This window comes from Pinus tabuliformis, chromosome 5_2, assembly GCF_031772625.1.
Source record: "Pinus tabuliformis cultivar Carrire ecotype Pingquan chromosome 5_2, CPIR1, whole genome shotgun sequence".
Lineage (NCBI taxonomy): Eukaryota > Viridiplantae > Streptophyta > Pinopsida > Pinales > Pinaceae > Pinus > Pinus tabuliformis.
This window is the reverse complement of record NC_142306.1, coordinates 24371516-24434614: the sequence shown is the minus strand read 5'-3', so window position 1 is coordinate 24434614 and position 63099 is coordinate 24371516. Positions and strand designations below refer to the sequence as shown.

Here is a 63099-nt window from a genome sequence, read left to right as displayed (position 1 = left end):
TGAATGGACAGGGGAGAGTTGGGCAAATGAGCTGCACGAACGTGCATAAAGCCCACCTCGGGTCAGAACTTAGCATTTTTTATATGGGCTCATGTGCCTGGGTGCACCCTCACACTAAACGATCCAACCGAACTGTTTACATGGACACCCTTGCTTGACCCGCCTAGACGAGTTTACACAGATACCCTTGCTCAACCCTCTCGAACGAGTTTACATGGACGGCCTCAAATGACCCGCCTGAATGACCAGCCCAAACGCGTTTACACGAACACCCTCAAACGACCCACCCAAATGACCCGCCTGAATGAGTTGAAACAGACACCCTCAAATGACCTTCCCTAACTAGTTTACATGGGCACCCACATGACCGAAACTATCATGCCCCTACACTGGCAGTAATCTTCCAACTGCACTATAGCAAGGTGCGGCATCACCGACCACTTTCTTTTCACCAATAATTATGATCGTGGACTACGCATAACATTGGTACTTAGTTTATTTTTCATTACCAAGTATTAGTTTATCCTTTATACAAGATGAAAACCATGAACATTCATCATAACAGTATTAACAAATAGAAATGCACAACAGTATAAAGGGAGGGGCGACTCCCCGATGTGAGTCTGCCTGTATATCAATATATATAATTTTCATGTACAAGTTAAATCTTGGAGAAAACCCAAAATTTACACTTACCCAATTTTCAACTTCGGCAAACTCGGTTGTCCAGCCTCGTCAACACCTTCAAACAGTCGCCGTACATTCTGCCCAACTCTTCATTCACCCTTGAATGCATTAGTTTAGCTCGTCCTGCTGTTTGCCCAACTTAGGCGCCCTCCCATGTCACCGTGCATGCCTACCCAGCATGTTCGCACATCGGTCGCCTTTGTTCACAACCCATCACACTTCGTTTCACCTCCGTGTCATTTAGCCAACTTGGGTGCACTCCTCCTGTCCGTGTCATTTAGCCAACTTGGGTGCACTCCTCGTGTCCGTGTCACCCAACTTGGGCACTCTCTGCACGTCGGTCGCACCTCCCATTCACAAACCCAAACACCTTCATTCACCCAAAGCCCAACCTGGGTTGCCCGTCATTCAGCCTTGCATGAATGCCCTACCTGGTTTGCCTGTCATTTAGCCCTGCATGAACACCTTACCCGGGTCACCTGTCGTTCAGCCCTACATGAACACCCTACCCGGTTCACCTGCCATGCACATTTTCCTTCGCCCGATTCACCCGTTGTTCCGACTGTCGTGCGGGCACATCCGCACTGCAGTCCTTTTCACTTCTTCGCACTTGTCACCAAGACTCACACTCCAAGTGATCTACGTCCATGTTTGTTGCTCTCCACTCTTCAACTCATCCTCCATATATACACTCATCCACCCATCGTATGAGCATCCAGTCGACTTGCCCTTCCATCGCACATTCGTTGGCTTACTCCATATTTAACATGCCGCCCATCCTTTCATCGTATGACTTCCCTACTCACTCGTCAGTCTACCTATCAGCCTGCCCATCCATCGGGGCACCCGGGATTGCCCTCACGGGTATAAGTTTCCACATCCAATAATCCATCGCATAACGTTCAAAACTCTTCGCGTGACCTTCCACCGTGGCCACAGCTCGCCTGTCCGCACCACAGACGTGTCTCATAGCTCGTGGTCCTCACATTCTCCACCACTTGAAATCATTGTCACCCTCAACAATCTCTCATCCAGACAACCACCCATCACCAAGATACCCATACCAAGGCATATACTCCATCGATATGTCATACATCGGAAAGTCATCTCAATCCATGATCACCAACCACCTTGTTGCAATCTCCACATGTTGCTCCCATCGTGGAAGGCTAGCCCCTCCATCTCAAGCTACATGCTCAATAAAACATCTCATGTTGACCTCATCATGTATTGTCATCGTGTGAACTGCTGCCATGATACTCCAACACAGTGCTAACAAATCTCTGTACACTTCTAGCCCTCATGATTTGAACTAGTCCCGTGATCAATCCAAAAGTCACACTCAAATCATAAGAATGCACATCCTTATGCCATCATCAATCATTTCTTAGACTCCTATCACATCATCAACTAGATCAAGAATCCATCTCCATCTAAGTAAGCCATGCTCAAGTGTGTGCCCTCCTCCAATCTATCCATGAGTCATGCTAGGCACTCAGCCAATTCCTCCATGTGGCTAGAGCATGACCCATTCCTCTGCAATGATCATCACGTTCCTCCCTTGTCACGGGCCTTTGTACCTTCCATCATAAGGTCACAAACAACCCCAATATGTCTTACAACAGTTAATGGTCCTTGCTTCTCCATACAAGGTCTCATCATAGACATCCATGGTAAGATCCTCCCTTGCATTGACAAACTAATTTTTCTCTTCCCCACATATGGTTTATCTATCAAATGCTCAACTGAATCACAAGAATCAATGGTACTTAAATCATCATGAGTCTCCTCCATGTGAGTTTCCCCATCCACCAATGTCTGCAAACTGCACAATCCTGGTTCAACTTGAACACTTTCAAGTTCCTCCTCCATTGTTGTCACATCTGCAAAATAATCAACTATCATGGCTTCCTCTTCTTCGTCATCGCAATCTACAGCTTTATCCTACTCCATTGCCCAACCAGGTAGAAGAAGTTCATCTTCAACATTCCTTTCCAAGACTTTAAGTTTATCTTGAATCCGTGGGTTCTCTTCTTTCATCCGCTAAAACCTATATAAGGTTAGCAAGAGCTTCCCTTCGCATTCTTCCAAAACTTCCATGTGTTGTTGTTTAGCTTGGCCCAAGCAAAAAGCTTCACCTCTGCTAAACCTGTCACAAAGTATTACACTTCTTCCACCATTCACCGAAATCACCCTGATATACCACCTGTCACCTACAAAACTTGAACTCCCTTTCAAGTCTTCAATCTTCCTATAGAATGAGCTCCTTGATTCAGTTCACCAGCCTCTGATACCACCTGTCACGATAGTGTAGTGGGATCAGCACTTTATTGTCAACCCGAACATCAGCTCTGATACCACCTATCACGCCCCTAAACTAGTGGTAATCTTCCCACCGCACTATAGTGAGGTGCGGCACCACCAACCACTTTCTTTTCACCAATACTTATAATTTTGGACTATGCTTAACATTTGTACTTAATTTATTTTTTCTTCCAAAGTATTAGTTTATCCTTTATACAAGATGAAAACCATGAACATTCATCATAACATCATTAACACATAAAAATGCATAACAGTAAAAAGGGAGGGGCAACTCCCCAATGTGAGTCTGCCTCTATATCAATATATAGAATTCTCATGTACAAGTTAAATCTTGGAGGAAACCCCAAATTTACACTTACCCAATTTTCAACATCAGTAAACTCGGTTGTCTAGCCTTTTCGACACCTCTGAATAGTTGCCACATGTTTTGCCCAACTCTTCCTTCACGCTTGAATGCGTTCGTTCAACTCATCGTGGTGTTTTCCCAACTTGGGTGCCCACCCGTGTCACCGTGCATGTCTACTGGCATGTCCACACATTGGTTGCCTTTGTTGACAACCCATCGCACTTCATTTCACCTTTGTGTTGTTTTCCCAACTTGGGTGCACTCCTCGTGTTCGTGTCGCCTAACCTGGGCACTCTTCGCACACCGGTCGCACCTCCCATTCACAAACCCAAACAACTTCGTTCACCTGGTGCCCAACCTGGGTCGCCCGTTGTTCAGCCCTACACGAATGCCCTACTCGGTTCACCTGTCGTTCAACCCTGCATGAACGCCCTACCCAATTCGCCCGTTGTGCACATTTTCCTTTGCACGATTCACCTGCTGTTCGGCCCGTCGTGCGGGCACATCTACACTATAGTCCTTCGCAGTTCTTCGCACTTGTCACCAAGACTCACACTCCAAGTGATCTGAGTCCAAGTTTGTTTCTCTCCACTCTTTAACTCATCGTCCATATATACACTCATCCACCCATTGTATGAGCATCCAGTCAACCTACCCTTCCATCACACATCTGTCGACTTACTCCATATTTAACACTTCGCCCATCCTTTCATCATATGACTACTCTGCCCGCTTGTCGGTCTACCTGTCAGCCTGCCCATCCATCAGGGCACCTGGGATTGCCCTCATGGGTATAAGTTTCCACATCCAATACTCCGTCGCATAACGTTCAAAAATCTTTGTGTGACCTTCCACTGTGGCTGTAGCTCGCTCGTTCGCACCGCAGACATGTGTCGCAACTTGTGGTCCTCACAGAAATGAAGGAAGAAGGGAGAGTCAGAAAAATGAGTTGCACGAACGTGCACAAAGCCCACCCTGGGTCATAACCTAGCATTTCTGATATGGGCTTGTTTGCTCGGGCGTGCGCTCACACTAAACAACCCACCCAAACGAGTTTACATGAACGCCCTTGCCTGTCCCGCCCGACCCGCCCAAATGGGTTTACATGGACACCCTCACCCAACCCACCCGAATGAATTTACACGGACGCCCTCAAATGACCCACCTAAAAGAGTTGACACGGATGCCCTCAAACGACCCGCCCAAACAAGTTTACACGGACGCCCTCAAATGACCCACCCAAACGAGTTAACGTTGGCGCCCACACAACCGAAATGAAGGCACAAGGGAGAGAAGGGGAAATGAGTTGCACAAACATGCACAAAGCCCACCCTGGGTCACAACATAGCATTTTGATACAGGCTCATGTGCCCGGGCATGCCCTCACACTGAACGACTTGACCAAACGAGTTTACAGATGCCCTCGCCCGACCTAGCCGAATGAGTTTACATGGATGCCCTCACTCAACCTGCCTGAAGGACCTGCCCGAACAAGTTTACATGGATTCCCTCAAACAACCCACCCAAATGACCTGCCTAAATGAGTTGACATAGACACCCTCAAATGACCCGCTCGAAAGAGTTTACATCAGCACCCACACGAATGAAACAAAGGGACAAGGGAGAGCCGGGCAAACAAGCTACACAAAAGTGCACAAAGCCCACCATGGGTCACAACTTAGAATTTTTGATATGGGCTCGTGTGCCCAGGCACTCCCTCACAATGAATGACTCGACCAAATGAGATTACATGGCCGCACTCGCCCGACCCACCTGAATGAGTTTACAGGGACACCCTTTCCCGACTTTCCTGAAAGATTTTACATGGATGCCCTAAAATGACCCGCCCGAACAAGTTTACATGGACGCCCTCAAACGACCCTCACGGACGACCCACCCGAACGAGTTGACACAGACACCCTCAAATGACTCACCTGAATGAGTTTACATGGGCACCCACATGACCGAAACGAATGGACAAGGGAGAGTAGAGCAAATGAGTTGCACGAACCTGCACAAAGGCCACCCCGGGTCACAACTTAGCATTTTTGGTATGGGCTCATGTGCCCGGGCGCACCCTCACATTGAACGACCCGACCGAACCGGTTTACATGGACACCCTCGCCTGACCCGCCCAAATGAGTTTACACAGATTCCCTCGCCTGACCTGCCCGAACAAGTTTACACGAAAACCCTTTCCTGACCCGAACGACCCACCCTAACGAGTTTACAAGGACACCCTCAAATGACCCGCCTGAACGAGTTTACATGAACACCCTAAAATGACCTGCCCGAACGAGTTTACACGGATGCCCTCAAATGACCTACCTGAACGAGTTGACATGGATGCCGTCAAACGAATTACCCAAATGAGTTTACATGGGTGCCCACACAACCAAAACGAAGGGACAAGGGAGAGATGGGAAAATGAGCTACACGAAAGTGCACAAAGCCCACCCTGAGTCATAACTTAGCATTTTTGATACGGGCTCATGTGCCTTGGCATGCCCTCACACTGAATGACCTGACCAAATGAGTTTACATGGATGCCCTCGCCCGACCCGCCTGAACTAGTTTACGCAGACGCCCTTGCCCAACCTGCCCAAACGAGTTTGCACAGACACCCTTAAGTGACATGCACGAATGACCCACCCAAATGAGTTTATATGGATGCTGTCAAATGACCTGCCTAAACGACCCACCCAAACAAGTTTACACGGACACCCTCAAACAACCCGCCTAAACGAGTTGACATGGATGCCCTCAAACGACCTTCTCAAATGAGTTTACATGGGCACCCACACAACCTAAACAAAGGCACAAGGGACAGCCAAGAAAACAAGTTGCATGAACATGAACAAAGCCCACCTCGGGTCACAACTTAGCATTTTTTATACGGGCTGATGTGCTTCGGCGCACCCTCACACTAAACGACCCGCCCGAATGAGTTTACATGAACGCCCTTGCCCAACCCGCCCGAACAAGTTTACATGGATGTCCTTGCCTGACCCGCCTGAACGAGTTTACATGGACGCCCTCAAATGATCCATTCGAACAAGTTGGCAAAAATGCCGTCAAACGACCCGCCCAAATGAGTTTACACAGACGCCCTCAAACGACCCGCCCGAATGAGTTTACACAAATGTCCTCGAACGACCCGCCCAAATGAGTTTACATAGACTCCCTCAAATGACTCGCCCGAATGAGTTTACATAGACGCCTTCAAATGACCTGCCCAAATGAGTTTACATGGGCGTCCACACTACCGAAACAAATGCATAAGGGAGAGTCGGGAAAATGATATGCGCGAATGTGCATAAAGCCCACCCCAGATCACAACTTAGCATTTTTGATACGAGTTTGTGTGCTCAGGAGTGCCCTCACACTAAGCGACACAACCAAACAAGTTTACGCAGGCACCCTCAAATGACCCTCCCGAATGATTTTACATGGCAAAAGACACACCTGAACAAGTTTACATGGCAAATGACTCCCCGAAATGAGTTTACATGACCGCCCTCAAACAACTCGCCCAAACGAGTTTACACGACCGCCCTCAAATGACTTGCCCAATGAGCTTACACAACCGCCCTCAAAGGACCTACTCGAACAAGTTTACATGGGGACCCTCAAATTACCCACCCAAACGAATTTACACGGCTACCCTCAAATGAGCCGCTCGAACGAGTTTACATGGAAAATGACCTTCTCGAACGAGTTTACATGGTAAATGACCCTCAAACAACCTGCCTGAATGATTTTACATGGAAAATGGCCCTCCTGAATGAGTTTACATAGGTGCCCTTAAATGACTTGCCGAAATGATTTTACATGGTAAACGACTCGCCTAAATGAGTTTACACGGGTGCTCTCAAACAACCAGCCTGAACAAGTTTACATGACAAATGATCTACCTGAATGAGTTTACATGGGTAAACGACCTGTCCGAATGAGTTTAAACTAGAAAACGACCCGCTCGAATGAGTTTACATGGAAAATGACCCACCCGAATAAGTTTACATGGGCTATGTTATCTCAAAATCAGGCCTTGGAAGGCTGCAGACCAGGAAGACTTCAAGCAACTATTTCAAACCAATCTTTTAGCTAAGGCTTAGCCTCCTTAGCCTGAGAGGGCTCTCTCAAAGAATTAAAGTTTTTTTATTATGATTAAGATGGCTAACCCTTTGTGAAACAAATAGGAATGAAGTTGGTGGAATCAAAATTAGTGAGCATCCATTGGGCTTATGGAGTCATATATCATTTAGCATTAACAGTAGAATTGGCTTTGCAATAAAATCAAGGCATTCAGATTTCAATATAGGTAGAGTACACCAAACACGAAAAGGACAGTTTACGAGTATATGAAGGAAATTAGAACACTACAAGTGATTTCTAAGTAATCAAATACTCATAATACTGTAGAAAACATGAAAAGAAAACAAAAGGAACTCATACATTGAACTCTCTATGATTCTTGAGCAACAGAAGCCAGTACTGTATTGCCAAAAGAAACAAAGTCTTTACATAAGCTTAATAACAGAGCTTTTTTACATAACTTTCCAACCCTTATTACATTTTAATTTCTTCTATAGATAGATTTCTTCTACTTGACTGAGATTCCTCCTCAAACATGAGGGGAACTCAAAATCTACTTCTAATGACAACTGTTCAACTTTTAACTGCCTATTAAATGTAACAAACTGCAACTAGACTTTCTAGAGATCTAAATCAAGTAGGAGTCTAACTCCATATTATGCTAATAATAGCCTTGATTACAATCATTCTCGTTCTTTGACATCTGGTCCCTTTTTAGTTTGGTTGTGGTGGATGTTCAAAGCTCCATGCTGGTCTTCAATGTCACATCTTCTCCATTGCCCTGAAACATAGGAAACTACCCCTGTTTATCGGTCTTTGGTTTGCCTCAAAACTTTCGAATCCAAAGAACCATGCCCTTCACCATTGATTATCCAAAATATATCAGATTGCCACGTCCTTGATGTGCTGTCAACCTTTTTCATGTGTGAAGGCAAAAGTTCTTCCAAGCTGTCTAACATATCTTGGACTATAGTAAATGTGCTCACTTTATGACACAAATTTTAGAGTTTGGATTCGAATACATGTTTCCTCCACCTGTCTTGACCTTGTTGAAAGTTGATAGCTTCAGATGATCCCTTGTAGATATTCCCTTTTCAAAATTCCTACTTGTATTTCAAAACCCGTTGACTGAGATTAGATTGTGTAGCTTCAGCAGTTTCGTAGCGCACTACGAAACTGCTGAGTGTTAGTCATCATTGTTTAGATAATCTTCGGAAAAATCACATAACCAATCTTTTGTCGACGCGTTTCGAACCAACCAGTGTTAGTCATCATCTTCAGCAGTTTCGTAGCGCACTACGAAACTACTGTGTTGTTCCAAAAATCACAGTTTCAACCTAAAATTTTGCTATTTTGAGCCCTTTGTTGTTTAAACATTCTTTCAACTGGTCCAAGGCCTTTCAAAACTGAATGGAAATGTATAATTCTTCAAGAAATATTATACCAAGCAAAACCATCAAAATTTGAAACATAGCCTTACTTGAAGTGGGATTTTTTTTTAAGGAGATTCCTTCAGCTAGCTTAACTGTATCTTTAAGTCTTCAATTTGTTTCTTCATGACCTTGATCCCAGATCTGAGGTTTGTATTGACCTTTCTGATAAATTGAGCTTCCTTTATTGCAGGAATAGTTCAGCTACGGAATTGAGCAATAAAATCAACCACCTCAGGAATTTGAAATGTTTAGTCCTCCCACCAAGCTTGCATTTGGTTAAAATAAGCCTCCTTAACTGCAAATTTCCTGGCAGCTTTCTTCCATCTAGAAATTTCAAAGTTGGCTGATTCCAATCTTATTTTCAAGTCTTCCACACTATCTTCTTCTTGAATGGAAACTACTTTGCCTTTTTCCTTTCTTTCATGAGGCCGTGTCACCTCCCCTGTTTCATCTGCTCTTGGCAGTACCTCTTGTACTTGTTTAAACTTCCTCGCTATGGGTCTCCTGGGCTTAAAAACAAATTGATCAACCTACTCATTGAACTTGAGTTTTTTCGAGGCTTTGACTCTCTTATCCTCATCTTTTCTTGACTCTATAAAATCTGCCTGAACTACTGGAGACTCTTCAATGTCAATGGCTTGCAATAAGTCATTTAAGTCTCCCTTTGAAACATGGCTTTCTTCAATACTCAATGACTTACCTTTTTCTTTAGCCACCTGGCTCCTAGTCCTTCTTCTTTGAACTCCTTCACCTATGCTTGATTCATGTGTAGTTTCTTTTACTTGAGTTTTCTCTTTAAGGGACTACTGGGGTGTATCCTGGATAGTCAGTGGTCTGGTGGATTCTCTAACTTGTTTTCTTGCCTTCAACTTTGAAAACCTCTTGGACCTTGTTTCTGCCTGATGACCAGCTGTTGTTGGAAGATCTTTTGCAGCTTGAGGGCTGAGACTGGTCTTGTTCTTGAAACCAGACATGAATATGAATGTGTCCCAGTCCCTACCTACCCTCTGGAGTTCATTCAGAACAATCAACTTAACCAAGCCATGGTGGAACAATGAAGTCTCACAGGCTTCTTTCCTTAGCTGCACCTTGTCACACATTTTGCTTAAGCTACGGAATAAATAAAAAGGTAGATCAAAAGATGTTTTTCCTGTGAAATGCAACAGAAGTTTAAAATGATATGAATACACCTTGTTATATCTCCCTTCATAGGTAAGGTACTTCTGTATACAAGTAAACAAATTGCTATATGACTCTTTGACATAACTTCTAGGAACAGACTTGCTTAAATCTGAGTTAATGAACTCTTGCTTTAGAAATTATTTGCATGGGGTCATATCAAATTTGAAATTCTTGAACCAACTTTCTTTCCCTCTTGGAATCTCCGTAACTGTGGATATCATGTCTGGTGAGACCTACAATTCCAGCATACCAACCTTTGAGTTTAGTCCTGTGAAATTCAGGGAAAATTCCTTAGTAACTTGTGCATGACCTCCCTGGAGCTTCTTGCAAAAATTCCAACATCTAGCTTGTTTAAACACATGCTCGACTTCTCCGTTCTTCAAGGTTATGTCTAAACCTTCAGGTTCATTTCTCAAACATTTTCCTGATCTGTGGTCTTTCCTTTCTATCGATCCCTCCGTGAAGGTTTGAAACACTGTCGGTGCTCAGATTTTAATCTTTGCCTTGCTTGAATGGCTGCGTCGCTTGATAACTACCTCGCTTGATAACAATGAATTCAAATTGAGAACTTGCAGACTTGTTCTTCATGCAACGAATACAATCATCATTAAGACTGTGGATACCTGGCTTTTCTTGGAACTGGCAATCCGTGTGTACCAATGTACCTAGTGACTGTAATAATGGAGATAAGCAGTTGGACATGATATGTGGAGTGCATAAATTGACAATGAATGATGCAAATATAACTTAACTTAATAGATTTGATAGTTGGGAAAGATTCGCTGCGGAATGCACGAATCTCCGATTTGACAGCGCGGTCAGTGTAAATTTTGAATTGTGCGCTATGAAATCACCTAAGACGTGTCGCACTGCGAAATCACCTAAAACACATCATGCTGCAAAATCACCTAAAGAACTTTTGCGCTGCGAAACTGCTAAAAGGATTTATGCGCTGCGAAAACAATTCAAAATGGTTACATGCGCTACGAAATCACCTAAAAGGCTTTGTGGCACATAGTAATTTTTAAACCAAACTGACAAATGGCTATGAGATCGGTGATGAACGAGAATGTCTAGTGATGAATGAGAATGCATATTTGACTCAAGACCCCCTAAGACTCAGACACTAAGGAAAAACAAAATCAAACTTAGACTAGCACTGACCTTTATCATCAAACTACTATGAGAAATTTTGGCCTTAGAATTCTTAAGTGATAACAGGCTCCAACACACAACTGAAATGAAGGCACAATGGAGAGTCGGGAAAATGGGCCGCACGAACATGCACAAAGCCCACCCCTAGTCACAAGTTCGCATTTTTGATATGGCCATGTCTGCCCTGGGTGCCCTCACATGATACGGCACGACTGGACCCGACCCAACCGCCCCAACGCATTTGCACAGCCACCCACACACGACACGTCTCAACCCACCCGAATGAAATTTTGGGTTTCCTTGGGTGCACGACCCAAATGAAATTTGGGGTTTCCGTGGGTGCACGACCTGTATGAAGGTACGATGGAGCATCTGAAAAACGGGCCGCACGAACGTACAGAAGACACACGGGTGGTCACAACTTAGCATTTTTGACACGGCTGCATGTGCCCGGGCACCTACACACGACATGACATGACCCGACCAGCCTTGGGTGAGCCGACCTGACCCGCCCAAACACGTTTACATGGGCATCCACACACAACACGACATCAACTGACCCAAACAAAATTTGGGGTTTCCATGGGTGCACAACCTGAATGAAATTTGGGGTTTCCATGGGTGCACGACCCAAACGAAGGCACAAGGGAGCATCGGTCAAATGAGCCGCATGAACGTGTAGAAGGCACATAGGGGATCATGAATTAGAATTTTTGTCACTACCACGTGTGCCCAAGAACCCACACACAGCATGACCTGACCCGCCCGAACGAAATTTGGGGTTTCCATGGGTGCACGACCCGAACGAAGGCACGAGGGAGCGTCGAGAAAACGGGTCGCACGAATTTGTAGAAGGCACATAGGCAGTCATGTATTAGCATTTTTTTCATGACCACATGTTCCCGAGCACCCACACAAGGCACAACATGACCTAACCTAACTTGCTCGAACACATTTTCACGAGCACCCACACACGACATGACCCGACCCGCCCAAACAAAATTTGGGGTTTCATGTGTGCACGGCCTGAACGAAATTTGGGGTTTCCATGGGTGCACGACCCGAACGAAGGCACGAGGGGGTGTCAGGAAAACGGGCCACACAAACATGCAGAAAACACATGAGCTATGATAACTTAGAATTTTTGGCACGTACACATGTGCCTGAGCACCCACACATGGCACTGCACTACCCGACCCACCCTAGGCGACCCAACCCGACCTGCCTGAACGAAATTTGAGGTTTCCATGTGTGCACGACCCGAACAAAGGCATGAGGGAGCATCATGAAAATGGGCTGCATGAACGTGCAGAAGGCACATGGGTGGTCACAACTTAGCATTTTAACCACAGCCACGTGTGGCCGAGCACCCACACATGGCACGACATTGCATGACCCGACCCGCCTGAATGAAATTTGGGGTTTGAATGGGTGCACAACTCGAACGAAGGCACGAGGGTAGGAATATCTTTGGCTCTAATACCTAAATATATCTAGTGTAACATGCCCTTAAGTTCTTCAACATTTTCTTTTGACTCTTCGACTCACCTATATCCCTTTAACATGTGCTAGGCCTATTTCAGTGAGCAAGAAAATCAATGATAAATATAATATATATATATATATATATATATATATATATATATATATATATATATATATATATATATATATATATATATATATATTTCTTTTCTTGAATAAATACAAATATCAAAAGTACATTTATGAAGACCAAACCTAGTTACACTTTCTTCAACACCCCCTCTTAACAAAGCAGGTATTCATAAATCATTACAAGGTGTTTGGCTATTTTTCAATCTTGAATTATTCACATAAGAGAAACTAGATTAGCAACCCATCTGTTATAGCATCATATTAGCCAACATTGTTCATAGCAAGGCCTTGAATAACAACTTTATCTCTCATAAGATCATAGCATAATGTTGGCGAGGCCAATGGCTTATAAAAACCTTAGTCATTGTCTCTCAAGGTACATACCGACCCAGGTGTTCCCTGAGTATGACCTTCTACGACAATTCTTGTCTTGGGTTCCCAGCGCTCAAAGAATATCACTCTTCTTGCCTACTCTTGTCTTGGATGCCCTACACATCCTCAAAGAGCATCAAATGCTAGATGATTACCCAATCCTCCCATTCTTTCTTTCTAAGTGAAGACGAGAATGTTGTGTCTATCTCTCCCCCCTTGATTGAGGAATACATGCCCAAGTTTACTCTGACAAGGAACTTGCCTAAGCTCCTTTGTAGTTGGGAACTTGTTAGAACTCCCTCTTAGCTAGGGAATTGTCCATTCATCAACAACGTATTCTTTGTGGGTCCTTCAAATGCTTGATCTCCTTCTTTCCTTCGATGTCATGAAGTCTTTGTTTGAACTTCTTCTTGGCAGGGTACCGGCTATCGATCACTTTCCCTCTTGGTTTCTCATTTCATTACTCCCTTCGTGGAAAGTGGCCTTCTTTATATATATCAAGTCCTTTTTCTCATATAGCTACTCCTTTGTCATCTTGTCTATCCTTCATAATACTTATCACATGGATCCTTAGCTATACTTGCTTCTTCCCATAGTTTGATTTAGTGGCCCTTCATGACTTCATCATGATACTGCTTCAACATCAAATGGTGCATTTGTTGGATGGCCTCTTCATCATGACATATTTGTATAGTTGAATCGGTTATCTGCACCTTACTATCTCTAAGGCCTTCGTATCTATCAAGGGTCCTTTGATCTTTTTCTTCCTTTTTCAGAGTTTCCATGCCTTCTTTCTAGAGATGTTGAGGAATCTTGTCAAATAGTTATTCTTTGTGACTATGATGTTGTTCACATGCTTGATCTCTTTCTTCATTTTCTTCTTCTTGGATTGATTAGTCAACCATGTTATACTCCTTATGAGAGCACTTCTTCATGTTGACATTTACTCCATTGTAGTACATGCCTACAAGCACATCGTTGGAAAAATAGATCCTTTTATTCTTTATTTGATAGTTTTCCTCGATTGGTGTAGCCTTTCTTGCTTCATCTGCTCTCGCCTATATATCATCCTTTCTTGAATCCCATAAATGGGACCCCCAATGAGACATCTACCCCCTTATGTATGAACCTTATTTGAGGATTCTATCAAAGGATCTTGAAGACCCTTACCTTACAAATGTTTCTTAATTTGATGATTGAGGCCTTCTAAGAATTTTGATCATGATCAATCATTTTTTCATTGTGGATGAGACCCTATAATATGTATGCTCCTTCTATGTGAATATCTTGAGCTATATCTAGAACATGCTCATATATTCTAGAAGATATATTTAACCATGAATCTATTATATTTCTATATGCTCCTATACTACTCAAAACTTTGAAAGAAGACTTTAAGAAAAGAGGTGGACTTAGTCATGGGAGGGTGTTCCTTCTTTTGCTTCTTGTCGTCTTCTTTCACTTCTTGAGTTACATGAGCTTCTTCCCTTTTTCTCTTGTTGTTGTTGTCCTTCTTAAGTTTAGGACAATCCATTTTGTAGCATCCATATTCTTGGCATCCAAATAATTGGACTTTGGACATGTAGTAGTCCCAACCAATTTGTTACTTTCCTTGCAAAAATACATTGAGGTATACTCAGAAGGGGACAAATACTTACTTGATAGAGTTTGAGATGTAGTGAAATTGCTTTCTTATTGAAGACTTAATGGCTTGCCTTCCTTATATCTTGATGTTCTTCAAGTTTCTTTCTTCAAATGGACTTGCATGATGACATGACTCATAGTGCCTTTCATTTTTCAAGATGGTGTAGCTTGATGTAGGTCCCTCTTTGATTTTTTCTTCTTGTAGGTGGCTTTATACAAGCTGTTTCTTCTTGCTTTGTAGTCTTCCATGATGAATGCTAGATGGTATACCTTCTTGTCCTTGATGTGATTGATACTTCTTGGCTTGATGCTTCAACCATGCGGATGTTCTTGAGATTCCCTTTCCTTGATGTCAGCTTAGCTCTGATACCACATTGAAGAATTTGGGCAATGGGGTATAGCAGGATTCTTCTAGACTTGATAAAAATTTGTGAAGCTCTTGTACAATTTATCTTGTTATCTTAATCTTCTTCTCTTCTTATTAATGCATGTGTGTTTACTTCATCAAACTGGTGCCAAAAACATAAGAACAAGAACATAAGATGTTGGCTCTCTACCAGGGAAAAACCTCTCTCTCTCAAAGAGGAAAACCATTTTGTAAATTTCTCTTATTAAAGCTTCTTATCGGTCATTATGAAGCCCTAGACCCTTGACAAGAATATCCTCCAAGCACAAGTCAAGTCCTTCCTCCTCTCTGCACTTTGTTTCTTCGGCACTTTGTTCCCTGGCACTGTGTCCTTCTTTCAACTTTTGATAGTCCTTGGTGGACTAGCTCTAGAAGAGACTCCAACCTTTGATCCTTAGTGACATCCATTACCAATGAAGAAACCTTCATTCTCTTGACCAATCAAGCCTTTTTCTTGATGTGAGGTTGCAAACTCAATGTACACCAAGTTTACTACACCTGGGGTGATTTCCATCACAACGAGACATGGAAAGATTTCCCGCAATTGGGAGGCTTTCAACAAGGCAGGACATGGAATCCTTGGGTTCCTTGCAATTTGGTGACTTTTGTCAAGGAGGGATTGGGAGACTGCATGTCACGCTTCTATCCTAGTGGTAGTATTTCAACCACACATAAGAGGGTTCGGCACCGCTGTACTTTTTCCTTTTACCAATACTTGAGTACACGGTTCATGCCTAATTCAACACTCAGTGAATTTTCCAATAAGTGTTCTTAACAATGCAGCGAAAATAACTTACAATAAATTTATCTTCTTCAACTATTATTTCAACTCATCATGTCGTGTGGTGGTGCTGCGTTGGCCGCGGCTTGCACGACACAACTCCACACCTTAACTGCGAACATGTTCGCCCGACTTTCCATTCCACAACACCCAAACTCTACCCATCATTGCAGTCCATAGTGAGGGCACCTGGGCCGCACGCAGTGTGGCCTGCCTGCCTCATCAGTAACCCGCCCCGCTCTGCCTGTCTACACTACCAAGTCTGACCCGTCCACTGCCAGTGCAGCCCTCTTACCTGCATCCTTCTCTTCCTTCTTTTTTCAACCAACTCGTTCCTTTGCACTTGTTCTGCGACATGGAAGTCTGAATTCGATGTCCCTTCGTCAAATTCCATCCTCCCTACTTATAATCCTTTTGCCCAAGAGCCATGTCTCTTAGGGATAACAAGGGTCGGCTCCATCAACATGCATGCCCGACCGACCTACCACATAACCTCGACACACCCCATTCCAACGGACCACCGCATCCCTTCGTGTGCATCGTTGCACCCATGGGTTGGCTGCAACACTTAGCCGATTACACCTGTCGCCACACGTCGTACACCTACCCACGTCCTAACTCATCTACACATGGTCACCTCTTTCATCCGGGCAGCCAACAAGGGTCACCCATGTGCCTTTCGTCGGTGACTCACCCATCGTGCACATATCAAGAGGCGTGCTCCCTGCCCAACACGACACACCTGCTATGAGTGTGCCCATCACCATTGCGCATAAGAAAATGTCATGCCAAGTCTTCGCGTATAACCGAACACTCACCCAAGTCACATATAACCGAACGCGGGCACCCGTACTACAGGTTCAGTCTTTCGACTCTCTCAAGCAATCCTGACTCAAATACCTAACACCCCAGTCCTCCCCCCCTCCCATACGTGGTATAGGTTTCCGGTGCGTTGGGACATGGAAACCCTAGATTTTGTGCACTTCGGTAGTTGTCGTTATGGCGAGGCAGGGAAACCCCGCTTTCCCCGCACTTGAAACGGCTCCCGCCGCAACATGGCATATAAACCCCAAGTTCCAGAGATAAACCAGGCAAGCTGTTTCCACCGCACTGCGAAATGGAAACCTCGAGTTCGCAAGACTTGGGTGGTTCTTCATCATTCCGCAACATGGAAACCATGAGTTCCATAAACTTGGTGGGATTTCTATCGTGTTGCGACATGGAAACCCAAGTTCCCCACAGCGGGGCCGTTGTTTTTTCTTGGGCAGGAGATGGAGACCCTAGAGGTTCTTGGAATTATGTGGTTTCCCTCATGCCACGAAACAAAAGCCCCTGGTTTCCACAGGCTTGGGATGTTCACTATTGTTCTGCGGCATGGAAACTGGAGTTCCTTGCACCGAGGTTGCGGTTTCTATCATGGCGGTACATGGACTACCCTGAATTTTCCATAATTGGGCAGTTTCTATCATGCCACGGAATGGAAAGCCCCATGTTTGGTAGACTTGGGCAGTCGTTCCCTGTCGTGCGATGACATGGAAACCTGAAGCTCCCCAAACTTGGGCAACCATTCCTTGTCGCGTGATGACATGGAAACCTAAAGCTCCCTAGGCTTGGGCGACAGTTTTAGCGCAGTGCGAGTGACATTGGAACCCCTCGTTTCCCAAACTTGGGTAGCAATTTTTGTCATGACACGAAATGGAAACCCCATGTGTCCACCGACTTGGGTGGCAGTTTCCATCATGCCATGAAATGGACACCCCGAGCTCCCCGGACTTTGGTGGCTTTTCGTCGCCCCACAACATGGAAATCTAAAGTTCCACACACTCTCAGGCAATTCAGGGTGTGTCGCAACATGGAAAGCCTAGGTTTCCTAGACTTGGGTGGTTTCCATCAGTGGTTCTAGGCACACTACAACAGGAAATCATGAGTTCCCCAGACTTGGGTAGCTGTTTCAAAACACCCCAAGTTCCCCAGACTTGCAATCTGGTTTTCATCATCATGGAAACCCCAAGTTCCCCGCGTTGGGGCATTGTTGAAAACCTCGCGTTTCCATTATGCCGTAAAATTTTGAAACCCGCGGTTCCATCAATGGTAGGACATGGAAACCCCAAGTTTTCCTAGACTTGGGCATCGCCGGTCTCGGCCATGGCGCGACATGGAAACCCTAGGCTTCCTAGGTTCGGGAGCCAAGGCGTGACATGGAAACTCCAAGTTTCCCTAGGCTTGGGCGCCACTAGTTTTGGTCGTGGCGTGACATGGAAACCCAAAGTTTCCAAGGCTTGGGCACTAAGGTGTGACATGGAAACCCCAAGTTTCCCAGGCTTGGGTGCCAGGGCGCGACATGAAAACCCCAAGTTTCTGTAGGCTTAGGCACCACCGGTTTTGGTCGTGGCATGACATGGAAACACCAAGCTTCCCCAGGTTTGGGCATCGAGGCACAACTTGGAAACCCCAAATTTTGGGCGTGACATGGAAACCCCAATTTTTTTTGTGCCAGCCAGAAGCCCCAAATTTTAGGCACCAGGTGGAAGCCCCAAATTTCGGGCACAACATGGAAACCCAAAATTTTTTGTGCCAGACGGAATCCCCAAATTTTAGGTGCTGGGTTGAAACCCCAAATTTTTGGCGCCGGGGCGTGGCATGGAAACCCCAATTTTTCCCATGCTTGGGCACCGGGATGCGACATGGAAACCCCAATATTTCCCATTCTCGGGTTCCTTTTTCGTCGCAACATGGAAACCGAAAACTTTGGGCACTAGGGCGTGACATGGAAACTCCAAAATTTTCGGCACCAAAGCGCGACATGGAAACCCCAATTTTCCCAGGCTTCGATACCTTTTCCGTCGTGTCTTGGAAACCCCAAATTTCCTGCCCCCAAGCAATAAAAAATTTTCATCTGGAGGAAGAGGCAAAGGTGTAAGAGCGGGAGCGTTGCCCGAATTTGTTTGTGACAAGAGTGAAGATCTAAATCGAGGTGACAAAGGGCTAAATCTTAGTGGATTGTGGCAGCAAGGCCACTATGCCAGTTACAATACCCTGTCGCGTATTTAAGTTGTCTGCAAAGGAATCTTCTCAACGACTATTTGGAATTTAACTTCAAAGCTGCCCCAACTGAGGTGCTTCATGGTTGCAGTTTGCAAATGACATGGGCCCCTGGGAGCAAAAAAGTGACGCCCCTACTGCTGGTCGAGATACAGTCGAAGAGTGACATGCACCACTTCTAGCATGGATTCTGACTTAGAGGCATTCAGTCATAATCTGACACATAGTAGCTTCATGCCACTGGCTTTTTAACCAACCACGATGACCAATTTTGTGAATCAATGGTTCCTCTCGTACTAAGTTGAATTACTATTGTGGTGCAGTTCATTAGTAGGGTAAAACTAACTTGTTTCATGATGATCTAAACCCAACTCACATTCCCTATTGGTGGGTGAACAATCCAACACTTGGTCACAATGATAAGAAGAGGCGACATCGAAGGATAAAAAAGAAACGTTCCTATGAACGCTTGGCTACCACAAGCTAGTTATCCGTGTGGTAACTTTTCAGACAACTCTAGCTTCAAATTCTAAAAATCTAAAGGATTGCCATGCTTTCATGGTTTGTATTCATACTAAAAATCAAAATCAAATGAGCTTTTATCCTTTTGTTCCACACGAGATTTTTGTTCACGATGAGCTCATCTTAGGACACCTATGTTATCTTTTAATAGATGTGCCACCCCAGCCAAACTCCCCACTTGACAATGTCTTCTGCTCGAATCGACCCGCCGAAATGTGCCTTAAGGCCAAAAACAAGGGCAGTGCCCCATCTCCACCCCATGGAATAAGTAAAATAACATTAAAAGTAGTGGTATTTCACTTGCGCTCAAAACGGCTCCCACTTATTCTTCACCTCTTAAGTCATTTCACAAAGTCGGACTAGAGTCAAGCTCAATGGGGTCTTCTTTCCCTACTAATTCTGCCAATCCCATTCCCTTGGCTGTGGTTTCACTAGATAAAAGATAAGGTTAGTGCGAATCTCATTAATCCATTCATGCGTGTCACTAATTAGATGATGGGTAATTTGGCTACCTTAAGAGAGTCATAGTTACTCCCGTCGTTTACCCATGCGTGGTTGAATTTGTTCACTTTGACATTTAGATCACTAGGAAGAAATCACATTGCGTCCATCTACAGGGACCATCACAATGCTTTTTTTTAATTAAATAATCAGATTCCCCTTGTTTGTAATAGTTCTAAGTTGACTATTCAACGCCTAGGGAAAATCCCCATCAGGGGGAACTCTGTGCCCATAGCCAAATTGACACGCGACTGCCCGCCCTCACCACAAGAGCAGCTCAGGTAGACTACTAACAACCTACGAGTTGAGGGCACAGACCCCTAGGCCTAGCCCTTAGAGCCAATCCTTTTCCCAAAGTTATGGATCCGTTTTACTGACTTCCCTTACCTACATTATTCTATTGACTAGAGGTTGTTCACCTTGGAGACCTGATGTGGTTATGAGTACGACTGGGCATGAACGGTACTCGGTCGTCTAGATTTTCAAGGGCCACCGAGGGCACACTAGACACTGCAAGATGTGTGGTGCTCTTTTAGCTACTGGACCTTATCTCCCGGTGAACTGATTCTAGGGTGGAAAAGCTATTAAAAACAAAAGATAACTCTTCTCGAGGTCCTCGACGACGTCTTCAGATTTCCTAATGTTGCCGCCCGCCGCCATGTCCCAGTTCGGGAATATTAACCCGATTCCCTTTCAATGTTCGTGCAAAGTGCACCCTTGGTACAAGGCTTCCCCATCTCTTAGGATCAACTAACCCATGTCCAAGTGCTGTTCACATGGAACCTTTTCCCACTTCAGTCTTCAAAGTTCTCATTTGAATATTTGCTACTACCACCAAGATCTGCACTGGGTGTTGATCCACCCAAGCTCATGCCCAAGGTTTCTCAATGACCCCCATGTCCTGCTTGTTATCAAGAAATATAGTGTCTATTCAAAGCTGCTAGTCCCACTAAGAAGGGTAGCTATCTTAGAAACAAACAGATTAAAGTCACTTGTTTTTCCTTTACGAGAGAGAGATGAGAAAGAAGCAGCAAGTACCAACCTCAGTCTTCCGCTTGGCTCCTTTCTTGTTTCCTTTCCCATTTGACATAATCTCACCACTGATTCCTTACTTTTCCAGCTTCGAAGAGAACCTGTAGATTCACAGCAGCATAATACCATCAAAGCATAGAGATCTTTCACTGTAAACAATATAGGATCAGATATATATTGACCATACAAATGCATATAACAAACACAGTATTCAGAGATACACAAGAATATGGAGGAAAACTCAAATAGCTTTATTAGTAAAATTCATAAAAGAGAGGATTACAACCACTTGGTCTAACCTAGCGCCGTCCTCCCAGCTTGAAAGCCCTCTTCACCTCACACAAAGCAAGATCACCCAACAATGTCTTCAAAGAGAAACGAGCAACACCTCTTTACAAATTACCCAATTCCAACCTCTAGATCTCTTAGATGAGGGATCCATTTATAGATATTTGTAGGGGGGTGAGTCAGCTTCTGGGATTTTGATTAGTGTCATCTCTCTGATAGTTCCTGGTTCCACATGGAGATTTTAGATCTCTTACTCATCCCTGGGCGAACTCAGAGAGGCAAGTGTCAAATGAGCAGTTTCTAGAAGATTCTTTGGTTTCCACCCAGAAAACTACTTGTGCCATTTGTCTACTCTCGCTCATCGCACCCTATATAAGGGATTTCTAGCATGCATTGCACTTTTTGCATGTGGCAGGTGAGATGCATCACACCTTTAGCACTGGGTAGTCTGTATGGTCCTGCTTTGACTAGTTTTGAGTAGCTTTTCATGGAGAACTTCTGGGAGATGATGTAATCAGCTGACCTTGCTCCTTTAGGGTATGAAACAACACTTTTAGGGACTTAGAAGCCCTTGGTTTATGGACATATGTGATTGGGGTTGCAGTTCCAAATATGTCTATAACAATTTCCCCATAAAGCATGAGGTCTTAAATCTTTTGATGTCGGGTGAAATGCTTTATAATGAGGATCTGAGATTTTTCACACTGGAAGGTGACCTGTAATAAGATACAATACAATACATTATCTTCATAATATTTTCATTATCTAGCTGAGGCGGGCATTCCCATGCTTAGCTTGATAAATTAATTTTCATGTACATAGGACAGACAACTGTCTGTGTGCAGACTGATGATTCTGGTAGAGCCATCATCCCTTAGTTTGGATGATTGTCTGTGCAACAATGATGTACATTTGATGTCTTTATTTTCTTGATTACATCACAACCCAGATGGATGAAACTAGATCTGGGGTCTTCAAAACGCATTCAATCTTCGCCTGAAAGTACAATTCGATCCATGTGAAAATGATGCCTTGATGTCGAACATGGAAGGACATCATCTGATTACCAGCCAATGATGTAAGTTGTTGATAGACGTGAGAGGAATCACCGATGATGATGATGACCCTCAAGGTACTGCAGTACAATTCACGTGGTGTGAATACATGAGTTGATGTTGAAGACCGCGCAAAATCTTTCAGTCGAAGGCCATTAGTGTGAACTTGTCGCCGGAACTGAGAAACTTGCCATTGAGGCATGCAAGCTTCAAAGTACTGGAAGGGTTGTCCCTAGGTCATATTCTTGGATAATAAGCTGATGTCGACAAGAAGTGACCCGTCATAGGAGGGCATTAATGGATCCCACATCTACGACCCGAGATGGAGCAAATGATTTTGTAGAGGTGAAAATGATTTGATGATACAAGGTTCAGGGTGGCAGTCATGTATGAATGAAGCGTGAAGTTATTGTAGCAGATGAGACGCAAGCTGGGTAGGTGAATTCTCTGAGCGACTTCTCTTGAACATATCAGTGACATTGAAATGGATTGGTAGCATTAACCCCAAAAGTGGATGGTACAGTGGACCAATGGTGATATGACCGGTGAACGGAATAACCCAACCCAACTCAATCATGGTGATGGAGTGAAAGTGTCATGTTCAAGAGCGACCTGCTACCAATAAAGTTTCTTCAAGTTTTCTTCCCAATTTTCCCCAGTCATTTCTGACCAGTACCTCTTTACTTTTTTCAATCTTGAGGAGGATAACATATGCTTCTTCTATAATTTTCCCTTCGGGCAAACCCGTCGCTATGTTTTAACGAGCCTAGCAACAGTGAAACTCGCTCTTGTCTGAATGGACATGTTTGTCACTATTGTTTTAATGAGCTTAATGACAAGGATAACTCGGTCCTTTTCAATTTTAGAGAGTCTGAAAAGAGATGGAAAGGAAACTCCAATATTCCTTTTTCTTAGTATAATCCCTTAAGTCCGAAAAATTTATAAAACAATGCGAAAGGGATGACTTTTCGATAGTTTTAATGAGTTGAACAAGACAAACGCTCAATCTTTTTGTGTAATAATACCTCAGGTCCAAAAAGATTAAAATCTAGAGGAGGGATGGCACTTCCAATCACTTTAATGAGCTGGAGAGGCCAATTGCTCAGAAATCTTTTCATATTTTACGAGTCAGATGAAAAGAGCTTAAAGGAGACTTGTTTTTTGAGGAACGAGTGATACTTTCAGGTAGCAGCTGGTTCCAGGTAAGGGTTGGAACTTTCCAATCACATTAGTGTTAAGAAGATGGCTAATAGTAAGAACACAACTAAGGCTCAAAGGCTGATGATAATGTGTTCACAATGGTTATTTACCAGAGGTGGGTTCATTTTTTAATGAGCTTAAACTCTGGTGTAACATATGCTCATTGCTAGGTTTAATTTTTAACGAGCTTGAACTTCGCGTAAAACTACTCGTTGCTAGGTTTACTTTTTAACGAACTTGAACCCTATGGTAACACTACTCATGGCCTGGTTAATTTTTTAATGAGCTTGAACCATGTGACAACATATGCTCAGATTTAGTTTCATGTTTACACAAGCTTGAAATGAGAAACTATGCTTGTTATAAGTTCGCATGCCCCCAGCATAATGACGCAAATCGAGGTGCACGCCCCCCAAGCTTCATTGCATTCATCGCAGTGGTTGGAATGAAGGTTTACCTTCAAAGTCTTTGAAAGACTCGACATGTATTTTATGATATCGTAATCAAAGACTTGATTTGGAAAGGGAGTTGTTTCATTTTTTAACGAGGTTGACACAGTAAAAGAACTATCCTCATAATCCATCGTATTTACAGTATTTGATAGAAAATCAAAAACTAAAGGATGATTAAGGTTGCTGGAATAATCTTCACGGTAATCCAGAAGATGGGAACAATGGTGGTAATCTTCCCATGGTGCCCCCTCTATGATCATTGACTAAAAAATTCCTTCGTCTGTAGAATGTACATGTGACCAAGGATTTGAAGAGGTGCCATATTCCTTAGACTTATCTATCCAAACACTCGATGAGCATTGATTTGGGTTTGCCCCCGAGGCCAAGTAAATTGATTGCTACAATATTTCTAAAATTGCGATGATCCATGCTGATAAAATGTTCAGGAATCTTCCGAATCTTTTAGATATAGAAGATATCATATTCCAGGTTCCCACCGTGGTCACTTCTGCCAGATTACTCGAAGGCAGTAGAGCGAAAGTACCCATTAAGGCAGTGTCCTTTAGGAGGCCTACTTTGACATTTTGAAGCGATTGAGAGCTTCCATGGATCATTGGGATGCTTCCCGTAACTTGTGAACTGTTGGGGAGAAATGTCTGTTGGTCGATGATTGTAATTCCTCCTTGGAAGGGAAATGCAATCTTTCTGAAGTACATCGACACAACAACATCCATAGCATAAATCCAAGGCCTTCCTAGTAGGATGTTATAATTGAGATTTCCATCGATAACTTCAACATCAATTTCTACTATTTCCCCCCCAGTTCGACTTGCAAGTTACTTAAAATCCCTTATGGAGTGTATGTTCGTCCATCAAATTTTTTTAACGTCTTTGACGATCGCGAAAAGGGTGGTGAGCCTAAATTTTTCCAACAACTCATTGACATAATAAATGTAGATGCCCCCTCATCAAAAATTGTTCAATGAACAGTTTTGTTGACGGCTTTCACTTGAATGAGGAAAGCGAGTTGAGTTGTAACTGAGGTTCATATCCTTTATGATTAAAGGCCACAAGATTGGAATCCGCTGGGTCAATCCCACCTATTGCTGATAATAGAGCTTGCTTTTGGGAGGGGCAATTTTGCAGTACTTCAAGTGTCAACATAGTGGATGGTGATTGGGCTAGGTCCTCTACTATATTATAATTCCGTGCCGCTCTGGCACGAGGATTAAATGTTGATTTGTGTACTACTCCCTTTGGCGGCTTTATCGTTAGCTCAAGAATGATGGGTGGCACAAGTTTGGTCGAAGTCGTTGTCGAAATACTAGGTTGATCAGTAGCCTTGTTGTTCGACAGCTGTGGATTCCCGTAATCTTTATTCCTTGTCGATATCAAAGCATCATTTTGCTATTTTGAAATGGACAACATAAGCACACTGAGGTTTTTGAATTCTTAAATAATTTCTTAATCTCAGCTTTATGTGGACAATCTCTTGTCCAATGATCCTCATCACATATCTAACACCCCGAAGGGGGTTTCCTTTGCCCAGAAGGGTTTCAAGAAGATTTTTCAGGAGACGAATCATCCTTTTTCTTCTTTTTGCTTTTGCCTTTCTTCTTGCCCCCTGGTTGCTTCAGTTCTTTGTCCTTGTTGGTCGACATGGGATTAACCTCCGAGGAAAGAAGCTTTTCATTTGCATTTTGACCGGAAACCATGCGGGCTTTCTTAGATGTAGCATTTATGGTTTTCGTGCTCATTGTACCTATCACGCCATCGCCAGCATGAGAGTCTTTGTTTGATTTAGGAGGAGGAGGAACGGAAAATTATGGTCTTGGAGCATCAGGGATTTTGTCATAGACCGTGCTAGACTAAGCATAGATCAAGTCTAGATATTGCACATGAGCAATGACCTGCTCTTTAGTGACAACCCCTCCCTTTGCAACATCTTCTGTTATAGAAGCTAACAAAGACTTAATAAACCATTCAGCCAGTAGCTAATTAGGGACATATGTTTTTACCATTCTACGATGACGTCGCCATTCATGAATATGATTGGATATGTGAGTGGCCGTTGTTTTCTTGAAATTGGTAAGAAGCTCTGTCCTATTTCATACCTTATTGGTAATTGAAAATGGGTTAAAAAGGTTGTGGCATGGGCACTGAAGTTATCGAATGAAGCTCTAGGCAATTCAATGTACCATTTTGTTGTTGGACTAGTTAACGTTCACTGAAAAAGGCGAAGCCTAATCGAATCATAATTTAGAGTGTTGGAGGAACACCATAGATGAAAGGTCATCACATGATTCGACGGATCTTGACCCTGATTTAGATTAAATTTAGGAATATCTGATGTAAGTTTATGAGGAATCGCTGGCCACCAAGGGGCATAAGCAATTGGATCATTTGTTAGCTGATTTAGATCTGGTAACTCTAAAGTCACCACGAAGGGCAACTATTGATTCAGGTTCGGCGAAGCATACCCAGGATAAGATGGGATTACTTGAGCAGTGGGTCTTTGCATACCAGTATAATGCATTTGATGGTGATAACTTTGATAAGGTTGCTGGGCATAACCAATTTGGGATGATTGATGATAACCGTTTTGAATATACGACTACCCATTACTTGCAAAGTTTTGTTGTTCAGGTCCTTGGTACACTTGTTGGAATTGCAGTTGTTGATGTTGCACCAGCCATGGTTGTGAAACCATTTTCTGTTTCCCAATACTAGATGTTTGACCAAGATGAGGGGTAATAGTACCCGTTTGAGCCTAAGTTGCTCCAGCTAACGAGCCACCAACCGGTGATTGTGGTTGCATCGTGGATACAAGAGGCTATTGTATTAAGACCTGAGAAAGTTGAGGTTGGAATACAATAGGCAATGCTTGTACTTGCGACACCGTCACAATAGCTGGTGTAGAGGGAATATTCAACACAGGTAGACTTGGTTGCATTAAGTATACAACTCTTGGTTTTTGAGGCAGTATTGGCACCCAACCACTGGATGTGATTCCATTTTGACTTGAATTCAGCTGAGAACTCTCATATGGTTGTTCTCCTGGAGGAAACAATGAAAGGGCATACTTCCCCCCATACGGCAGTAATCCAGTGCTCAAGGGAAAGACTGGCCTTTGTAGATTGGACTACCCAAATTGATACTATTGTGAAGGATCAATCTGCTGAGACTCAACATAAGAAATTCCAAATATTATTTCGGAAGAACAAACGGGAACAGACCATACTGTCGAAACAGTCCCTGGGTGGAATCCCTCTAGTGGTTGAGAACTAGTTGGGACAGATGGTATGCCAGTGATTATCGTCGAAGTAGTGGCAGGAGTTTCTACTACCACTGTATCAAATGACACAATCCTAGATGTCGATGGTTATCCAGACATATCGAGTCTATCCAAAATACTTCCTAGCGATTCTATAGGAACTTGCGATGAAGGGGAATTAACTTCTAAAGTAGAAGGATATAGGTGAATCCCAGTTCCAAAATGTGATGGAGTATTAGATGGAATATCCTCCGTAATCTCTTGTATAGAAATCAATCCAGGTGGAAGAGGCATACCGTCAGGTCCGTAAAATATTTCTGTTGCCGAAGAAGGTATAGATTCTGCAGCGATAGATGCTAGAGGGGTAACACCTTCTGAACCAACCCTGGATGGAGCTGGCTCAAGACTAGAAGTGTTTACTGTTAGACTACGATCAGTTCTAATGTCCTCTTGTAACTGAGGAACTTCTTCTGTAGAGGCAGGGATACTAGAAATGGTTGGAGTAACTAGAGCCTCAGAGGATGTTGAAACACAAGTTTCACCAGGAGACTTTGACCCAGTTAAACGAGTTCACTTGGCCTGAAATGGTTTTGTTCCCAGGGTCAAAGATGGTTGACTCGTTAGTCTCCACGAACGATGGGGTTTTGATTGACTATCTTCCACGATTTTGTATTATTTTATCAACTCAAAATAAGAGGGGAAAATGTTATTCCAAATTAAATGAATTTTAGACGCTTCGACACAACTTGCTTTTTCAATTTTTAAGAGTCAAGAAAAAGCTAAATATGACTCTAGTCGCCTTCAATTTTTAATGAGACTGAAGTGACAAGTGATCAGATGGACCTTTTCCTTTAAGGAGTCTGAAAAGGAACGAAAGAGACTACTCTAGAAATATAGACAGAGGGATTACCAAACCAATCGCAAAACTGCAGAATAATTTTTATGGTACGGTAGTCAATCTTCTCGAATGCTATGTTCAGTGCGTTTTGATCGATAGGGCGACAAACATGGCTTCCTAAGGATAAAGGATATAGCCTATTTTGGTCTCCTAATATATACTCAGCGGTACATGGGAGCACAAGTCCGTACTGGCACTTGTCATCTCAAAGAGGAGGAATCACCCAACCTACGATGAAAGTGACAGTTACCAAGGTTTACGATGTTGGAATACGTCTCTAGCCTAGACTTCTAGATGTTGTGCGTTAGGTTCCAAGGTGTTTTTATGTTCATTGAATTTATTTTATAGTTGATCTTTCTTAAGAAGTTTTCCTTTAAGGTTCACCGTGTGATGCAGATATACAATTCCTAAAATGCAATCTAAGATGATAAACAGTCATTTAATATTCTTTCTGCAATGAAAATCCTAGCTACTAAGGAAAGAGAAATGAAATCCTTTCGAGAAAGAGAAAAGAGCACACACTAGATGCATTGTCCTAAATCAATATCAACAAGTAGTCTAAATGAAAATGCACGTGCATGTATTTTTTTTCCACTTTCTTAATGTGTGAATGAAAAAAAGAATGCTAAATACAAATCTGAATTATTTCTTCTTTCAAAGTGACAGTACTAACAATTTTCTTTTCAAAAAATGACAGGGAGGCAAGACAACACTTCGCAATTTTGAATCGAAAACTACTTTAGACACTTGAAATACTTATAAATTCATATCAAATACAAGAGTAATAGTGTAATCGACTATCAAAAAGAGAAGTATTCTTTTCCTTGACTGAAAATGACACTTGCGACACTTTCAAATCAAAAGATGATAGTTCGATTAAGCTACTATTTTGTAAAAGAGAACTTTAAATGGCACACAATACATAAAAACATTCACAATTATTTGTAAAATAGAGGTTGGATGATGCAAAGAAGGGGGTTTCAACAGTGGTCTACTGATCACTGACAGAAAAACTCCTCAATAAAACTTAAGACAGTGAATAAAAAGCCAAAATCTGGAGGCATATCTAGTCTTGTCTGATCATCACACCTGTAACACAGGGAAACATGGATGCATCCCACCTACTACACATGGGAGGTGTGATGCATCTAGATTTCTAAAAGGAGAGGGTGCGATGGTCAAGGAACAAGACTTTAACTTGGTTTTTGGTCACAGTTTGAAGTTTAGTTTAGGGATTTAGGCTGAGCCAATGATAGTTAGTAACTACAAAGTATAGGGCTGATCTAATGAGGTTACTCAAGCTACCTCTAGGGCACTTAGGATGTTTGCAATTCAATTGTTCAGTTCATAAACAAACCTGGAGATTGACTGAAGCAGTTTTGATCTACTTTGCACATGCATAGAAAATGCAGTTCGAAGGCTAGCTGGCTTGACTTCAGGCTCTGTCTGTGGTTTATGAATCAAACAAATAGAGACAAGCAATCAAACTAATTGCTCCCCAGTGGAGTCACCATTTTGTTATCGGGAAATATAGTGTCTATTTAGAGCTGCTAGTCCCACTAAGATAGGTAGCTATCTTAGAAACAAACAAATTAAAGTTACTTGTTTTTCCTTTACGAGAGAGAGATGAGAAAGAAGCAACGAGTACCAACCTCAGTCTTCTACTTGGCTCCTTGCTTGTTTCCTTTCCCCTTTGACAGAATATTGCCATTGCTTCCTTACTTGTCTAGCTTCAAAGATCACCTATAGATTCACAACAACACAATACCATCAAAGAATAGAGATCTTTCACTGTAAACAATATAGGATCAGATATATATTGACCATACAAATGCATATAACAAACACAGTATTCAGAGATACACAAGAATATGGAGGAAAACTCAAATAGCTTTATTAGTAAAAGTCATAGAAGAGAGGATTACAACCACTTGGTCTGACCTAGTGCCATCCTCCAGCTTGAAAGCCCTCTTCACCTCACACAAAGCAAGATCACCCAACAATGTCTTCAAAGAGAAACCAGCTGCACCTCTTTGCAAATTACCCAATTCCAAACTCTGGATCTCTTGGATGAGGGATCCATTTATAGATATTTGCAGTGGGGTGAGTCAGCTTATATGATTTTGATTAGTGTCATCTCTTTGATAGTTCCTGGTTCCACATGGAGATTTTAGATCTCTTACTCATCCCTGGGTGAACTCAGAGAGGAAAGTGTCAAATGAGCAGTTTCTAGAAGCTTCTTTGGGTTTCCACCAAGCAAACTGCTTGTGCCATTTGTCTGTTCTCGCTCATCGCACCCTATAAAAGGGCTTTCCAGTATGCATCTCACTTTTTGCATGTGGTAGGTGAGATGCATCACACCTTTAGCACTGGGCAGTCTGTATGGTCATGCTTTGACCAGTTCTGAGAAGTTTTTCATGGAGAACTTCTGGGAGATGATGTAATTAGCTGACCTTGCTCCTTTAGGGTATGAAACAACACTTTTAGGGACTTAGAAGCCCTTGGTTTATGGACATATGTGATTGGGGTTTCAGTTCCCAAATATGTCTATAACACTCCTACTCATCGGAGCTAGGAAATTACTCCAATGGTCGAGTATAGGTTGCGCGCTTTAGCGCCATCCATTTTCGGGGCTAGTTGATTCGGTAGGTGAGTTGTTACACACTCCTTAGCAGATTTCTACTTCCATGACCACCATCCTGCTATCTTAATCAACCAACACCCTTTGTGGGATCTATGTTAGCACGCAATTCAGCACCATAACTGACTTTTGGTTCATCCTGCATCGCCAGTTCTGCTTACCAAAAATGGCCCACTTGGAGCTCTTGATTCCAAGACGTGTGGTGCTCTTTTAGCTGCTTGACCCTATCTCTAGGTGAACTGATTCTATGGTGGGAAAGCTATTAAAAGGAAAATATAACTCTTCCCAGGGCCCCCGAAAACATCTTCAGATTTCATAACGTTGCCGCCTGTCGCCATGTCCCAGTTCAGGAATATTAACCCAATTCCCTTTCAATGTTCGTGCAAAGTGCACCCTTGATACAAGGCTTACCCATCTCTTAGGATCGACTAGCCCATGTCCAAGTGCTATTCACATGGAACCTTTCCCCACTTCAGTCTTCAAAGTTCTCATTCGAACATTTTCTACTACCACAAAGATCTGCACTGGGGGCTGATCCACCCAAGCTCACGCCCAAGGTTTCTCAATGACCCCCATGTCCTCCTACTCATCGAAGCTAGGCAATTTCTCTGATGGTCGAGTATAGGTTGCGAACTTCAGCGCCATCCATTTTCATGGCTAGTTGATTTGGTAGGTGAGTTGTTACACACTCCTTAGCATATTTCTACTTCCATGACCACCGTCCTTCTATCTTAATCAACCAACACCCTTTGTGGGATCTAGGTTAGCATGCAATTCAGCACCATAACTCGACTTTTGGTTCATCCCACATTGCCAATTCTACTTATCAAAAATGGCCCACTTGGAGCTCTCGATTCCATGCCGCAGCTTAATGGAGTAGCCACACCCTCTTATTTGAATTTTGAGAATTAGTAGAGGGCGTTACGCCCCCGATGCCTCTAATCATTTGCTTTACCCGATAAAAATCGCGCGTGAGCTCCAATTATCCTGAGGGAAACTTTGGAGTAAACCAGCTACTAGATGGTTTGATTAGTCTTTCTCCCCTATATCCAAGTCAGATGAACAATTTGCACATCAGTATTGCTATGAGCCTCCACCAGAGTTTCCTTTGGCTTCACCCTGCTTAGGTATAGTTCACCATCTTTTGGGTCCCAAGAGGTGTGCACGCACTCAAACCCTTGGCATAAGCTCAAGGTCGGTCAATGATGCACCACCCAGAGAGAGGATCTCGCCCATCAACCTCCTTGTGCCTCACAGGTTTTCAAGCCCGCCGACTCGAACACATGTTAGACTCCTTGGTCCATGTTTCAAGATGGGTCGAATGGAAAGCCTGCTAACCAACACCACAAGCACGCAGGTGCACACGGGCTGCCACAAGGGTGTATGCTTCATTCCTCAACCATCGCAATGGCAAACTAATAGGCAGTAATCCACACATGCTTGTGATGATGCAGCAGCCCGTGTTGGTTTGCACCTCAAGTCAAGTGGCAGACCAACCTGAGCCATTCCACATACGATTGAGATGCATCGATAGTTTCCATACACTTCCATCCCGACAATTTCAAGAACTCTTTAACTTTGTTTTCAAAGTCCTTTTCATCTTTCCCTTGCGGTACTTGTTCGCTATCAGTCTCTCGCCCATATTTAGCCTTGGACAGAATTTACCACCCAACTAGGGCTGCATTCCTAAACAACCCAACTCGCCAACAATGCCTTGTGATGCAGCAGGGTCCCAGCCCGATGAGGCTTTCAACCTCTCATGCGCCCCTTTCTAAGGTACTTGACCCAGGTCCACTGCCGAGGACACTTCTACAGACTACAATTCAGGCAATGCTGCCGCTCGATTTTCATGCTGGGCTCTTCTCGGTTCACTCGCTGCTACTAGGGGAATCCTTATAAGTTTTTTTTCCTTCGCTTAGATATATGCTTAAACTCAGTGGGTGTTCTTGCCTAAGCTGAGGTCACAAAGTTGGAGCTAAATTTACCCTACCCAATGGGAGGATAAGAGAGAGAAAAGCAAGTTCGAGTGATGCCACACAAAGCCCACATCATCAAAAGCTAACTGCGCATCCAAGGGGACAAGATCACTACTCACCGACACACTCCACAAAACATCGCTTGAGGTATTTCAGCCAAGTGCACCACATTAAGCACGGATGAATAGCTCTACTGCAACCTAACATATTGCAGGGAGTGTGTTTGAATGGGATACAACACCTAGACAGACATGCCCTCGACCAAGGCCTCGGGCGCAAATTGTGTTCAAAAACTCAATTATTCATAGGATTCTACATTTCACACTAAGTATTTCATTTCTCTATGTTCTTCATCATAACAGGAGCCGAGATATCCATTTCTGAGAGTCGTTTCCACATATTAATGAAAAATCTGCCACAACATTGAATAGGGGCACCCCCCACAACAAATGTAAGGCTAAGGGCCAAAAGGAGGAAATGAATAGAAATGCATGAAAGAAAGAGAAACAAAGATTTCTACCCCCCCCCCCCCCCCATAGGAGGAGGCTCAAATAGATAACAATCTCCCCGAGCCCCATGCCCTCGAAAAAAATGGGGAAATGCATGGAACAACAATTGAGAAGGACTTGGGTGGTCACCTTGGGAGCTCGGATTGTTTTTAATCCTTCCCGAACACCAGTCCACAACAATTCCCCCTTTTCTCCTTAAAGCTAAGTACTGAAAGGAAGAAGGGAAGAAAACAAGGTGAAAGAAATAGAGATAAAATGTGGCTACTGGCTCACAAGGGGAGGTTCAAACAAAGCACAAGCCTCCCAAGCCCTGTTCCTTGACAAAAAGGGGGGAATTGAAAGCGACGACGATTGAGAAGGACTAGGGTGGCCATCATGGGAGCTCACACTGTGTTTCATCATTCTCGAACACCAATCCACAACAATCGCACCTTTTCTCCATAAAGCTAGGGGTTAGAAGGAAGAAGGGAAGAAAACAACATGAAAGAAAGGGATATCAACTGTGGCTACTGGCTCACAAGGGGAGGCTTCAAATAGAGAACAATATTTCCCAAACCTATGCCTTGGAAAAAAGGGGGGAACCATAGGTGACAATGATCGAGAAGGACTAGTGTGGACACCCTGGGAGCTTGCACTATGTTTCATCCTTCTCGAACACCAATCCACAACAATCCCACCTTTTGTCTATAAAGTTAGGGGCAAAAAGGAAGAAGGAAATAAAACAACATGAAATAAAGAGAGATATCAAACATGTCTACCTTCTCACAAGGGGAAGCTCAAATAGAGAACAAGCTTCCCCAACCATGTGCCTTCACAAAAAGGGGGGAACTGTAGGGGACGACGATCGAGAAGGACTAGGGTGGCCACCCCCAGAACTCGCACTACTTTTCATCCTTCCTGAACACCAATCCACAACAATCCCACCTTTTCTTTGTAAAGCTAGGGGCTAAAAGCAAGAAGGGAAGAAAACAACATGAAAGCAAGAGATACCAAATGTGGTTATTGGCTCACAAGGGGAGTCTCAAATAGAGAACAAGCTTCCTAAACCCTGTTCCTTCGCAAAAAGGGGGGAACTGCAAAGGACAGCGATCGAGAAGGACTAGTGTGGCCACCCTGGGAACTTGCACTATCATTCATCCTTCCCGAACACCAATCCAAAACAATCCCACCTCTTCTCCTTAAATCTAGGGGCAAAAGGAAGAAGGGAAGAAAACAACACCGAAGAAACAAAGATCCCAAGAAAAGAGAGAAGCTCAATAGCACACCAAGTAGATGTCTGCTAACCAAAAAGAAATCAAACAAGGCACCCAATAAAAAATCATCCCACCTCTTCACACCCTCCCACATACATTATCGCACAACACCCTTTCCAACTTACAACATAACAAACAACAATCAAACAACCAAGCAAATAAATCACAACCTAAACTTGACCACTAGAAAAGACAAGGTCTGTGATGAGACCAGTGTCTGGAACACATTACTGAGAGGTAAACGACCCCCCAACCTAGCACAAGGCTTCAAATGACAAATAGACTACTAATAACAAACCCACACTGCTATTGCACCCCTCCATGTACAAAACACCCAACAACCTTTCCAGCGAGAAAGTTAATGGGGGTTAAGAATCAAACTCCAAGGAGGAGTTGTCACGGGCTGACACTCAATACTAGAGAAATCCATGGGCCACAAATACATCGATGGTGCAAGGCCACTAAAGAGAGGGACGTCCGTAAAGCACACACCATGAAACAAAGAACTGACCAAGTCCCACAAAAAACCCATAACCCAAAGGGAGGAACAAAGACACAGCCCGCTACTTTTTTCCTTAGAAGGGGAGTGTCTCATGAGAGGGTGAGGAATTCCCTCGATGGAAAAGGCATGAGATAAGATTGCCACCCTCATGCCCATTGGCAAGGAAAATTGTGATCTCGATGGAGCTCAGACCGAGGGAGGGGTTTTTAATTACCTAGACACCCAACCCTTTCGCGAGGGCATATCAAGGAACGCCTGGGAGGGCTAGGGTGGCCAGCCCAATGGGTTTAACTGCTCTTCATCCATCTCATACTGACCCCACCCCAAAAATTTCCCCTCATGGAAACCACTCCCTTGACCCAACCACCAGCAAAAAAGCTCACCCAAGCAACACATCAACCACTGCCGCCTTTTCGAGAGAGCCAACTGTGGAAGCCCGCACCCTTGGCCCATGCCTTCCGACAAACAAAAGACCGAGCACCACCGGTATGAATGAGTCTAAATTTATACATTGTATTTCCTAAGTACCTCAACTGCAGTAACCATGCCCAGTCAAGCAGATCGTCAGAAGGCTCCCAAGAAACAAGCTTCTGAACCCCCTATAGAAACACATTGGGGGAAAGAAAAGCAAAGGATGGGTGAGACAAGCACAAGCATGGCTTCCAAGCACACACACGAAAAAATAAGCATTACCTGAAGATAAGCAACCAACAATTTTCTCGCCAAACACCAAACCCACTTCCCCAGAGACACACCAGACAGTCCCACATTGCAATTGAAACCCAACCAACCCGAACCAAAAAAGAAAACACCTGATAGCAATGATCCTACTACGGGTTCACCTACGGTAACCTTGTTGCAAATTCTCCTTCCTCTAAATGATAAGGTTCAATGAACTTCTCATGACGTCGATGACGGCGAACCACCATCATCGATGCAATTCAAACACTTCACCCGATCATTCAATTGGTAGGAGCGACAGGTGGTGTTTACAAAGGATAGGGACGTAGTCAACATGAGCTGATGACATGTGCTAACTAGGAATTCCTCATTGAAGACTAATAATTGCAATGGTCTATCCCCATGACGATACAATTTGAGAAGATTTCCTGATCCTCTTGAACTAGGAAGAAAAACTCGTTGGCTGCATCATTGTAGCGTGCATGCAGCCCAGAACATCTAAGGGCATCACAGACCTATTATTGCCTCAAAATTCCATGGCCTAAACGGCCATAGTCCCTCTAAGAAGCTGAACACAAAGGGGAACCTCTGTGTAGCTAGTTAGTAGGTTGAGGTCTCATTCGTTATTGGAATTAACCAAACAAATCGCTTCAACTCACTCTGAATTAACGAGCTCGTGTTCCCAGACGTGCCCTCACACTGAATGACCCGACCAAACACGCAAACACCCTCGCCTGACCCACCCGAATGAGTTTACATGGACTCCCTCGCCCGACCTCCCCAAACGACCCGTTCAAACAAGTTGACACTGATGCCGTCAACCAACCTACCTGAACGAGTTTACATGGGCACCCACATGACCACAATGAAGGGACAAGGGAGAGATGAGAAAATGAGGTGCATGAATGTGCACAAAGCCCACCCTGGGTCACAACATAGCATTTTTTATACGGGCTCGTGTGCCCAAGCATGCCCTCACACTAAACGGCCTGATCAAATGAGTTTACACAGACACCCTCACCCAACCTACCCAAACGCGTTTACATGGATGCCCTCATTCGACCTACCCAAACAACCCGCTCGAACGAGTGTACACAGACGCCCTCAAATAACTCGCTTGAACGACCCACCCAAATGCGTTGACATAGACACCCTCAAACGACCCACCCAAACGAGTTAACATAGGCCCACATGACTAAAACGAAGGCACAAGGGAGAGCCAGGCAAACGAGTTGCACAAACATGCATAAAGCCCACCTCGGGTTAGAACTTAGCATTTTTTATATGGGCTCATGTGCTCGGGCACGCCCTCAAATTGAATGACCCGATCAAACGAGTTTACATTGACACCCTCACTCGACCCTCCCCAACGAGTTTAAAAAGACGCCCTCACCCAACTAGCCTGAACAAGTTTACACGAACGCCCTCAAATGACTCGCCCAAATGAGTTGACACACACGCCCTCAAATGACCTGCTCGAATGAGTTTACATGGGTGCCCAGATGACTGAAATGAAGGCACAAGGGAGAGCTGGGCAAACGAGCTACACAAACGTGCACAAAGCCCACCCTGAGTCACAACTTAGCATTTTTGATACGGGTTGCTATGCCCAGGTGCACCCTCACAGTGAACGACCTGACCAAACGAGTTTACACGGACACCCTCCCCTGACCTACCCGAACGAGTCTACACAGACAACCTCACTCGACCTGCCTGAACAAGTTTACATGGACACCATCAAACGACTCACCCGAATGAGTTGACATGGACGTCCTCAAACAACCTGCCCAAATGAGTTTACATGGGTGCCCACACGATCAAAATGAAGGGACAAGGGAGAGCCAGGCAAACGAGCCGCACGAACATGCACAAAGCCCACCTTGGGTCACAACTTAACATTTTTGATACGGGGTTGTGTGTCTAGGTGCATCCTCCCACTGAATGACCCGACTGAACAAGTTTACATCGACGCCCTCGCCCGACCTGCCCGAATGAGTTTACATGGACGCCCTCGCTCGACCTGCCAGAATGAGCTTACACGGACGCCCTCGCCCAACCCACCCGAACAAGTTTACATAGACGCCCTCGCCTGACCCTCCCAAACGACCCACCTGAATGAGTTTACATGGACGCCCTCAAATGACCCGCCCAAACAACCTGCCCGAATGAGTTGACACAGACGTCCTCAAACGACCTACCTAAATGAGTTTACATGGGTGCCCACACAACCGAAATGCCCACCCTGAGTCACAATTTAGAATTTTTGATACAAGCTCGTGTGCCCAGGTGCCCCCTCACACTGAACGACCCACTTGAACGAGTTTACATGGAAAATCTCGCCCGACCCGCCCAAACGAGTTTACATGGACTCCCTTGCCCAACCCACCCGAACGCGTTTACACAAACACCCTCAAACGAGTCGCCCGAATGAGTTGACATGGATGCCCTCAAATGACCCACCTAAACAAGTCTACATGGGCACCCACGCGACCGAAATGGATGGACAATGGATAGCCGGGAAAAAGAGTTGCACGACCATGCATAAAGCCCACCCTGGGTCACAACTTAGCATTTTTTATATGGGCTTGTGTGCCTAGGCGCGCCCTCACACTAGATGACCTGATCGAACGCGTTTACATGGACACCCTCGCCTGACTCGCCCGAACTCATTTTCTTGGACACCCTCACCCGACCTGCCTGAACAAGTTTACACAAACACCCTCACCCAACCTAATAGACCCACCCTAACATGTTTACAGGGACGCCATCAAATGACCCTTCCAAACGACCCAACCCAACAAGTTTACAAGGATGAACTCAAACGACCTACCTGAATGAGTTTACATGGATGTCCTCAAACAACCCGCACAAATAGGTTTACATTGACACCCTCAAATGACCCGCCTAAACGAGTTGACATGGACGCCCTCAAACAACCTACCGGAACGAGTTTACATGGGTGCCCACATGACCAAAACAAAGGGACAAGGGAGAGCTAGGCAAACGAGCTGCACAAATGTGCACAAAGCCCATCCTAGGTCACAACTTAGCATTTTTGATACGAGCTCATGTGCCCGGGTGCTCCCTCACACTGAATGACCCGACTGAATGAGTTTACATGGATGCACTCGCCTGACCTACCTGAATGAGTTTACATAGATTCCCTCAAACGACCCACCCGAATGACCCACCCAAACGAGTTTACATGGACACCCTCAAATGACCCGCCCAAATGAGTTGGCACAGATGCCCTCAAACGACCTACCCAAACGAGTTTACATGGGCACTCGCACAATCGAAATGAAGGCATAAGGGAGATCTGGGAAAACGAGCTACACAAACGTGAACAAAGCCCACCCTGGGTCACAGCTTAGCATTTTTGATATGGGCTCATGTGCCCGAGCATGCCCTCACACTGAACGACCCACCCGAATGGGTTTACACGAATGCCCTCGCCCGACCTATCTGACCCACCCGACCTGTCCGACCCACCCGAACGAGTTTACATGGACGCCCTCGCCTGACCCGCCCGAACAAGTTTACAAGGATGCCCTCAAATGACCTGCCCAAATGAGTTTACATGGACACCCTCAAATAACCCGCCTAAATGAGTTGTCATGGACACCCTCAAATGACCCACCCGAACAACCTGCCTGAACGATTTGACATGGACGCCCTCAAATGACCCACCCAAATGAGCTAACATGGGCACCCACACGACTGAAATTATAACACCCATGAGCTATGGTTCATGAACGGGCGATGGCGCGAATGAGAGAGTCAAGCCACAGCTCACATGAAGCGAAACAAAGGAAATGCGAAGTATTTCAGTGGAGGTATGTTTATATCATGTGGGTTGTCCTGGGCGACCTGACAAGCGGGTGAGCTGACGGGCAAACCAACACATGATGGGCAGCCGAACATTGTAAACGGGAAGGCAAACGGTGGTAAAACGTGGATAGGCTGATGGGCAGACATGGAACAAAGGCTGGCAAAATGACCAAACAATGAGGGGCAGGCGTATAAATAAGTGAAGGCCAGTTGGTGGAGAGGCATCACTTCAACTAACGAATAAGTCACTTGGACGAGTTAAGTCTACAGTGTAGGTGCGAAGTTCTATGCTGCAGATGTGCCTGCACGATGGGCAAAACAAGTGCAGGTATCGTGCAAACCGAGCAAACCGAACAGGGCATTCATGCAGAGTTAAATGATGGGCGAACCAGGTAGGGCATTCATGGAGGGTTGAACGACAGGCAAACCAGGTAGGGCGTTCATGCAGGTCTGAATGACAGGCGAACCGAGTAGGGTGTTTGTGCAGGGTTCAACGGCCAATTGATGGTTCGTGCATGACAAAACGGTGCAGGCATTTGCTGAACGAAGGGTGGTTCAATGGAAGGTCATGAACGGGACTTTGTGTAGGCGGTACTACGTAGGACCCACTAAACAAAGGGAGGTAAGAACCATGAACGAGAGTTCGGGTGAGTGGCAACACGGGTGCATTTTCACCTGCTGAATGAAGGAATAGTTGGGCTAAATGATAATGTCAGGCAAGGTAACATGGTGAGGGTGTTTTTTGAATGGACGGTGAACAAGTTGAGTGAAGAAGTGCAACAGGTTGTGAACGAAGGCGACCAATGTGGGGACATGTTGGTTAGGCATGCATAGTGACACGGCTGGGTGCCCAAGTTGGGAAAATGGTGCGACGAGCTGAATGAGTGCATTTAGGGGTGAACGAAGAGTTGGGAAGAACATGCAGCAACCGTTCGGAGGTGTCGATGAGGCTTGGAAACTGATTTTTCTGAAGTTGTGAAAATTTGGCCAAGTGTAAATTTGGGGTTTCCTCCAAGATTTAAATGTGCATGGAAATTATATATTGATATACATGTAGACTCACATCGGGGAGTTTCCCGTCCCTTTATACTATTGTGCATTTCTATATGTTAATGCTTTTATGATGAATGTTCATGGATTTCATCTTGTATAAAGGATAACTTAATACTTGTTAACGAAAAATAAACTAAATACGAATGTTAGGAATAGTCCATGATCATAAGTATTGGTGAAAAGAAAGTGGTAAGTGGTGCGCACGTCACTATAGTGCGGTTGGAAGAGTACCGCCAATGTAGGGGGTTGACAAAAATGAAGGCACAAGAGAGAGCTGGGCAACCGAGTTGTACGAACGTGCACAAAGCCCACCCCAGGTCACAACTTAGCATTTTTTATATGGGCTCATGTGCTTGGGCATGCCCTCACACTCAACGACCTGACCAAACAAGTTTACAGACACCCTCGCCTAACCTGCCTGAATGAGTTTACATAGACACCCTCACCTGAACTGCCTGAATGACCCGCCCGAATGAGTTTACATGGGCGCCCACACGACTGAAACAAAGGGACAACCGAGAGTTGGGGAAACAAGATTCATGAACATGCATAAAGCCCACCCCGAGTCACAACTTAGCATTTTTGATACGGGCTCATGTTCTCGGGTGTGCCCTCACATTGAATGACTTGACCAAACAAGTTTACACAGACACCCTTGCCTGACTTTCCCAAACAAGTTTACATGGATGCCCTTGCCCAACCCGCCCAAATGATTTTACATGGATTCCATCGCTTGACCCACCCAAACAGGTTTACACGGATGCCTTCAAATGACCCGCCTGAATGAGTTGACACGAACACCCTCAAACGACCTGTCCAAACGGGTTTACATGGGTACCTACACAACCAAAATGAAGGGACAAGGGAGAGTCAGGAAAATGAGCTGCACAAATGTGCACAAAGCCCACCCTGGGTCACAACTTAGCATTTTTGATACAGGCTCGTGTGCCTGGGCATGCCATCACATTGAACAAATCAACCAAAAGACCTACCCGACCCACCCAAATGACCTACCCGGACGTGTTTACACAGATGCCCTCAAATGACCTGCCTGAACGACCTACCCGAATGACTTGCCCAAACACATTTACACGGATGCCCTCAAATGACCCGCCTAAATGACCTGTCTGAACGAGTTGACATGGATGCCATCAAATGACTTGCCTGAACGAGTTGACACAGACACCCTCAAACAACTTGCTCGAACGAGTTTACACAGATGCCGTCAAACAACCCGCTCGAATGATTTTACACGAACACCCTCGAACGACCCACCCGATCGAATTTACACGGAAACCCTCAAATGACCCGCTTGAACGAGTTTACATGGCTGCCATCAAATGACCTGCCTGAACGATTTTACATTGGTGGCCACACTACCAAAACAAAGGCACAAAGGACAGCTGGGAAATTGAGCTGCATGACCATGCACAAAGGCAATCCCGGGTCACAACTTAGCGTTTTTGATACGGGCTCGTGTGCTTGGGCATGCCCTCACACTAAACGACACGACCGAACGCGTTTATGTAGGCACCCTCAAAAGACCCTCCTGAATGATTTTACATGGAAAATGACCTACCTGAACGAGTTTACATGGCAAACAACTTGCCTGAACGATTTTACACAGGTGCCCTCAAACAACCTGCCTGAACTAGTTTACATGGATGCCCTCAAATGACCTGCCCGAACATGTTTACATGGCTGCCCTCAAACAACCCGCCCAAATGAGTTTACACGAATGCCCTCTAACAACCTGCCCGAATGAGTTTACATGGAAAATGACCTTCCCGAATGAGTTTACATAAGCACCCTTAAACGACACGCCCAAATGAGTTTACATGGCAAACGACTTTCTCGAATGAGTTTACATGGCAAACAACCCTCAAACGACTCACCCAAATGATTTTACATGGAAAACAACCCTCCCGAACAAGTTGACATATGTGCCCTCAAATGACCCACCCGAACGATTTTACATGGAAAACGACTCGCCACAACGAGTTTACACGGGTGCCTTCAAATGATCCACTCGAACGAGTTTACACGAAAAACAACCTGCCCGAACAAGTTTACAAAGGTAAACAACCAGCCCGAAGGAGTTTACATGGGAAAATGACCTGCCCAAACAAGTTTACACGACAAACGAGCCACCCAAATGAGTTTACATGGGCTCCAACACATGGGAAAAACAAATGCACAAGGGAGAGTTGGGAAAATGGGCCGCACGAACGTGCACAAAGCCCACCCGGTCACAACTTAGCATTTTTTGATACGGCTACGTGTGCCCCAAGTGCCCTCACATGACACGATATGATGCAACCTGACCTGACTCGCCCTAGCGCGGTTACACAGGCACCCACACATAAAATGTCCCGACCCACCCAAATGAAATTTGGGGTTTCCATGGGTGCACGACCTGAACAAAATTTTGGGTTTCCGTGCATGCACGACCTGAATGAAGGCACAAGGGAGCATCAGGAAAACAGGCTACACGGATGTGCAAAAGATGCATGGGTGGTCTCGACCGGCCCTGGGCAATCTGACCCGACCAGCCTGAACAGGTTTGCATGGGCACCCACACACAACACAACATGACCCAACCCGAATAAAATTTTGGGTTTCCATCGGTGCACAACCAGAATGAAATTTGTGGTTTCCATTGGTGCACGACCTGAACAAAGGCAGAATGGAGTGTTAGATAAACGGGCCACACAAATGTGTAGAAGGCAAAGGAGGGTCATGACTTAGTATTTTTGGCACTACCAGGTGTGCCCGAGCACCCACGCGCGGTACGACCTGACCCTCCCGAACGAAATTTTGGGTTTCCATCGGTGCAAGACCCAAATGAAGGCACGAGAGAGTGTCGAGCAAACGGGTCACACAAACATGTAGAAGGTACACGGGTGGTCACATATTAGAAATTTTTGCATGGAAACATGTTCCCAAGTACCCACACATGACATGGCACGACTCGACCCGACTCACCCGAATGCGTTTGCATGGCACCCACACACAACACGACTCGACCTGCCCAAACAAAATTTGTTGTTTCCATGTGTGCACAGCCCGAATGAAATTTGGGGTTTCCATGGGTGCACGACCCAAATGAAGGCACGAGGGAGCTTCAGGAAAATGGGTTGCACAAACGCGCAGAAGACACATGGGCAGTGACGACTTAGAATTTTTGGCACGACCACGTGTGCCCAAGCACCCACACAGGGCACGACACGACCTGACCCACCTTGAGCAAGCCAACCCAACATGCCCGAATGAAATTTGGGGTTTCCATGGGTGCACAACCCGAACAAAGGCATGAGGGAGCATCAGGTAAACGGGCCACAAAAATGTGTAGAAGACTCACAGGTGGTCATGACTTAGCATTTTCAGCACAACCACATGTGCATGGGTAACCACACATGGCACAACACAGCACAACCTGTCTCGCGCAAACGAAATTTGGGGTTTGAATGGGTGCACAACCCGAACGAAGGCACGAGGGTAGGAATATCTTTGAATCTAATACATAAATATACCTGGCGTAAAATGCCCTTAAGGTCTCAACATTTTATTTTGACTCTTCGACTCACCTATAACACTTTAACATGTTCTAGGCCTATTTCAATGAGAAAGAAACTCAATGATAAATAATACACACACACACACACACACATATATATATTTATTTATTTTCTTGAATAAATACAAATATCAAAAGTACATTTATTAAGACTAAACCCGGTTACACTTTCTTCAACACCCCCTCTTAACTAGGGAGGTATTCATAAATTATTACAAGGTGTTTGGCTATTTTTCAATCTTGAATAATTTACATAAGAGAAACCAGATTGGAAACCCATCTATTATAGCATCATACTAGCCAACATTGTTCATAGCAAGGCATTGACTAACAACTTTATCTCTCATAAGATCAGAGCACAATGTTGGTGAGGCTAATGGCTTATAAACACCTTAGTAATTGTCTCTTAAGGTACATACCCACCCAAGTGTTCCCTGAGTATGACCTTCTAGGACAATTCTTGTCTAGGGTTCCCAGCCCTCAAAGAATAACTATCCTCTTGCCTACCCTTGTCTTGGATGCCCTACACATCCTCAAAGAGCATCAGATGCCAAATGATTACCCAATACTCCCATTCTTTCTTTCCAAGTGAAGACAAGAATGTTGTGTCTATCTCTTCCCCTTGATTGAGGAAGACATGCCCAAGTTTCCTCTGACAAGGAACTTGCCCAAGCTCCTTTGTAGTTGGGAATTTGTTAGAACTCCCTCTTAGCTAGAGACTTGTCCATTCATCAACAACGTCTTCTTCGTGGGTCCTTTCGCTGCTTGATCTCCTTCTTTCCTTCGATGTCATGAATTATTTGTTTGAACTTCTTCTTGGCAGGGTACTGGCCATCGATCACTTTCCCTCTTGGTTTGTCATGTCATTGCTCCCTTCCTAGAAACTGGCCTTCTTGATATATATTAGGTTCTTTTTATCATCTAGCTACTCCTTTGTCATCTTGTCTATCCTTCATAATACTTATCACATGGATGCTTAGTTGTACTTGCTTATTCCCATACTTTGATTTAGTGGCCCTTCATGACTTCATTGTGATATTTCTTCAACATCAAATGGTGCTTTTGTTGGATGGCATCTTCATCATGACATATTTGTAGAGTTGAATTGGTTATCTGCACCTTACTATCTCCAAGGCCTTCGTAGGTGTCAAGGGTCCTTTGATCTTTTTCTTCCTTTGTCAGAGTTTCCATGCATTATTTTGAGAGATATTGAGGAATATTTTCAAATATTTATTCTTTGTGACCATGATTTTCTTCACATGCTTGATCTCATTCTTTATTTGCTTCTTTTTGGATTGATTAGTCAACCACCTTATACTCCTTATGAGAGAACTTCTTCATGTTGACCTTTACTCCATTGTAGTACATGCCTATGAGCATATCGTTGGTGAAAGAGATCCTTTTATTCTTGATCATGATTCTGTAACTTTTCCCATGATCCAATATATATGATGACATGACTTAAACTTTGATGCATACATACCTCATCTTGATTATGCTTTTATCATCTCAGCTTTATTTGATAGTTCTCCTTGATTGGTGTAGCCTTTCTTGCTTCATCTGCTCTCACCTATATATCATCCTTTCTTGAATCTCATAAATGGGACTCCCAATGAGACATCTACCCCCTTATGTACGAAGCTTATTTGAATATTCTATCAGAGGATCTTGAAGACCCTTACCTTGAAAATGTTTCTTCCTTTGATGATGGAGGCCTTCTAAGAATTTTGATCATGATCAATCATTTTTTCATTGTGGATGAGACCCTATAATAGGTATGCTCCTTCTATGTGAATATCTTGAGCTATATCTACACCATGCTCCTATATTCTAGAAGATATCTTTAACCATGCAATCTATTCTATTTCTATATGCTTCTATAGTACTCAAAACTTTGAAAGAAGACTTTAAGCAAAGAGGTTGACTTAGTCATGGGGGGATCTTCCTTCTTTTTCTTCTTGTCATCTTCTTTCACTTCTTGAGTTACATGAGCTTCTTCCCTTTTTCTCCTATTTTTTTTGTCCTTCTTAAGTTTAGGACAATCCATTTGTAGCATCCATATTATTGGCATCCAAATCATTGGATTTTGGACATGTAGTGGTCCCAACCAATTTGTTACATTCCTTGAAAAAAGACATTGAGGTATACTCAGAAGGGGACATATACTTACTTGATAGAGTTTGAGATGTAGTGAACTTTCTTTCTTCTTGAAGACTTGATGGCTTGCCTTCCTTAGATCTTGATGTTCTTCAAGTTGCTTTCTTCAAATGGACTTGTTTGATGACTTGACTCGTAGTGCCCTTCATTTTTCAAGATGGTGTAGCTTGATGTAGGTCCCTCTTTGATTTCTTCTTCTTGTAGGTGCCTTTATACAAGCATTTTCTTCTTGCTTTGTAGTCTTCCATCATGAATGATAGATGGTAGACCTTCTTGTCCTTGATATGATTGAGACTTCTTGGCTTGATGCTTAAACCTTACAGATGTTCTTGACATTCCCTTTCCTTGGTGTGTCACCTTAGCTCTGATACAACGTTGAAAAATATTAGGCAATGGGGTATATAGAGATTCTTCTAGACTTTATAACAATTTGTGAAGCTCTTTTACAATTTATCTTGTTATATTAATATTATTCTCTTCTTAATAATGCATGTGTTTTTACTTCATCAAATTGGTGCCAAAAACATAAGAACAAGAACACAAGATGTTGGCTTTCTGCCACAGTAAAACCTCTCTCTCTCAGCGAGGAAAACCCTTTCATAAATTTCTCTTATTGAAGCTTCTTATTGGTCATTGTGAAGCCTAAGAACCTTGACAAGAATATCTTCCAAGCACAAGTCAAGTCCTTCCTCCTCTCTACACTTTATTTCTTTGGCACTTCATTCCCCGGCACTGTGTCCTTCTTTCAACTTTTGATAGTCTTTGGTGGACTAGCTCTAGAAGAGACTCCAACCTTTTATCCTTAGCGAGATCCTTTACCAATGAAGAAACCTTCATTCTCTTGACCAACCGTGCCTTTTTCTTGATGTGAGGTTGCAGACTCAATGTACACCATTTACTGCACCTAGGGTGATTTCCATCGTGACAAGACATGGAAACCCCAAATTTCCTGCACTTGTGAGGCTTTTGACAAGGTGGGACATGGAATCCTTGGGTTCAACACAATTTGGCGACTTTTGTTGAGGAGGGACTGGGAGACCCCATGTCACGCTCCTATCCTAGTGGTAATATTTCAACCACACATAAGCGTGTGAAGCACCACTGTACTTTTTCCTTTTAGCAATACTTGAGTACATGGGCTGCGCCTACATCAACACTCAGTCAATTTTCCAATAAGTGCTCTTAACAATGCAGCGAAAATAACTTACCATCGATTTATCTTCTTCAGTTATTCTTTCAACCCATCATGTCGTGTGGTCGTGCTTTACTACCCGCGGCCTACATGAAACAACACCACACCTGAACTACGAACATGTCCACTCAACTTTCCGTTCCACAGCACCGAAACTCAGCCTATCGGTGCAATCCATAGTGAGGGCACATGGCCCACATGTAGTGTAGCCTACCTATCTAGTCGATAACTCGCCCCTCTCTACCTGTCTGCACTACCAAGTCTAACCCACCCATTGTAATCTGCATGCTAGTGTGACCCTCTTACCTGCGTTATTGTCTTCCTTCTGTTTTTTCCCAACACCTTCCTTCACACTTGTTTTTTCAATGTGGAAGTCAGTGTTTTGTCGACCTACCACATAACCTTGACACACCCCATTCCAACGAACCAACGCATTGCTTTGTGTGCATCGTCGCACCCATGGGTCGGCTCCAACACTTAGCCGATTACACCTGTCGCCACACGTCACACACCTGCTTGCATCCTAACTCATCCGCACATGGTCACCTCTTTCATCTGAGCACCCAACAAGGGTCACCTGTGCACCTTCCATTGGTGACTAACCCATCATGCACGTATCAAGGGGTGTGTGCCCTGCCCAACATGGCGTACTTGCTATGAGTGCGCCCATCACCATCGCGCATAAGTGAATGACATGCCAAGTCTTCACATATAACTGAATGCTCACCTGAGTCACATATAACGGAATGTGGGTGCCTGTACTATGGGTTTAGTCTTTCGACTGTCTCGGGCACTCCCCACTCGAATACCTTACACCCCAAGCCCCCCCCCCCCGTACGTGGTAGACGTTTCCAGTGTGATGGGACATGGAAACCTAAGATTTCACACACTTGGAAAACTATCGTCATGGCGAGGGAGGGAAACCCTACTTTCCTCGCACTTAAACTGCTCCCATCGCAATAAGGCATGGAAACCCCAAGTTCCAGAGATAGACTACGCAAGCGGTTTCCACCCCGCCACGAAATGGAATCCCTGAGTTCACAAGACTTGGGTAGTTCTTCATCGTTCCTCAACATGGAAACCATGAGTTCCATAAACTTGGGCGATTTCGGCCATGTTACAACATGGAAACCCAAGTTCCTCTCACCGAGGCCACGGTTTGCACCCGAGGGAGAGATGGAGACCGAGAGGTTCATGTAATTAGGCAGTTTCCCTCATGCCATGAAATAGAAGCCCCCAGGTTCCGCAGGCTTGGGCGGTTCTCTGTCGTTTCGCGACATGGAAACCTGAGTTCCTTACACCAAGGTCGTGGTTTTTGTCATGGTGGGACATGGAAGACCCCAAGTTTCCCATAATTGGGTGGTTTCTATCATGCCATGGAATGGAAAGCCCTGTGTTCAGTAGACTTCGGTGGTCGTTCCCTGTTGCGCGATGACATGGAAACCTGAAGCTCCCCAAACTTGGGCAGTCATTCCCTATCACATGATGACATGGAAACCCAAAGCTCCCCAGACTTGGGCGGCAATTTTAGCTGCAGCGCGAATGACATGGGAACCCTTCGTTTCGTAGACTTGGGTAGCAATTTCTGTTGTGACGCGAAATGGAAACCCTATGCTTCCACTGACTTGGTTAGCAATTTCCATCGCGCCACAAAATGGACACCCCGAGTTCTCTAGACTTTGGTAGATTTTCATTGCCCCACGACATGGAAATCCAAAGTTCCACAGACTCTCGGGCGATTCAGGGTGTGCCATGACATGGAAACCCCAGATTTCCAAAACTTGGGTGGTTTACGTCAGTGATTCTGACCGCGTCACGACATGGAAACTGCGAGTTTCCCAGTCTTGGGTAGTGGTTTCGAAACACCCCATGTTCCCCAGACTTGTGAGCTGGTTTCCATCATCATTGAAACCCCAAGTTCCATGCGTTGGGGCATTGTTGAAAACCTTGTGTTTCCATCATGCCGTAAAATGTGGAGACCTATGGTTCCATCAAGGGTGGAACATGGAAACCCCAAGTTTCCCTAGACTTTGGTACTGCCGGTTTTGGTCGTGGCACGACATGGAAACCCCAGGTTTCCCAGGCTCGGGTGCTAGGGCACGACATGGAAACCCCAAGTTTCCCCAGGCTTGGGCGCCTCTAATTTTGATCATGGCGCCACATGGAAACCCTGAGTTTCTCAGGCTTGGGTGCTAAGGTGCGACATGGAAACCCCAAGTTTCTGTACGCCTGGGTGCCACCAGTTTTGGTTGTGGTGCAACATGGAAACCCTAATTTTCCCCAAGTTTGGCCGTCGATGCGCGACTTGGAAACCCAAAATTTTGGTTGTGACATGGAAACCCCAAATTTTTTGTGCCAGGCATAAGTCTCAAATTTTAGGCGCCGGGTGGAAACCCCAAATTTTTGGCATCGGGGCACGGCATGGAAGCCCCAATTTTTCCCATGCTTGGGCACTGGGGTAGAGCACAGAAACACCAAATTTTCCCATGCTTGGGCACCTTTTTTGTCGCAATGTGGAAACCCCAAATTTTGGGCACCGAGGTGTGACATGGAAACCCCAAAATTTTGGGCACCAGAGCATGACATGGAAACCCAAAGTTTCCTAGGCTTCGACACCTTTTCCATCACAGTGTGGAAACACCAAATTTCCTACCCCCAAGCAATAAAAAATTGTCACCTGGAGGAAGAGGCAAGGCGTGAGAACGGGAGGATTGTCTGGATTTGTTTGTGACAAGAGTGAAGTTCTGAATCGAGGTGACCAAGGGTTGAATCTCAGTGGATTGTGGAAGCAAGGCCACTCTGCCACTTACAATACACCATCATGTATTTAAGTCATCTGCAAAGGATTCTTCTCAATGATCATTTGGAATTGAACTTCAAAGCTGCCCCGACCGAGGTGCTTCACGGTCACGATTTGCAAATGACACGGGCCCTTGGGGGTGATAAAGTGACGCCCTTACTGCGGGTTGAGATACAGTCAAAGAGCAACATGCACCACTTTTGGCATGGATTCTGACTTAGAGACGTTCAGTCATAATTTGACAGACGATAGCTTCGAGCCACTGGCTTTTCAACCAAGCACGATGACTAATTGTGTGAATCAACAATTCCTCTTGTACTAAGTTGAATTACTATTGCAGTGCGGTTCATCAGTAGGGTAAAACTGACCTATCTTATGACGGTATAAACCCAGCTCACGTTCCCTATTGGTGGGTGAAAAATCCAACACTTGGTGAATTCTGCTTCACAATGATAAGAAGAACCAACATTGAAGGATAAAAAAGCAACGTTGCTATCAACGATTGGCTGCCACAAGCCAATTATCCCTGTGGTAACTTTTCTGACACCTGTAGCTTCAAATTCTGAAAATCTAAAGGATCGATAGGCCATGCTTTCTCAATTTGTATTTGTACTGAAAATCAAAATCAAATGAGCATTTACCCTTTTATTGCATAGGAGATTTCTATTCTCTTTGAGCTCATCTTAGGACACCTGTGTTATCTTTTAACAAATGTGCTAAACCAGCCAAACTCCCCACCTGAAAATGTATTCCACCTAGATCAACCTGCCAAAACATGCCTTAAGGCCAAAAAACAGGGGAAATTCCCCATCTCCACCCCATGGAATAAGTAAAATAACGTTAAAAGTTGTCGTATTTCACTTGCGCCGAAAACGGCTCCCACTTATTCTCAATCTCTCAAGTCATTTCACAAAGTCGGGCTAGAGTCAAGCTCAATGGGTTCTTCTTTTCCCACTGATTCTTCCAAGCCTGTTCCCTTGGCTATGGTTTCGCTAGATAGTAGAAAGGGACAGTGGGAATCTCATTAATCCATTCATGTGCGTAACTAATTAGATGATGAGGCATTTGGCTACCTTAAGAGAGTCATAGTTACTCCCGTCGTTTACTCGTGCTTAGTTGAATTTCTTCACTTTAAAATTCAGAGCACTGGGTAAAAATCACATTGCGTCAGCATCTGCATGGACCATCGCAATGCTTTGTCTTAATTAAACAGTCGGATTCCCCTTGTCCATACCAGTTCTGAGTCGACTGTTCGACACCTAGGGAAAAACCCCCGGCAAGGGGCATTCTATGCATGTAGCCCAATCGGCACGTGATTGCCTGCCCATGCCATGAGAACAGCTGGGGCAGACTGTCGATATCCCACGTGTTGAGGGCACAAACCTCTAGGCCCAGCCCTCAGAGCCAATCCTTTTCTTAAAGTTATGGATCCATTTTGCCGACTTCCCTTACCTACATTGTTCTATTGACTAGAGGTTGTTCACCTTGGAGACCTGATGCGGTTATGAGTACGACCGCGCATGAATGGTACTCGGTCCTATAGATTTTCGAGGGTTGCTAAGGGCACACAAGGCATCGGAAGACTTGTGGTGCTCTTCCAGTTGCTGGACCCTATCTCCGGGTGAACCGATCCTAGGGCGGGCAAGCTGTTAAAAATAAAAGATAACTCTTCCAGGGGTCCCTGACAACGTCTTTCAATTTCCTAACATTGTCGCCTACCACCATGTCCCGGTTCAGGAATATTAACCTGATTCCCTTTCGATGCTCATGTAGAGTGCACCCTTGATACAAGGCTTCCCCATCTCTTAGGATCGACTAACCCATGTCCAAGTGTTGTTCACATGGAACCTTCCCCACTTCAGTCTTCAAAGTTCTCATTTGAATATTTGCTACTACCACCAAGATTTCACCGGGGGCTGATCCACCCAAGCTCACGCCCGAGTTTTCTCAACAATCCCTGTGCCCTCCTACTCATTGGAGCCAAGCAATTTCTCCAATGGTTGAGTATAGGTTGCACGCTTCAACGCCATCCATATTTGGGGCTATTTGATTTGGCAGGTGATTTGGTACACACTCCTTAACACATTTCAACTTCCATGACCACCTTCCTACTATCTAAATCAACCTTTGTAACTTGACTTTCGGCACTGTAATTCGACTTTCGGTTCATCCTACATCACCAATAATTCTTACCAAAAATTTCCCACTTGGAGCTCTCAATTCCACAGCATGGCTCAATGGAGCAACTGCACCCTCTTACCTATTTAAAGTTTGTGAATAGATCGAGAGCGTTACACCCCCGATGCCTCTAATCATTTGCTTTACTCAACAAAACTTGCTCATGAGCTTCAGTTATCTTGAGGGAAGCTTAGGAGGAAACCAGCTACTAGATGGTTTTATTAGTCTTTTGCCCCTATACCCAAGTCAGATGAATGATTTGCACGTCAGTATCGCTATGAGCCTCCACCAGAGTTTCCTCTGGCTTCACCCTGTGCAGGCATAGTTCACCATCTTTTGGGTCCCAACAGGTGTGCTTACACTCAAACCCTTCACACAAGATCAAGGTCGGTCGACAATGCACCCCAATAGAGAGTGGATCTTGGTCGTTAGCTTCCTTGCACCTCACAAGTTTTCAAACCCGCCGACTCGCACACATGTTAGACTCCTTGGTCCGTGTTTCAAGATGGGTTGAATGGAAAGCCTGTCAACCAACACCACAAGCGCGTAGGTGCACACGGTCTGCAACAAGGGTGCTCAATTCATTCCTTGACCACTGCAATGGCAAACCGGTAGGTAGTAATCCACCCGCGCTTGTGACGATGTAGCAGTCTGTGTTGGTTTTCACCTCAAGCCGAGCTGCGGACTAGCCTGAGCTGTTCCACATTTGACTGAGATGCATCGATAGCCTCCATCCGCTTCCCTCCCGGCAATTTTGAGCACTCTTTAACTCTCTTTTCAAAGTCCTTTTCATCTTTCCCTCACGGTACTTGTTCGCTATTGGTCTCTCACCCGTATTTAGCCTTAGATGGAATTTACCACCCAATTAGGGCTGCATTCACAAACAACCCGACTTGCCGAAAATGCCTTGTGATGTGGTAGGGTCTTGACCCAATGGGGCTATCACTCTCTCAGGTGCCCCCTACCAAGGGACTTGACCTAGGCCCATCGCTGAGGAAGCTTCTATAAACTACAATTCAGGCGACACTACAACCCGATTTTCATGCTGGGCTCTTCCCAGTTCACTCGCCGCTACTAAGGGAATCCTTGTAAGTTTCTTTTCCTCTACTTAATTATATGCTTAAACTCAATGGGTGTTCTCACCTCAGCTGAGGTCGCAAAGTTGGAGCTAAATCCGCCCTACCCAATGGGTGGACAAGAGAGAGCAAAGCAAATTCGAGCGATGCCACACAAAGCTCGCATTAGCTAATGCCGACTTCCCATCCAAGGGGACAAGTTCATCGCTCACCGACGGATGCCACGAAACATTTTTTGAGGTATTTCAATCAACCACACCACATTAAGCATGGATGACTAGCTTCGCTGCTCCCTAACATATTACGAGGAGTGCGTTTGAATGGGATGTGACACCTAGATAGACATGCCCTCAACTGAGGCCTTGGGCACAAATTTCGTTCAAAAACTCGATGATTCACGGGATTCTGCAATTCACACTAAGTATCACATTTCACTACATTCTTCATCGTAACAAGAGCTGAGATATCCGTTACTGAGAGTCATTTCCACGTATTACCAAAAAATCCACCATAACACTGAATAGGGGCACCCCCCACAACAAATGTAAGGCTAATAGCCAAAAGGAGGAAAGGAAGAAAAACACATGAAAGAAAGACAAACAAATTTTTCTACCCCCCTCATAGGAGGAGGCTCAAACAAAGAACAATCTCCCTGAGCCCCATGCCCTCACAAAAAGGGGGAAAATGCATCAAAACAATAAAAAAGGACTAGGGTGGCCACCCAGGAGCTCGCACTGCTTTCAATCCTTCCCAAACACCAGTCCACAAGAATTCCCCCTTTTCTCCGTAAAGCTAGTGACCTAAAGGAAGAAGGGAAGAAAACAAGGTGAAAGAAATAGAGATCAAATGTGGCTACTAGCTCACAAGGGGAGGCTCAAATAAAGCACAAGCCTCCCAAGCCCCATACCTTCACAAAAAGGGGGGAATTGAAGGGGATGACGATCGAGAAGGACTAGGGTGGCCACCCTGGGAGCTCACACTGCGTTTCATCCTTCCCAAACACCAATCCACAATAATCCCACCTTTTCTCTATAAAGCTAGGGGCCAGAAGGAAGAAGGGAAGAAAACAACATGAAAGAAAGGGATATCAACTGTGGCTACCAGCTCACAAGGGGAGGCTTCAAACAGAGAACAAGCTTCCCCAACCTCGTGCTTTGGCAAAAAGGGGGGAACTGCAGGGGAAGACGATCTAGAAGGTCTAGGTTGGCCACCCCGAGAGCTCGCAATGCGTTTCGTCCTTCCCGAACACCAATCCACAACAATCGCACCTTTTCTCTGTAAAGCTAGGGGCCAAAAGGAAGAAGGGAAGAAAACAACTTGAAAGAAAGATAGATATCAAACATGTCTACCAACTCACAATGGGAGGCTCAAATAGAGAAAAAGCTTCCCCAACCCCGTGCCTTCGGAAAAAGGGGGGAACTGCAGGGGATGATTAAGAAGGACTAGGGTGGCCACCCCCAGAACTTGCACTACTTTTCGTCCTTCCTGAACACCAATCCACAACAATCCCACCTTTTCTCTGTAAAGCTAGGGGTTGAAAGCAAGAAGGGAAGAAAACAACATGAAAGCAAGAGATATCAAACGTGACTACTAGCTCATAAGGGGAGGCTCAAATAGAGAACAAGCTTCCCAAACCCCGTGCCTTCGCAAAAAGGGGGGGAACTATAGGGGACAATGATCAAGAAGGACTAGGGTGGCTACCCCAAGAATTCACATGCTTTTCATCCTTCCTAAACACCAATCCACAAAAATCGCACATCTTCTCCATAAAGCTAGGGGAAAAAGGAAGAAGGGAAGAGAACAACGCCAAAGAAATAAATATCTCAAGAAAAGAGAGAAGCTCAACGACACACCGAGTAGATGTTCTCCAACCAAAAAGAAATCAAACAAGGCATCCAATCAAAAATCATCCCACCCCTTCACACCCTCCCACATACATTACAACACAACACCCTTTATAGCTTACAACATAATAAACAATAATCAAACAACCAAGCAAATAAGTCACAACCTAAACTTGACAACTAGAAAAGACAAGGGCCGCAATGAGACCAGTGTCTGGAGCACCTTACTGAGAGGTAAACAACCCCCAAACCGAGACAAGGCTTAAAACGATAAATAGACTACTAATAACAAACCCACCTCACTATTGCACCCCTTCGTGTACAAAACACCCAACAACCTTTCCAGCGAGAAAGTCAACAGGGGTCAAGAATCAAACTCCAAAGAGGAGTTGTCACGGGCTGACACTCAATGCTAGAGAAAGCCATGAGCCACAAATACATCGACGGCGCAAGGCCACTAAAGAGAGGGATGTCTGCAAAGCACACACCATGAAGCAAAGAAATGACCAAGTCCCACAAAAAACCCACAATCCAAAGGGAGGAACAAAGACACAACCCGCTACTTCTTTTTTCCTTAGAAGGGGAGTGGTTCATGAGAGGATGAGGAATTCCCTCGATGGAAAAGGCACGAGATAAGATTACCACCCTCACGCCCATTGGCGGGGAAAATTGTGGTCTCGATGGAGCTCAGATGGAGGGAGGGGTCTTTCATTACCCTGACACCCAACCCTTCTTCGAGGGCATTCGAGGAATGGTCGGGAGGAGTAGGGTGGCTAGCCCAATGGGTTGAATTGCTCTTCATCCATCCCATACTGATCCCACCCCAACAATTTCCCCTCACAGAGTGTTTGAGCTACCAGGCACGCGTCCAACCACTCCCTCGACCCAACCACCAACAAAAAATCTCACCCAAGAAACACATCAACCACCAATACCTTTTCGAGAGAACCAACTATGGAGGCCTGAACCCTTGGCCCATGCCTTCCAATGAACAAAAGATCGAGCACTGCCACTAAAAATGAGTCTAAATTTATCAATCATATTTCCCAAGAACCTCAACTACAACAACCATGTCTAGAAGAGCAGATCGTCGGAAGGCTCCCAAGAAACAAGCTTCCGAACCCCCCTATAGAAATACATTGTGGGAAAGAAAAATAAAGGATGGGTGGGACAAGTACAAGCATGGCTTGCAAGCACACACATGAAAAAACAAGCGTTACCTGAAGACAAGCAACCAACAATGTTCCCGCCAAACACCAAACCTGCTCCCCTAGAGACACACCACACAGTCCCACATTACAATCGAAACCCAACCAACCTGAACCAAGAAAGAAAACCCCTACTATCAATGATCCTACCACAGGTTCACCTACGGTAACCTTGTTATGGCTTCTCCTTCCTCTAAATGATCAGGTTCAATGAACTTCTCATAATGTTGACAATGGCAAACCACCATCGTCGACGTAATCTGAACACTTCACAAGATCATTCAATTGGTAGGAGTGATAGGCAATGAGTACAAAGGGTAGGTACGTAGTCAACATGAGTTGATGACATGCACTTACTAAGAATTCCTCATTGAAGACCCATAATTGCAATGGTCTATCCCCATCATGATGCAATTTGAGAATATTTCCTGATCCTCTCAAACCTGGAAGAAAAAATCATTGGCTGCATCAGTGTAGCGAGGGTGTGGCCCAGAACATCTAAGGGCATCATAGACCTGTTATTGCCTCAAACTTCCATGACCTAAATGGCCATAGTCCCTGTAAGAAGTTGGCCACGAAGGGGAACCTCCACATAGCTAGTTAGTAGGCTAAGGTCTCGTTCAGTGTTGGAATTAACCAGAAAAATCGCTCCACCAACTAAGAATAGCCATGCACCACCATCCATAGAATCAAGAAAGAGCTCTCAATCTGTCAATCCTTAATATGTTTGGACCTAGTAAGTTTCCCCGTGTTGATTCAAATTAAGTCGCGGGATCCACTCCTGGTGGTACCCTTTCATCAATTCTTTTAAGTTTCAGCCTTGCGACCATACTCCCCCCGGAACCCAAACACTCTGATCTCTCAGAAGGTGCTAGAGGAGTCCTTAGAGCAACATCTGTCGATCCCTAGTTGGCATTGTTTATGGTTTAGACTAGGATGGTATTTGATCGTCTTCAAGCCCCCAGCTTTCGTTCTTGATTAGTGAAAAAATCCTTAGCAAATGCTTTTCGCAGTGGTCCATATTTCATAAATCCAAGAATTTCACCTCTAATAATGAAATACGAATGCCCCCAACAGTCCCTATTAATGATTACTCTGATCCCAAAGGCCAACACAATAGGACTAGACTCCTATAACATCATTCCATGCTAATGTATTCAGAGCATAACTTTCTTTGAGAACTCTAATTTTTTCAAAGCAACAGTGCTGGAGCCGTGACCTAGCCAATTAAGGCCAGGAGCATGCTGTCAACAAAAGGGACGAAAGGGCAGGTGCACACCGAGTAGGAAGACTGATCTTTACGACCCAAGATCCAACTACGAGCTTTTTAACTACAACAGCTTAAATATACGCTATTGGAGCTAGAATTACCGTTGCTGCTGGCACCAGAATTTCCCTCCAATGGATCCTCGTTAAGGGATTTAGATTGTACTCATTCCAATTACCAGACTCGATGAGCCCAGTATTGTTATTTATTGTCACTACCTCGCCATGTCAGGATTGGGTAATTTTTGTGCCTGCTGCCTTCCTTGAATGTGTTAGCTATTTCTCAGGCTCCCTCTATGGAAGCAAACCCTAATTCTCTGTCACCGTCACCACCATCATAGGCCTCTATCCTACCGTTGAAAGTTGATAGGGTAGAAATTTGAATGAAGTATCGCCAACACAAGGGCTTTGTGATCCTTCGAGTTATCATGATTCACTGGAGAAGCGGTCAAGCCTACACCGACCTTTTATCTAAAAAATGCATCCCTTCCAAAGAGTCAGGACTTGGTGCATGTATTATCTCTAGAATTACTATGGTTATCTGTATAGTATGGTACCATAAAAAAAACTATAACTGATTTAATGAGCCATCTGTAGTTTCATAGTCTGAATTAGTTCATAATTAGACATGCATGGCTTAATCTTTGAGACAAGCATATGACTATTGGCAGGACCAACCAGGTAGTACCCTCCCACTTCAAAGGCCATTCTTGGTGCTGTCTTACCAGGAGCCAACCTGAACACCCATCAAGTCAAAGAGATATCAAAATATCATGTAAGACTTTTATGCCTTGCACCTCTTGCATCCCAAGAAGGAAGCACATGCAACATGCCAAGGACATGGCGAAAAAATGGGTAGACCTACCAAGCCACAATGCACCAAGGCCACTTTAGAGTTTGCAACCACACCCCGAACAACAATAAAACGAGTGATCACTCACCCACTCCCTTAGAAATGGCTCCAAAAGCCTCCACGCCCTGCACCAAGGCCACCTAGGAGTCCACCTGGACAGCAGCAATGGTGGACCTCGATCTCCCGATTGCCTGTGGTAGCCTCGATGAAAAGGAAATAAATGGAGAATGACCAACCACGAAACCTTTATATATAAATGAGCCCCAACCCTCCCCACCCCGCACTGGGGCCACCTAGGAATCCACCTAGACATAAACGATGATGGACCTCGATCTCTCGATCGCTTGCGGCAGCCTCAATGTGAAGGAAAAGGATGGAAATAAAAAGAAGACGATTGACTGCAAATCCTATCATAGAGAGGCCATACAATCCTCCCAGCCCCGCACCGATTCCACCTAGGAGTCCACCCAGATAGCAGCAATAGTGGACCTCGATCGGATGATCGCTTGTGGTAGCCTCGACACAAAGGCAAGGGAAGAAAATAATACAAGACAAACCGAGCTCACAACCTCCACTAGATATGCCCCCCAACCCTCCCCTCCCCACACAGAGGCCACCTAGGAGTCCGCCTAGACAGCAGCAACGATGGACCTCGATTGCATGATCGCCTGCAACAGCCTCAATGCAAAGGAAATGGAAGGAAATAAAACAAGATGAACCGATCCCACAACCTCTCTTAGAAATGCCCTCCGACCCTCCCCACCCCACACCGAGGCCACCTAGGAGTCCACCCAGACAGCACCAACAGTGGACCTTGATCTCTTGACTGCCTGCGACAACCATGATGCTGATTTGGATTTAAACAAGAATGCAAAAAATTATAGAGATAACCATAAACACAAAGATGCATCGGAAATAATACTTCATTTCATTAACGTAAAATACTGGGATATGCTTACAAACAAAAAATGGAAATAAACAGCTAGGGCGATGGTAGCTTATCTCTGAGAAGAGATGTGGTGGCTACATCCCTCTAAACTGTGTTACAATGAGGCTTGAAGGATTATTTATTGTTGAGAAACAATGGAGAACCATAAACATCCAAAAACCTAACCCTAGAAGATGAAATGCCAAACTGTGGGCCTTGTTTGGGTAAATTGATACATCAAATTCCCGGGGTCGTAACTTTGGCATACGATCTCCGTTTGACACGTACAATATCTTTTTAGAAAGATCTATCTGAGAAATACAACTTTGGGAAGAAAAACAATGGTCCATGGACCCATGTTGCACCTAGTTTTCCTAAAAAAATGTCATTTAGGGCCTCAAAACGGCTCCGGAAGTTCAGGACCCGAAAACAGCTAAAAATAGTAAATTGTGCTACAATTAAGGAAATTGAAAAGATGAAAGAAATAATGGTGGGGGTCCAAGTGGACCTGCAGGGTGGCCACCAATATCCACCTAGATCATTCCTCTCCCCTTAGGAAGAAATGGTCCCCATTGTTTTCAGTTCCTCCATGAGATGAGGAAATTTCTACTGAACTTGGTCACTGGCGAGCCACTTGCCTTGGTGAAGGAGTTGGCCTGCTTTGATAACTCGATACAGTTGGATGTTCTATTGCCAAGTGTGCTTGATTTGTGTGTCCATGATCGGATCATTTGCAGCTTGTTCCATGCAATTTGGATTTAACTCTATGGATGTGAGTTGTTCTGCAATGTCGGATGTGTCTAGTAATGGTGAAAAGTATGGCCGAAGGCGGTCCACATTGAACACTGGGTGTAGGCCAAGGAATGGGGAAATGCTGAGCTCAAATGAATTATCTCCCACAGCCTTGGCAATGGTGTAAGGACCATATCAGAATGGTCTAAGCTTCCAATAGGCTCCAGTAAGGCGTTCCTTTTGCAAATGCAACCAGACTTTGTCGCCCACCTGAAACCTATGTGGCACCTGATGTTGATCATGTCGCTACTTGTACTTGGCATTTGATTTCTCTAGAATGTCATGGACTTTTTGGTGAATATGTTGGATGTGCTCAATGAAGTTGTTTGCCTTATCTATTTCGGACTGGATATGAGGTGAATCTGCGTGAGTAGCTGCAAATGGCATGGCCACATCAATGGGACATAGTGGCTGGAATCCCAAACGCACCTGACAAGGGCTATGGCTAGTTGAGCTGTGGAGAACCTAGTTGTAGCTATGCTGAACATAGGGGAGGATCTCATCCCATGTGCGTGTATGCTTTGAGTTGTACATGCAAAGAATGTGTATAATCATCCTGTTGACAACCTCTATCTGGCCATTAGTTTGGCGATGGAAGGTTGTGGACTTAGTGAGTTTGGTGTCCAGCATCGACTAGAGACTGGACCAAAATCTACTGAGGAACCTGCTATCTCGATCTGAGATGATAGACTATGGGATCCCAAAGTGTGCCCACACTCGTTCAAAGAAAAGTTTAGCAGTGGCTTCTACTGTGATATTATTCTTGTAGGCCACCATAATGGCCATCTTCGAAAACCTACTAACGACCACAAAAACACAGTCATTTCCATGCTTAGTGGAAGGAATGCCTGACATGTAATCCATGGATATGGATTCCCAAGGTCGACTAGGGGTAGGCAGTGGGCTATAGAGGCCTTGCTTCTTCACTGTCAGTTTGGAAATGGTGTAGGTAGTGCATAATCTGATGTGCTTCCTGACATCCTATCGAAGATTCAACCAATAGAAATACTTCTGCAATACTACCACCATTTTCTCGACCCCAAAATGCCCAACAGCCTGACTGTAGTGTGCTTCCCAAATCATCTTGGCATGCTCACTGGAAGGAACAAAATGGTGACTCAGGTGGCATAACAGGGCATCCTAGAGGTGAAATCTAGAACATGCTAACCCTCCAAGAGTGTGGTATGTGTGGCCAAATTCTAGGTCACTTTTGTAGAGAAGTGGCCAATCAGAAGTCTCGTGCCCATAAGAGTTGAGCATAGTGGTTAATGACATGATCGGTGGTCGACTGAGGCAATATGCAACATTATTGGTGTTTCCCTTCTTATACTTGATATTCAAATGGAACTGTTGTAGGTATGTGGACCACTTCTGATGGAAATCATTTTGCAATTTCCCTTGGGTCTGTATGAATTGGAGGGGTCGGTGGTCTGTGTGGATGACTGTTTCCTTCCCCAAATTGTAATATTTCCATTGTTGGCAGGCCTGCACAATGGAATACATCTCTTTGTCATAAGTGGGATACTTCTAGACTGTGTCTGAGAGTGTCTTACTATGATATGGCATTGGATGCCTGTATTGAGTAAGGACTGCCCCAATAGCATAGTCAAAGGCATCTGTCTCGACCTCAAATGGTTGTTGCAAGTTTGGCAATGTGAGCACTGGTTTTGATCAGAGGTGATCTTTCAACTCTGTGAATGCCTTCTATTGAGATTCAGACCAAAAGAATTTTTCTTTCACTCCTCCCTTGGTGACTTGACTCAAGGGCCAAGTGATATGATAAAATCCCAACATGAACCTGTGGTAGAAGTTGGCAAGACCTAGAAAGCTGCGGAGCTTGGTTAGAGTGGCTGGAGAGGGCCAATCACGAATAAATTGGATCTTGGCTAGATCCACATGCACCCCTTGTTCATCAATAAAGTATCCCAAATACTAAACCTGGGTCATGCCAAAAGTGCATTTCTCCAAATTGGCACATAACTTGTGTTGCCACAGTGTTTGGAGAACCTGTCGGATGTCGTGGAGGTGCTCTTCCCAACTCTGGCTGAAGATCGAGATGTCATCCAAGTATACCACTACAAATGAGTTGGTGAATGGCCACAAGATGTCATCCATTAGCCTCAAGAAGGTTGCAGGAGCATTCTTCAATACGAAATGCATAACCAACCATTCAAAAAGGCCCTCCTTGGCTTTGAAGGCAGTCTTCCACACATCAGAGGGTTTGATTGGTACCCAGTGATATCTTGACTTCAAATCGATCTTGCTGAAATATTTTTCCCCTTTCAGTTGGTCCAAGTGGTCATCAATCCATGGGATTGCGTACCTATTATGGATGGTGATCTTGTTCAACACTCAATAGTCAATACAGAGTCTCCAAGTCCCATCCTTCTTCTATACCAACATGATTGCGCTCCCATAGGCGATGAACTCAGATGGATGTGACCTTTTTGTAGTAGCTCCTAAATCTGCCCCTTG

General features: G+C 44.5%; 3 non-coding genes and 3 pseudogenes across 3 annotated transcripts; all 6 read right to left on the bottom strand.

Annotated features, from left to right (window-relative positions):
- Positions 1-19009: 19009 nt before the first annotated feature.
- On the bottom strand, positions 19010-20510 carry LOC149157447 (25S ribosomal RNA; annotated as a pseudogene).
- A 10506-nt stretch (positions 20511-31016) lies between these two features.
- LOC149157446 (25S ribosomal RNA) lies at positions 31017-32912 on the bottom strand (annotated as a pseudogene).
- A 247-nt stretch (positions 32913-33159) lies between these two features.
- On the bottom strand, positions 33160-33313 carry LOC149157445 (5.8S ribosomal RNA). Its single transcript, XR_016262154.1, has one exon. It is a non-coding gene; the product is annotated as a 5.8S ribosomal RNA (ribosomal RNA).
- Positions 33314-50423: 17110 nt separating this feature from the next.
- On the bottom strand, positions 50424-53814 carry LOC149157444 (25S ribosomal RNA). The gene has a single exon (XR_016262127.1). It is a non-coding gene; the product is annotated as a 25S ribosomal RNA (ribosomal RNA).
- A 247-nt stretch (positions 53815-54061) lies between these two features.
- On the bottom strand, positions 54062-54215 carry LOC149157443 (5.8S ribosomal RNA). Its single transcript, XR_016262082.1, has one exon. It is a non-coding gene; the product is annotated as a 5.8S ribosomal RNA (ribosomal RNA).
- A 2708-nt stretch (positions 54216-56923) lies between these two features.
- Positions 56924-58735, bottom strand: LOC149157442 (18S ribosomal RNA; annotated as a pseudogene).
- Between the last annotated feature and the right edge of the window lie 4364 nt (positions 58736-63099).